Source organism: Triturus cristatus, chromosome 6 (genome assembly GCF_964204655.1).
Source record: "Triturus cristatus chromosome 6, aTriCri1.1, whole genome shotgun sequence".
NCBI classification, from domain to species: Eukaryota; Metazoa; Chordata; class Amphibia; order Caudata; family Salamandridae; genus Triturus; species Triturus cristatus.
Window position 1 is genome coordinate 1,321,482,979 of NC_140589.1, and position 72,089 is coordinate 1,321,555,067.

Here is a 72,089-nt window from a genome sequence, read left to right on the forward strand (position 1 = left end):
CCTGATCAGCAATAATCATGCAGTAAAGCCATACGCCTCAGTTATAGTGCAGCTGAGGAACTGGCGCAGATAAGAAATGTGGTCTGGGGCTACATGGCCCAGCAGCAGAAGAAGTCCAGCTACCCAACCCCTCAGTATTACTTTTACCAGGTAAAGTGCTCCCTTCTTTGCCCTGTGTTCCATCATGCACTGATTGGGTGCAGCCTTCTCCTATTTTAACACCACGACTTCTCCTAAGTTCAAATTCCTCCACCCAGATGTCACCATACAATTGGGTTCCCACTTCATCGTAGCCTACCCATGCCCCTGCACACTGCCACAATCAACCCCAGACTTACGTATACCACTCATATGGCACTGGCCTCTTCATCCATTCATATTGATGTACTTTCATCTTGCCACCTATTCATGGACTCAGTTACTCTACAACCACCCAAGCACTAGCTCCTTGATGTAGGCACCATTTATGTTTAATAATCAGCAGTCAAACTTTTTGCAGTTATTTTTTTAAACATAGAGGGACAGCTTCCTCTTCTGTCCCTGTTTAAAAACCACTAACTTCACTGATGTGCATACCCCTATGTGCCCTTACATACTCAGACCATTTAAGGCTTTTGTACTCTTAGTATGTAACAGTGGCACCAAAGGGTAGGTACTGCAGTGCATTTAGTATTTGGTAGCTCTATTTCTTAGTGCAAAATGCACTCTCGCATCCATTTTGGTTGAGGGGTTGCATTTAGCAATAAGAAAATAGCAGCAAATGCACACTCCAATCCACCACTGAATTCCACAGAATTTTACTGTAATCACGCGGAATCAAATTCTGCCAGCTCTGCCCGCACAATACATAACTGCCTGACTAAAAAATTTGGCTTTGCAACTTCTCCATAAGGAAGACTGGCAGGCTCGGCAGAGTGTGCTACACTTAGCTAACTTGGAAGGTATGAAGGCAATAGCTAGAAAATATGGAAATTACAAAGAATTGTTTTTGATTTTTTTAGCTGGTGTGCGTGTCTTTTTCTATTTAGATTTATAATTTCCTGGGGTACATAAACAAGGATCTAGAGTAAAGAAGTAATGATCCATGTGTTAGAAGACACCTGACTATTTTGGAATAGAAAACCAGTGATTACTTCTAGCAAATTTGGCAGAGTCTAAAAAGAATATTTTGAGGAATGTGCAGCCTAATTAATATGTTTACTGTGAATAGGTTTTAGAATAGAAAAAAGACTGATGGTATGTGAGAAGCCCATTTAGCCAGAAATAAAGGTAAAGACAAGGAAAGGGTTCGTGGGTAGCGAGGATCATGCTGTGAAGACAAAAAGCCTAGGTCTTTGGAGGAATGGGTAACATCAACGTATTGAAGGCAAGTTAGAAAGAGGGGTGCTGAGGGTGTATTATGCAGCTTTTTCCTCTACTGATTTGTGATGTTACACTATCTTCATCCACATTTAGATGGCCTACAGGAAACTCAGCTCTTGAATAAACAGGCCTTTGTTCCGGATGATTTCTGGTATCAAGTCGTATTCACAGCTTGTTTCATTTCTCTCAGAGAGGGATTGCCCTACTGGTTCAGAATAAGAGCTAGACACTCATCAACCACGGTATAGATGTCGGTGGATGAAAGCTCATAGCAAATGTCAAGAGGGGCCAATTATGCATTATGCCATGTGTATTATATACGGCCAACACTGATGATCCTGTGGTCTTTAATAGTCTGCTTTCTGAGCTACATCAATGGTCGGAACCATTGATTATTTGCTGGGTCCTTAATCCATTGATAGACCCCTATTTTAGTAGTCGAGGGTTAAAATCTACTTCGAGAACTTCCTAAAGCTCAAAGGAAATGGCTAGGGCTGCTTTGTTGCAGGTAATGGAATATTATGCTCTGGTGGATGTCTGGTGATATTGTCAGATGACAGAACATGGGTTTACATATTTTTCAGCCGCTCGTAAATCTTTTTCTCGGATAGATATGTTCCTTGCTAGCCACACTCTTATGTCCCATCTTGGGGCCTGATTATGAGATTGGCAGTGAACCGCACCGCCAAACCTGTGGTCAGGCTGCCCGCCAGATTACGAGTATTTCTTTGTCTGGCGGGCTTTTATTTGACATTCTCACAGAAGTGCCTCAGAAAATGGGCACCACAATTGGAACCCCAAAAACAGTTCCTGTATGGTATGGCATGTAATCACCATGCTGTGCAGGAACTGGGGTGCGTGCACACAGGGAGGCACATGTAGTGCCCTATGCATGCACCCCATGGCTCTGAGGCACAAGGGAGCCCTATGTGGGGCCCCCTTTGTTTCCTTTCCACTACGTTTTTCAAGGAGGAGCAACCACCATGAGAAATGCAGCAGAGAGGAAACTTGCAATATGCTTGGCGAACCACAGCGGTTCCATGAAACATATTGTGGCCTCAAGACCACCGCACCACCACCAGGGAACAGCGGTTCCCCAGCCGCTGCTGAGGGGCATTGGCGGTCCGACCATCCCAATTGTAATAGAGCGATCAGAAGACTGCTGCACCCTCGCGAGTCTGGCGGTCTGTGGACCACCATACTCTTAATAAGCCCTGTTAGAAATGGGGGTCTCTAGTTGGCAATGGTTTGCACCTTTGTCCAAGTAGGGACCCTTCTTCCTAGTCAGGATAAGGAAGTTACAATCCTAAAATAACCCCTGCTCACCCCCTTGGTAGCTTAGCACGAGCAGTCAGGCTTATCTTAGAGGCAGTGTGTAAAGCATTTGCACATAACCAACAGTAATACAGTGTGAGCATCACAAAAAGGACACCACACCAGTTTAGAAAAATATCCAATATATTTATATACTTAGGACAAGACCTAAAACGCTAAAAATCCACAATACAGTACTTCAATCTTATCTTATCAAAATAACCTTGAAAAACAGTTCCTTGAAATTGATAGCTCCCTCTGGGGCTATCACGGCGTCATGAACAAACAAATCCAAACAGTTCTGGATGACCGCAGCGTCGCGGACCAACTACGGTGTCAGGCAAAACAGTACCTTTAGAAGTGGAGGGCATCGGCGACCTCTCGTTGAGCTCTGAAAGCAGGGCGTCAGCAGGCGGCGGTTCTGTAGGTCAGTGCAGGAGTCGTCGGGCCCTTGAAGTCACACGCGTTGCAGATCGAACTCCTCATGGTTGAAGTCAGGAGCGTTGGCAGGCGTCGGGTTCTGCAGTGCGAAGTGCAGCGGTATGGCGTGCGATGCCCTCAGGGCGCGGTGCGAGCAGCGGCTCATGGTGGCATCAGATGGCGTGGTTGGTGAGACCAGGGTCACGGTGTGAAATGATGCGGTGCTCGTCGTGGTGCTGGCAGGTCACGGTGCAAGCAGCGTCGTCGTCGCTGCTGAAGAGCTGTCGTCGGCTGACAAACTGGAGTCGATGGCATCGGCGTCGGTAGGCCAAGGCTGCTGTGCAGGATGAGGTTGGTGCGTCATGTAACTTTACGAGCGGTCCCATCGAACCGCGGTGCAGGCAGCAGCATTGATTGCGGCATGGAGGGGCGGTGTCAGGGATACCAAGGCAATGTCGTGAAGCGAGACGATACGGAGTGCAGTGCCCACAGGTCGCGGTGCGAGCAGCGGTTCGGTGGTGGTGTCAACAGATGTCATCGGTGAGACCAGGGCCACTGTGCCGTGTTGCGGCAGTGCCCTCTGCAGTGCCTTCAGTACACTGAGTCGACAGCGGCATCGTAGACAGCGTCAGGTTGCTTTTATCTTCTGTTGCAGCACAAAACACACAGTCCCCACTGCTGAGGGCATAAGAACTTGAAGTATTTGCTGTTCCTGAGACTTCTTGAACAGGGGCAAGCTCTATCTCAAGCCCTTGGAGAAACTCATAAAAATAGATTGCAGAAAGTTCAGTCCAGTCCTTTCACTGCCCAAGACAGAAGCAGCCACTGCAGGCCAACACAGCAAAGCCCACAGCAAAGTGGTAGCTCCTACTCACAGCTTCTCCAGCTCTTCTTCTTGTCAGTCTTCTTGGTCCAAAAGAGTTCTAAAGTTCAGGGGTTTGGGCCCCACTTTTTATAGCCCAAAATCCTGTGTCCTCACAGGCAGAGAGTGTCTGTGCCCAGCCAGAACCAGTTCTGTCCTCTCTGGTGCAGCTTTCTGGCAGGAGGTAGAGACAGCATTGTCAAAGGCAGACCAGGCCTATTCAGGTGAAAGGAAATCTCCCCCCCTACTCTAAATGCAGTCCAGGTCTATTCAGCCCTTTCCTGACCAGCCGAGACTATCTGGAGCCACTGCTGCACCCCAGCCCCTGTCATCCCAAACCCAGAAAGTCAATCCACAAACCCAGCAGAGGCCTACTGGATGGCTGAGCAAGAAAATACCTACTTTCTAAAAGTGGTATTTTCAAACCCAAAATGTAAAAATCACCTTCACTAAAAGATGCATTTTTAGGTTCTGAGTTCAGGTATACTAAACTTTATTTTTCTACCTAGTTCCCAGGGCCAGTTATGTTTATAAGATGTTGTACACAAACTCCCCATTCTGTCCTATGGGAACAGGTAGCCTTGCAATAGTGAAAAACAAAATTGGCAGTAATTCACTATGAGGACATGCCACACTCACCAGGGCATGTCCTATCTTTCACATACACTGCACCCTGCCCACAGGGATACCTTGGGCCTATCATAGGGGCGACTGACGTGTAAGAAAAGGAAAGGTTACGGCCTGGCAAGTGGGTGCACTTGCCAAGACGACATGGCAGTGCCAGACTGCACACAGGCTCTGCAATGGCAGGCCAGAGTTAAATTTACGGGCTGTTCGTGTAGGTGGCACAATCCAGTGCTGCAGCCCACTAACAGCATTTGATTTACAGGCCCTGGCCCACTCAGTGCACTTTACTAGGGACTGACACATAAATCAAATAGGCTAATCACAGAAACACCAATCCATAACAGATTTTACCACAGGAGCACTTGCACTTTACTACTGATCAGCAGTGAGAAAAGTGTGCAGAGACACTAAGCCAGCAAAAACAGAGTCAAAACCGGGAGGACAGAAAGCAAAAACTCAGGGGAAACACACCAAAAGATGCCAAGTCTAACCAGCCCCTTAGTAGCTCCTTGAACCCTAGGGTTATATCGGATCACAATTCTTTTCCCCATCACTCTTTTGTCCATCCTGACAAATCGGACATAAGCAAATGTAAGCATGTCCAGCATAGGAAATTGGACATGGAAGATATAAGTTGGTGAGCTTTGCTGTCATTCCTAAATGTGCTCCTTAGTGTAGACCAGTTGATGCCATTATTTTGATGGTCAGTGTTGGAAGCTTCAAAGTTAGTGACACCCAGTTAGCCATTAGTGTTGCCATAATTCATTATAGAAGGAAGATAATGAATTCCTCATATATTTATTTGAACAAATTTCAGTATCTAGTGGTTGTGAAATAAAAATAGCATTGTAATCTATTTTGAAATTCTGTAAAAATGCATCCTGACATATAAAATGAAATGCTAAAATGAACATTTATGGCGCATGTGTTGGAAGATTATGATTGGCTCATATTGTATTTTTAAAACAAGGAAAGTTGAAATTACTCCTTATAGCCTGCCAGTTATGACAGATCATCTGACCAAATTTAAATCTAATCATGTTGAAGTATTTTAGAGAATAAAATTGAAATATATTGCTTTTGTTTACGATGGATCAGTTGCTTTTCATAGTTAATCAGACTTGGATTACATACAACTGATGTGGTATCACCAGTAATCAGACAGAATACAGATGTGCTGCCCAAAAAAGAAGCACTGTAGACTGGTCATCCTAGGCCTCTCTGCCCTTTGCCTCTTTGCCCTTAGAGGATATGTTTTTTCACATGAGAATCTTATATATTTATTTTGAGTTAAAATTGTTAATTCATTCTTGTTTTTTAATTTATGAAGAGCAAGCATCTTGCCACTCTTCTGCATATGCATAGAAAAGATGTGAATGGCTATCCTGCTACAGGACTGTTCGCTCATCAAAGCATCTCATTATTTCTGCGTATCTCTAAATTGTTGTGGCAGCACTTGACTTCGTGAATGTTTAGCTTGAAGATATTTTACCATAGCGGAGCTCAGCATCCTGAATTGCATAATCTAAATTGGAAGATTTTCCTTCAGATTTCAGCTCTAAATGTGTCTCACACAAATTACATGTAACAGAAATATACATCCATGGAGGATAAAGGAAACACAAAAATATATGATTAATCCCCCCCACTGATATTCCCACTTATGTACCCAGTCTTCCTCAGCATTGTACAGTATGACACTGAACATCACCGAGCTGCTCCCCTGTGTAATTCTGTCTTGGAATGGCCAGACTGATAGCTCTAAATACACAGAAAAGAGAGCCAGGCACAACCCAGTACAAGACCCACCTTCATTAACCTCCATCTCTGCCCTCCACAAATGATTCCTCTCCTATCACTAGACCACACTTCCCAAATCACTCAGCTTAAGTAAGGAATGGCTACATAATAATCAAAGAAGTCTTAATGACATTATGTGGAATAGCAGAGAGAATAGCATTTACCTGGAATGCTATTGGCATCAGTAATTGTTATAGATTCCCTCACTTTGAATAGATCTTAACATTAGAAGAGAATCCCATATCATCCACATATAACACACCAATGTTGACCTTTGCACTTCAAAGCAGTACCTTCAAGGGGGATGTTACTGAAGCTACAAGATGCAAAACATTCAGAGGGCACAAGGTTATCACTTTGCAGCCATAACTTCAGTTCTGCAATATTCAGAGGTCCCCTCTTCTCTCTACACACTGGCATGTATCAGAACCCCAGTACAATTACTGTGATCCTTAAGGATTCTTAATGGAGCTGCATTAGATGGAGAGGCCATTGAAGGCAGTTCAAATAGACCAATAAGTCTATGGAGAAAGTGATCTGGTATTACTCCTGGTCAAATCTTTCTTTTGACCCATGAATTCAACCAATTCACTGAGGTAGATTCAAGTATTTTGCAGAGAGATGCAAGGTATGCTGGAGGGAATGAGGGGTTTTGCTTATTGTTTCATAGTTTAGTGAACCAATTTTTGTCAGTCTTTTACAAGACCCTAATATACAGAATAGATTTGACAAAATCAAATGTGGTGCTGAACAGTTCTAGAACCTTCAAAGGACTATTGTACTTTCTATGTCAGTAGGGCAATGCTACATTGTTGGAGAAAGGCGCCCACAAGTGGACAGTAAGTATGGCCTTTTAGTTAAAAAAAACAGGAGTTATATGTTTTCTACTTGTTTTCCTGGTGGATTTCATTGTATTTTAATGTGTGCATGTGTGTGAGTGTGCATGCTTGTGTATGAATGTGTTTTTATTTTTTGCAAATGAATCCTGCGTATTTACATTTGCCTTTTTTATCACTGGGGTTCTTTTTAGGTGAATGAAAGAAACATGCTTCCTAAACAGCAAATGGTTAAAAAAGTGTTTCTCCAGCTAGCATTTATAGAATGGGGGAAAAAAATCTATCTGTTGGAGGCACTGGTGTTGATGATTCTTGGCAACCAGTTACTTCCATTAGAGGATTCACATTGCCCACCCATGGTAAAATACTGACCCTCCCATAATGGTAATATTTCTGGGCAACTTGTGGTCAGACATGTTATAATGCCTACACCCTAGTAACATGACGGCCCTGCAACAATAAATCCTGGCTAGTTTTGGGCATCCGTGATGGCGCAAATCTCTGGCATGATAGACCTTAGAGAATGCTGGGTATTCTTGACTTATTGAGAAGTGCCATGGTCTGATGGGTCTGCCATAGAAAATGAAACTGGAATGTGGCTGAGAGGGATTGGCTAAACATGTTCTTTAGGATATTCTTCAATATTTCGATTTTATGTTTGTTAAGATGTCTATTATGTAGATGCTAAAGGTAGGACTAAGACTTTCCAGGAATTGCTATGTGGTCAGAGTATCCTAGAGGGTACGGATATTACCAGGACAAACATGGCATTCCATTTGTCCCCTTATATGTGATGTCACTAGGGACAGGAATGTTTAAAACAGCAAGCATGGAGGTCAAGGCAAAACAGAAATCTTAGAAGCTTATCATATCCAACGCAAATTTCTATTGTTTGGGGCACTGCTGCAGGTGATACGAAAATAAATATGTTGTTAATCAATCTAGCCAATTATTATGTTTCAAGTAGAAAGTACTGCAAGGTCAATGAAAAAACATTTGTTTAAAAAGTGTGCCTTAAGATAAGTGAGCATGAATCGCAATGAGTGACTTTTGGTCAAGACATTATTAGAAAGGCAAGGAAGAGGTGAATGTTAGTTGTCATGCTGAACAACTACACTAGAGGCCATGTCTTCATCGTTAGCTTGAGAGGACAAGGAAACATTCAAGACATGGTTCCAATTCAATTACTAGCATCCTCTCCCATCTACTATTTCTCTCCCAGCAGCATGATGTATGAGTGTAACCATATGGGTGCTCCCATGTAGCATTACACCTGTGGCAGGCCAAATGGGTAGCTCCGAAAGATACCAAAAAAAGGCATTAAGCAAAAAAGACTTCAGAAGCTGACCGCACTAAACATTATTACAACCCCTTTCCTCTCAGATCAGTCTATAGACCCCAATCTTGGATAATTAGAAAGATAATCACAGGGCGTTAGAAAAGTTTTTTTTAAAGCCTGTTTTGTGATTTGTCTAGAAAAGGCAGCTTTTATAATTTCCTGTAGTTTGAATTTGCACACATATCAGGAAAAGACTACAACCTATCTCTAGCTCGAGATATATCTAAATTTACCCCTCTCTCTCTCTTTTTATATATATGTATATATGAATATATATATACATACTCATATACATAGCACACAATGCAGTCACCATTATGTAGTTATGGTGTAGCCAAATGCTCCATTGAAAAGGCTTTTTCAGATTTCACCAAGAACTTGGACCCTGCAACAAATCCGGCAAGATACAGTCCACCATGCCAAACAGTGTTTTACTAAAATTCCATATGCATAATCAAGCATTACTTTTTATTTCACTGCAGGCAACTAAACAGTATAAGTCAATATTTTACTTACTATTGCCAATAAACATTTGTTTGTTTGAAATCTATCTTTTTTTGAAAAGTTTATTACCCCCAAAGTAAATATGTAAAATAAAAAATACATAAAAGGTAACACGTAAAATGGTCCGATATGCTATAGAGAGGTTCTGGTGACGTCATATGCCAAGAAGGGTGGGAGGCAAAGTGTTTTGCAAACATCAAACAATTAGTTTTTGTCTGAAATAGGAATGCCACTCCCCATTGGACTGACAAACGTGTTGTCCCTGTTATGTCAAAAATGCTGTCACTATTTACAAACAAGCATTTGCAAGGCAATAGGTCTCACCTATGGATGGGTGTCTTTTGCATGGGTAAAGCACTGCAGGTAGACAGCAGGATCAGTATAGCTGTGCAGTGGGCAGAGGGATTAAAGGGCATCGGTGTTAGTGAAAAGACCTGGGAAACCCCACAGAGAAAGGGATGGGATCATCTGATAAAAAATATGAAAATATGTGACTAGCGATTTCATCTCACAGGTATTAGGTTTGGGACAGTCGGTCACATGTCAGGCGAGGTAATGGCTTGTTCAAAAATCTCATCATTGCCTTCCATAGTCAATTTCTGGAGGCAGCACATCGTGTGAGTATAAAGGCGTAAGCGCAACAAGTAATGGCTGGATAGAACACAATGAGTCGAGTATGTTGGGGACAATCAAAATGCAATAAAAATATAATAATAACGAAAACATGGAAGACCTAAGCCCTCGCGCTCCATGAGCTGCCGTCTCCGCACCCACATGTAGCGGGTGCGGAGATAAAGGAATCCCTGCTGGATACGGTGCGTCTACTGCTCATCTCCGCCATGAATCACCGGCGCGCGCTCCTGTAGGCACTTGTACGTTCTACGGTGCCAGCCGCCAAGTTGCCTGTGCTTTAAGTTGATGAACACATTACTCTGGAGTAATTGATTGCAACCTTGGCCAGGAGTAGCCCCTCTCACCCTTATCTCTTCAACACCCCCAGCAAGCAGCGCATTAATCACCAGACGAGCACAGCTGACTGCTTCCAAGCCGGGCCTCGGGATGCTGATACGGGAGCCTCGGACAGCAGCGCCCCCTGCGCGCGCTGCCACCTGAGCGCGCAGCCTTCTTCAAAGGAGGAACGTGCCAGCTTCTGGGTGAGGAGCAGGCAGCAGCTGCATGAACACCCCCTCAGACACAGGCATGGCATGTGAGCACACAAGTGTTTACACAATTTACCACATCAATCCCACATTGTTGAGCTTTTGTTCGTACTGACTTTTTTGTTGTTGCAGCATTTCAAGTCTGGGAATATTCACCCTCCTTTCCACTGAAACACGGCCTCACACCGGCCACTACGCCTGCTTGGACTTGAGCTGGGAGTTCTGCACAGCCCAGGGGTTGCGGAAAAGCTGGATGATGCACAGGTTGAGCGCCCGGTTCTGCAGCAGCGGGAGTAGCACCCCGACGTCCATAATCCACACGTCCTTAATGACCACGACCGGGTAGCGGCGACACTCAGCCTCCAGCTCCTGCAGGGGGCGGGGCGGGCAAGCCCGCCGGCACTCCACACCATCCAGCAACCCCAGCTGGGCGCGGGGCTGACTGGCATGCGAGCGTGCACATGGGCTGTCTGGGCGGGGCGCAAGCTGAAAGAGATGCCGTGAGCGTGCAGGCTGCACATCGGCTGTCCAGCCCGAAGCTACACCGTGAGCGTGCACATCGGCTATCTGGGCCGAAGCTCAAACAGATGCCGTGAGCGTGCACATCGGCTGTCTGGGAAAGTGCACATCTCCTGTCCCCCTTCCAAACTCAAGTCGACAACAATAGATCTCGCTAGCGAGCAGCTGCTCTGCGTCGCTAGGTGAGACGTAGAAACAAAAAAAAATTATGAGGCGACTGCAGGGCAAAAATGGGGTACTTTTATTTTGTAATGGATTGTGAACAGTACAACTGTCAAATGAGGTTTTAGTTTGTAAATGGTGATGTGGATGTACACATTCTGCAGATCTATCAAGTAATAATAAATATAATCTCTGTTTCATTGGCAGAATAGTTGCAAGCTCACCTTGAAAAGTGGTTTTGATTTGATAAATATGTTTACTCTGCGTAGGTGCAGAAAAGGGATGTGAAGGGAGTATGGGATTGTCTGGAGGAGTGAAAGAAAGGATGAGAGGCAGACTGTTTTGCAAATTGTGCATTGTAACTATTCATTTATGTAAATAATTGACTAATCCTTGCAAAAATAGGCATTCATTTACCATTGATAAACCTTCAGAAAAAGTAATTACAAAACCCATAGACCATTAAGATTTGGATGCTGTAAAGAAGAGATTAAACAGTTTTGCTTTAGACGGGGGGATAGGGCAAGGTATGAGATTGGCTGTGTAGGCCATCCACCATTGCCAGAATCCAAGTAGATAAAATGTACTGGGACAAAGAAAATACTCAAAAACATGGTGGCCTGTAAAATCCTGTTTCACTTACTCTTTCGCCAGTGTAAATTAGCAAGCTGTTGTCCTGCCTCATCATCACCTCTGTGGTGGGCCAGCGTGGCTGCTGAAGTGGTAAAAAATGGCAATGCGCAAAACGTACTCCAAGGCCCACTTCCATTATCCACACAACACCATGTCCATAATAAAAAACCTTCATCAAAGTGTTTAGCAGTGCCTGCGTTTAAGAAGGTGATCAAATGCACCTTTAAATGCTAAGTTTATCTACCTGATGCAATCTCATGAATTTTATGAGAAGCATGTGCATATACATGTAGAAATATGGATGTGGTTAAAACTAGAGAACCAAAAAATATTTAATGTGTATGAAGATCTATACCTATTGAACTATTTACACTTTATTTGTAGGTTGAGTAGTTAAGGGGGAAGTGCCTGAGAATAAAAAGGGGGATACTGCAAGAAGAGTGACCTCTAATCCAGACATAAGGGGAAGAAGAGGAAAGGGGGAAGAATTTGCCAGAAAAGAAGCTTAGGGGACTAGTGAAGTGGGCTTAATGACAGTGCAACAAGTGGAGATACTAAGAAGATGGTGTAAGGTTTAGAGGTATTATTGGTTGTTGAGAAATGCTAGGAAAAGGCTTGTTTAGAGGCTGGCGGGTTAGTTATGGATTGGGAACAGGGTGTGGGAAATAAAAGTTAAAGTGGATCCAATGTTAGAGAACATGCATGATGGGCAACTGAAAGACCCAAATACCTGGCTCCTATTCCTCCATTAAAATACTTTTTCACTTACCAATACTCTTCCAGCAATATGATGTGGGATGCTCAAAATCAATGAAAAACTCCTCTGTCTCATGCGGTGTCTAGAAAGGCATTCAGGAAGCTGTAAGGAATCCAAAAATGACTTCAGCAAAGATATAGGCCAACTCTATCCTCCACTAATGAGGCTCACATTCCTGCTCTGCCCACAACTTTGTATGTGACGATATCAAATTATTAATATTGTCCTACCATTTAATAACAAAAACATTAACCAAAATATTGAAAATGTAAGTATATATAAATAAGTATAGTATTCTAAATGCACATCAACAGTGCTTGATTATATATATTTATTATGTGTATATCATCAAGTTATAAACACATACACATCAGTCAGTCAGTCAGTGAAATCACTTTATTCGATTCTTATGTAATAAGATTCTAAAAATACAGATGTACAGGAAAGAAGAAACAATCATCATTATGTTAGAAAAAAAGAATAGCAGTTAAAAACATCCATTAAAACATCCATCATTGTGCCAAATGTTGAAAAAGACAAATAAAAATATCCTTTTAAAACAGAATAAAACATACAATACATACATAAGTATTGTGCAAACGCCTGGTCTTCCAGGAAAGAAGTTAAAAAAGATGCCATTGAGTAACAAACAAGGGGATCAGGCAGTGATTGTAGAAAATACATTCCTGAGCGGCATTGTGTAAAATTAAAATGAGTGGCAATATGAATCTCTTACGGTGTTACACGTAAAACATTGAATAAGAAAAAGATATGCAAATTTGATTGGGTGAAAACTCCGTCACATGGGCAAGGAGGAAGATCATGTATTGAGAAAATTCCTGATGGATAGGTTAACATAAAAGGGATCAAATTCAGACGAAACGTTAGTAAAATAAACCTATGGTGAGGGTTGGTCACAGTAAGTAAGTATGAGGCTGTCCCTTCCTGGTCAATCGGTCATCCAGATAGGATATTCACTGATGCTTTTAAACAGTTAGTTTTAAATCTCTCAGTTGCCCTTTGTTTAAAAAATGGTAGAGCAATTGATTGGTGAGACAAATAAGTGCTTCAAAGGTTTGCTTGGAATTTATAATTTATTAAGAAGATTGCGGTGTCTTTTATATTGAGAGTGTGTATGGCTAGTTCAACTGGTAATCTTGCAATCAAAAAACAAAGAAGCAGAAGTGATTCACATAAAATCTTCCTCATACATTTTGGCTATGTGTATATGTTAGTATTTCATAAACTACGCTGTCTTGATAAATATACATTGTAAATAGTCATCTGTTTAAAGAATCAATTAGTAGCCTTTATTAACCTCGATGAAACAGCATTCATTTGAAGTTAACAAACCTTTGGAAACTTTATTGTCAAAACTCAAATAACATAAATATGTAATCACTGTTGGGTAACTCCATTGAAGGATGAGGCAGTAAGATAAGACAACGTACGACCGAGCAGATTGTGTAGCTGGTTCTAGAGAGGAACAGGTGGTAAGAAATGACTGGTTTTGTCGACAACACATTGATAGAAAACAAAAGATCAAATGTACTGAGGCAAAGGAAATACTCAAACACATGGTGAAGGAAATACTCAAACACATGGTAAAGGAAATGCTCAAACACATGGTGAAGGAAATGCTCAAAAACATGGTGAAGGAAATACTCAAACACATGGTGAAGGAAATGCTCAAACACATGGTGAAGGAAATACTCAAACACATGGTGAAGGAAATGCTCAAACACATGGTGAAGGAAATACTCAAACACATGGTGAAGGAAATGCTCAACACATGGTGAAGGAAATGCTCAAACACATGGTGAAGGAAATGCTCAAACACATGGTAAAGGAAATACTCAAACACATGGTGAAGGAAATGCTCAACACATGGTGAAGGAAATACTCAAACACATGGTGAAGGAAATGCTCAAACACATGGTAAAGGAAATACTCAAACACATGGTGAAGGAAATGCTCAAACACATGGTAAAGGAAATACTCAAACACATGGTGAAGGAAATGCTCAAACACATGGTGAAGGAAATGCTCAAACACATGGTGAAGGAAATACTCAAACACATGGTGAAGGAAATGCTCAAACACATGGTTGCCTTTGATGGCCTGTCTCACCCTTTCGCCAGAATAAGGTAGGAGGCTTCGGTTCTCTCTCATTATTGTGTCTGTGGGGAACCACTGTGGCTGCTGTAAAGGTAAAAATTGCATTAGACAAAACATACTTTCAGGCCCACTTTCACTTTCCACACCAAACTCTCCCTCCAGGACCACAATGAAAGACTCTCATTAAACTTTTCAGTAGTACCCAACTTTAAGTAGGACCATGATCACAGAGGGTGTGTTGCCAGCAACCTAGTGTCTAGTAAATCATGTGAAGTAGGAGATGAAAATATTATTTAGCTGTAAAGTCATATCTTCAGCCATGGTACCCTTCGGGTTTTAGAGGCTTTAAAGATCTCTAGTGTCAGAGCAGTGTATTTGGCTAGTTTGCCTATAGACATTCCGAAAGTATAAATAGACTGACTGAAGTATTTTTCTTTCAGACAAATAATGCACACAAATATGTTTAAAGTGAATTACAGCGAGGATACATGTTCACCTTGTTAGGATGTAAGGGAGTGGACAGGCTCATATCCAGTGGAAAGAGGTGGATCCTAGTGAAACATACTAATTCAAAACAACAAACATAAATTTGTAAGATTAATGAAAGTCATATAATTTTGCAGAGAAAGGTGAAGATTATTTTGACGAGCAAAGTGGGGCACGTTTTCCTGAACATTATCCTGGCTATGCAGTGTGTGCTATTTATTGGTACTACCTTCATGCATCTTTGTTCTTTTTTGGAATTGCACTCTGATCTCACTGCCCATATGCATGTGTTCACTAATGACTAAGAGTGTCCTAAGAGTTCTCATCTAGAGCTGAATGTAAGGTATTATCCACTATTGCCCACTTCAAAGTTTGTTAACATTGGTTATACCATCTGCTGAGAGCATAACCCAATAATTGACTACTATGTATGTGAGGGGATAAGAAAAGGAGAAAGGCAAATTAAGAGCTTTTACTACTGAAAATGTGGAGAATACATCCACTGTAACAATAACTGAATATGGAAATCTTGAGGATTTGATACCATGCATAGAAAATATATTTTTGGTAGAGGAGCAGCTTGTGTAGCTAGTTATAGAGAGGAACAGGTGGCAAGAAATTATTGGTTTTGTCTACAACACATTGATAGAAACAAAAGATCAAATGTACTGAGGCAAAGGAAATACTCAAACACATGGTGAAGGAAATGCTCAAACACATGGGGGCCTTTGATATCCTGTCTCACCCTTTCGCCAGAATAAGGTAGGAGGCTTCGGCTCTCTCTCATTATTGCGTCTGTGGGGAACCACTGTGGCTGCTGTAAAGGTAAAAAGTGCATTAGACAAAACATACTTTCAGGCCCACTTTCACTTTTCACACCAAACTCTCCTTGCATGACCACAATGAAAGACTCTCATCAAACTTTTCAGTGGTACCCAACTTTAAGTAGGACCATGATCACACAGAGTGTATTTGCCCGCAACCGAGAGGCCATTAGAATGTCGGGCGGATCGCCACTGCCCGCATGGCGGTAGCAATCCGCCCGACATTCTTTCCCGCCCTCATGCCATTCTCACCCCGCCATATTACTATGGCGGGAGGGACCCCGGCGGACGGAAGGACCGTCTGACGGTTTTCCGACGGTAGGCAATCCACCCAATTGCCTACTGGGTGGAAAAGCTGTTAATATGGTGGCGGTGTCTGGTAGACACCGCCATCCACCGCCATCAATATTAGAATGCAGACGGGGACATGCCTTTCTGTGGTGGAAATTCCGCCACAGAAAGGCATACGGTCTTCAACATTGGGGGCCCGTAGAGGGCCCCCAGGGATTCTGGGGGGTGGGGGGGTGCACATGGGGGGTACCCCCTGCATTTCAATGTACAGCATGGCAGGCACCACGCGGTGCCTGTCACGTTGTGCATTGACAGGCACAACTTGCTTTTGTGGCATTGCGGTGGGCGGTGCTTTCAGCACTGCCCGCCACAATGTTACAAATGCGGGATGCGCCCGCCAGTGTGGCAGGCGCATCCTAATTGTAGTTGCGGGACTGCCGCATGCATTGCGGGTGGTCCCGTTTCCTGGGGGTATGGCGGGCGGACAAAGTCCTCCTGCAATACTAATGACCCCTTTAGTGTCTAGTAAATCATGTGAAGTAGGAAATGACAATATTATTTAGCTGTAAAGTCATATCTTCAGCCATGGTACCCTTCGGATTTTAAAGGCTTTAAAGATCTCCAGTGTCAGAGCTATAGATATTCCACGAGTATAAATAGACTGACTGCATTAAGTATTTTTCTATCAGACAAATAATACACACAAATATGTTTAAAGTAAATAACAGCGAGGATACATGTCCACCTTGTTAGGATGTAAGGGAGTGGACAGGTTCATATCCAGTTGAAAGAGGTGGATCATTGTGAAATATACTAATTCAAAACAACAAACGTAAATTTGTAAGATTAATTAAAGTCACATAATTTTGCAGAGAAAGGTAAAGATTATTTCGACCTGCAAAGTGAGGCACGTTTTCCTAAACATTAGCCTGGCTATGCAGTGTGTGCAATTTATTGGTACTACCTTCATGCATCTTTATTCTTTTTTGGAATTGCACTCTGATCTCACTGCCCATATGCATGTGTTCATTAATGACTAAGAGTGTCCTAAGAGTTCTCATCTAGAGCTGAATGTAAGGTATTATCCACTATTGCCCACTTCAAAGTTTGTTAACATTAGTTATACCATCTGCTGAGAGCATAACCCAATAATTGACTACTATGTATGTGAGGGGATAAGAAAAGGAGAACAGGCATTAAGAGCTTTTACTACTGAAAATGTGGAGAATACATCTATTAGCACCCCTATAGGAAGGCCAAAAAGCCAATTGCAACTGCTGGCTTCCAGATCTTCCCTAAACCTGGAACACACGCAAATAGGAATGCTTAGTGTGACCATTCTACTGCCTTAGACTAGCTGGGCCAGTTTCAGCATTCCAGAGAGAATTCTAATAATTATATTAATCAAAAAAGTGTCCATCCACTGTAACAATAACTGAATATGGAAATCTTGAGAAATTGATACCATGCATAGAAAATATATTTTTGGTAGAGGAGCAGCTTGTGTAGCTAGTTATAGAGAGGGACAGGTGGCAAGAAATGATTGGTTTTGTCTACAACACATTGATAGAAACAAAAGATCAAATGTACTGAGGCAAAGGAAATACTCAAACACATGGTGAAGGAAATGCTCAAACACATGGTGGCCTTTGATATCCTGTCTCACCCTTTCGCCAGAATAAGGTAGGAGGCTTCGGCTCTCTCTCATTATTGCGTCTGTGGGGAACCACTGTGGCTGCTGTAAAGGTAAAAAGTGCATTAGACAAAACATACTTTCAGGCCCACTTTCACTTTCCACACCAAACTCTCCTTGCATGACCACAATGAAAGACTCTCATCAAACTTTTCAGTGGTACTCAACTTTAAGTAGGACCATGATCACACAGAGTGTGTTTGCCCGCAACCGAGAGGCCATTAGAATGTCGGGCGGATCGCCACTGCCCGCATGGCGGTGGCGATATGCCCGACATTCTTTCCCGCCCGCATGCCATTCTGCCCCCGCCATATTACTATGGCGGACGGAACCCCGGCGGACGGAAAGACTGTCCGACGGTTTTCCGCCGGTAGGCAATCCGCCCAATTGCCTACCGGGCGGAAAAGCTGTTAATATGGTGGCGGTGTTTGGTAGACACCGCCATCCACCGCCATCGATATTAGAATGCAGGCAGGGACATGCCTTTCCGTGGCGGCAATGCCGCCACGGAAAGGCATGCGGTCTTCAACATTGGGGGCCCGTAGCGGGCCCCCAGGGATTCTGGGGGGTGGGGGGTGAACATGGGGGGTACCTATGGTACCCCTTGCATTTCAATGTACAGCATGGCAGGCACCATGCGGTGCCCGTCACGTTGTGCATTGAAAGGCACAACTTGCTTTTGTGGCATTGCAGTGGGCGGTGCTTTCAGCACTGCCCGCCGCAATGTTACAAATGTGGGATGCGCCCGCCAGTGTGGCGTGCGAATCCTAATTGTAGTTGCAGGATCGCCACATGCATTGCGGGCGGTCCCGTTTCCCGGGGGTATGGCGGGCAGACAAAGTCCACCCGCAATACTAATGACCCCCCTAGTGTCTAGTAAATCATGTGAAGTAGGAAATTACAATATTATTTAGCTGTAAAGTCATATCTTCAGCCATGGTACCCTTCGGATTTTAAAGGCTTTAAACATCTCCAGTGTCAGAGCAGTGTATTTGGCTAGTTTGCCAATAGACATTCCACGAGTATAAATAGACTGACTGCATTAAGTATTTTTCTGTCAGACAAATAATACACGCAAATATGTTTAAAGTAAATAACAGCGAGGATACATGTCCACCTTGTTAGGATGTAAGGGAGTGGACAGGTTCATATCCAGTGGAAAGAGGTAAAATATTTTTTATACAAACAATTGGTCTGAGTTTAGTCTTTGAGTGTGTGACATAATTTCTTGGCTGAGTGTGTAGAGTAAATGCTTAACACTACCCTCTGATAACGTCTTACTGCTCACCCTCACTACCACAAATAGAGAGTAAGGCATTATCTATTTTTACTTCTGAAAGCCTTTGGGGGTCCACTGGACTCTGTGCACACTATACCTTACTTTGGTATAGTATATACAGAGCCAGCTTCCTACAGTAGGCAGAGTGGGTGACCCCCAGCACTTCAGTATATCTCTACAAGCCACCATCAGGACCTAGCTGCAAAAAAATAGGGCACAGCGGTCCAGGGTTTGTTCACCCCACTTGCCTAATGAGCCCACTTGAGGTGTCAGCCTCACTTCTTAGCCCAAAACATCCAATATTCTATCACCCACCCATTTCCACCAGGCCCCAGTTTTGGACATTGCCTCAGTGTGTGCATCAGGGTGCCCTTCTTGCGGTAAACCCTCAGGCATTGTTCATCTGTTGCCCGACCCATACGGAACAGACGGGTCCAAGTTTAGTATGCCCTATGCAGGAATTTCAATTGGATCAAGCAGAATTCCGCCTCCATCGCGACCTCTCTGGGATACCGACATGCCTGCCCCCATTCATCATCATCCAGTCTACCCAGATCCCACTCCCATCTTTCTCTCAAAGATTCAAGCGATGGAAGGCTGTTACTGAAGAGTGTGGAGCAGAACTGGGACACTGCATGCTCTGTCTTTGGGCACCCAGCACCCTGTATTCCATGGAAGACTCCTTTTCCACCTCCCATTTACCTAGTATGAATCGCATCTGTTGTAACTTCAGAAATTGACTGCCTGACAGCTCATATTCAGCGTGCAAATCAGTAAACGGGGTCACTGCATCTTCCCTCCATATGCCACCAAGTTTGGAGATCCCCAACAGGTCCCATTTTTGATTTCCCTCTATCTCGCAGAAACCACAGAGTGGGTCTGAGGCCCAAATGGTGGCCGCTAATGTCAATCTGCCCCGCCACCGCAGTGTTACATCGCCCCCTTCCATATGTTGACCACTGTCTCCGTGATAAACGGGATGGAGTAGCCCTCCCCCTCCGTAGAGTCAACAGAGGTATCCCTCTGGGGTCATAGCAGTATGCTCCGCTCTCAAGGAGGGTTCTTGTTGGGATGAAAAGGCCCAATCATTAACAGTCAGCAGCGGTGAGGCCCAGTAATAGAGCCAGAGGTGTGGGAGGGCAATGCCCCCCTCCATCTGGCGTCTTGTCAGTAGCAAGAGGGCGATTCTTGGTATCCCACATCCCACAGCAGCACCCTTGTGGCATTGTCCACCCTGTGGAAGAAGGCATCCGGGACTAGGAAGGGGGTATTCAGCAGACTGTACAAAAAGTTGATAAATAGATCATCTTATAAAGGGCCACTCAACCCAGGAGTGAGATTCCTCCATCTCTCCACATCCCTCTGATAGGCCTCTAGGATTTTCACCAGGATTCCCTGCAGGAACAAGTTCCGGTTTGGTGTCACAAAAATACCCAAGTATCGTAACCCCTGGGACGCCCATCGGAATGGGCAATCCATAGCCCAGTATGAGTCTCCCACTTCCATAGAGAAGGCCACAAACTTTTGCCAATTAATGCAGAACACCGCATACGTACCAAATCTCCAGGATGAGGAGAATTCTCAGCACAGACCACGGCATCCGCAAGGTAGAGGAAGATATCATCAGCATATAGTGAAACATCATCCTCACAGCCCAGGTCCTTTCGGAGGTCCCATATTTGTGCATCTATTCAGATCCACGATGCCAGAGGTTCAAGAGCGACCATAAAATGGAGAGGTAAGAGCAGACAGCCCTGCTGGGTGCACCTGTATAGTCCAAAACTTTCTGTGAGGTCCCCATTGTCTAGGACTCTTGCCACCGGGTCTTTATATAGTAGGCCAACCCAGGATACGATATAGGATTCAAATCCCTAATTGCAGAGTATGGTCATGTTACGGAGTCAAAACCCTTCTCGGCTTCCAAGGTCAGAAGGACCCCTGACACTGCAGTGTGCCAAGCAGCCCATCAATATCTGCAGATTATGACTCATGGCCCTGTCTGGCATAAATTAACAAGCGAGTCAACCACCTGCCTGAGGTAGTTTGCTAGAATCTTGGTAAGGATTTCCGTTTCTATGTTAATCAATGAGATGAGCGTCTAAGAGGCACAATCATCTATGGGTTTCCTATCCCTATGGATCAGAACAGCTGTGGCTTCTATAAGGTCATGCGGAGAGGTGTCCATCTCCTTGGCTGTGCTAACCATAGAGAGGATTGGCTTTGCCACTTTAGACGTTACATTGTTAAAAAAACCTGCAGGGAAGCAGTTAGGGATGTGAGTTTTGCTATTGCTCAGTTGGGAGATAACTGCAGCCATCTCACCCTCCTTGATTTTCCCATCCAGTGCTTCCACCTGGTCAGGATAAAATAACTATTCTTAACTGCACATTTACTTAACTTGACTATATATACATCTCTGTTTTTAGTTGCTCTATCTATGGCTGCCTCATCTTCATTTCACTTCATGCCTCTTTACATCACTCTGCAGGTCTTTTCCATCTAATATTTCTCCCCTTGTTTCAGTTTCTTATTGTTCTCTTCCTCCTTTCTCCTTATCTCACTCTGAGCTAAAGTCTGATCATGAAAAACCAGAGTCTTGGGTCCCAGATATGCTGGTGATCACCACCAGCACAAATCTAGTGCTAGTACACTACACTTTAACGCATCCTTGGTATGTTGTGTGAGTGTTAATTTCTCGCCCTGCTTACCAAGTCCTTTTGTCAATTGAAGGTTCAAACTTCCTTCAGAGATTTTGTTCAGACTCAATGGTATAATATTAATGCAATACAATACCTGAACGCCTCCTGTAGGGTGACAAACTGACTTGGTGTTTGTAGTATCTGTCATTAACCCCAGCCTCTGTGGGGTCCCTGTCTACTCACCTTGGGTGGTTCCTTGGGGTCCCAGTGATTCTACGTGCTCTAGACCTTGTCTTGATCTCAGTTGTGACTGTTATACCACTATTTTAATATATGGTTTGGTCTCCCCCTGGAGCCCACTGTGTATTGTGCTACTTACAATTGTTCTATTGATTACATAGTGTGTCCTTTGTGTTTTAGCCTCGTGTAGAGGATAGTAGAGAGTGTTATATTAATAAATACATATTTTTATATAACTACTGCGTGGTTCCCCTTCATTTATTCATTCAGGATTTGATATTCTGGTAAAACAAGCTGCTTTACATTCCTTCAAGATTAAGCCTGAAGGAGGCTCTCCGCAGCTACCACTAGGATAGCTTCCATGACCTCATACATCATAAGGGTCGATTGGACTGGTGCAAGGTGCCGACTTTAATTAGTGGACCGCATATACCAGGCCAACTTTCACAGAGTTCATGTGTTTAACAAGGATGGAGTGAACCTACTTGAAATTTTGTAACTGATAATCTAGAGAGTGTACTCCCAGTTGTGAAGTTATGCTTGAATGAAAGAGTTAACAATTATGTTGTTGAGCTCAGACATTCCAAAAAGCATACCTGCTTATTCTAGCATTTTGATTTTTCTATGTTCATGGCAATAGAGTACTCCAACTGTCCCACTGTATCTATTTCATAAACCCATTCCATTATTATTGGGGCCGGAGAATTTTTCTTGGCTCTTGTAATGATTTATCAGGCTACATTAATTAAAGCAAAGATGCTTCTGCCATTATTTTCAAAGCAGCATTTTATGTGTTGTCACTCATTTACCAGCACCTAAACCCAAGCACACTCTGGTCTTTTTTGTTTTTTTTAGATATTTTGATTGTGGTCGTAAGTAAGACACAAAATAACATATTACAAAACATCCCTCAGTTGGTGGTGCGACAGTTGTAAGACATAACAATCAAACAATCATAGAGACAATGTAGCTGGCTGCATGAAAAAAAAGGAATAAGATCAAGGAAAGAAAAAACAAGGAAAGTATATACTATGGAGATGGGTGGTAATGACCTGCCTGCAAATGCACCAAACAGCCCCTAAACGGTGCCCATATCTTCCTAAGCCAAGCATGCTGGTCATCATTATCGATAATCAGGCTATCCAATAGGCCTATATTGATAAATTCATGCCACCAGAGCATAGCGTTGGGACCCTGGGCCAGCAACCAATATCAAGCCAGAATCAATCGAGCTAGAGAGATAGCACAGAACAAAATTCCACTTAGGTGGACTGGTACACAAGGTGAATGACCCAATAGAATGAATTTAGGGTCCCACCTCATGATAGTTATGCAAAGCATATTCAGCTTAACAAATATGGTCTGCCAGTTCTGAAAAATAATAGGACAAATGACGAAGATATGAACTGACTCTGCCCAATCGCCAGAATATCGAAAACACTTTGAGTCCTGCCTCAAATTCATAATAAATAAACAATAAGGAGTCATTGATAAATTTGAAGTGATGAGTTTTAACCCAGGAGACATTCTGAACTGTATTTGATCAAATATTTTCATGTCTTATTTCATCAGGAATAACTTGGACCCCAAGATGTCGGCTTCACTTATCAGCCAATGTCTGAAAAATATCAGGCCATTGTTTGATCTGTGCTGTCAGGATCATTTGATACACCTGACTAATACTCTTCTTAGGTGGGCACTGCCTCAAGTATTCTAAAAAGGCGTTAGCAGAACAATTAACGTCTTCCACCCTCGAAAAATACCCAAGCAAGGAAGAGAAAATCACTGTGATAGTATCTCGAAAGAGAGAAGATGGCCACCCTTAAAGAAAGAGCCTAAAGTAAGTATGCAGGATGCCTGCCAGCAGTTGATCACATTTTCGTGCAGTTAATGGGAAAAGTTAGGATTATAACTTATATAAGAATATGTGTTAAATAATGTGATCGCCGATATGTGTATTTTCGGATAAGCTTAAAGAGAGTCAAAGAACCCCCAGAGACTTAAAACGTGTCTGCTTGAAATAGACAGTATCGATAATGCCAAAGTGTGGGGTGATATCGGCTCCCCAAGAGAGGAATTCCGGAAACAAACCGCCTAGTCTCCATGGTTCGCACCCCAATGCTTTTACTAGTTGGGACATAAATGCTGACAGAAAGTAGATACGTAAATCTGGTAATTAAAGTCCACCCTCCAGTCGTGGTCTTTGTAACATAAGTATGTTAGCACTAGTCTTTTTATACCCCCAGATGAATTTTTGCCAGCTGGCCTCTGTCTGTGTAAAAAAGTCTTTGGCTAAATACAAAGGTATGCTCGAAAAAGGTATAGGTAGCAAGGGAGAACAATCACCTTGATTAAGTTGCATTGACAGATTAGACCAATGTGAAAATGATGCCACTTACTCAATATCTCCTGCGTTCTACCGGATAGTACGCCATAATGAGATTCCCTTACATCCTCCATTTTCACAGAGACTTCGATCCCCAGGTAGGTCATCGACTTGACCAATCACCTAATATCCCAAGAAGGGACAGTCTGGTGAGGACCAGGGACTTATTAAGGTTTAGTTGTAGCCAGAAATAACCCCACACTCATTAGCCAATTTTTCAATAGCTACCGTAGAATTCTCTGAGCAGAGGTCATGATGATAATGTCGTCAGCATAGGCAAACACTTTGAGCTCCAGTTGATGGATCCGTAGCAAAGGAATATCCCTCAAGCTCTTGAGGGCTTGAATTTAAGGTTCTATATAATGTGCAAAGAGCAAAGGTGTAAGTGGATTTCCCTTTATGGGTGCCACAATTTATATGAATTAGGTCGGTAGAAGACCCTGAACATAAGACCCTAGCCTGAAGATTCTGGTAAAGCTGTTGAATCAAAGTAATAAAGTGCCACCCAAACTCTTACACAGCCATAATGGCCCTAAGAAATGGCCATGAGCCCCAGTCGAAGGCCTTTTCAGCATCTAGCATTATTGCTCCGACCGGATTTCCCTGAGCACAGCCTGCCTCAAGAGCAGTGATAACAATATAGACATGGGTGGTGTTATCCCGCACTGGAACAAAACCACGTTGATTCTCATCAACAAGATCAGAAATAACCGTAGCAAGCCTGTTTGCTAAAATCTAATTATAAATCTTGGAATCAGTATTAATCAAAGAAATAGGCTGATATGAACCACTGAGAAAGGGATCTTTCCCTTTCTTAGGAAAGATGACAATTTTGGTCATAGTCCATGACACAGGAACCTGCCCAAGTAATTCGAAAGAGTTGAATAGATCATGGAGAACCGGCACTGCAGGATGTGACAAACTAACATAGACATCTAATGGAAGTTGATCGGTGCCACAGGCCTTGTGTCGTGCCAGCTAGTCAATAGCATCTTAAACTCCAGAGACTGATATTTGACCTTCTAGCTTATACTATTGTGTAGTAGACAGTTTCCAGTGATGGCGGACCCAAAGAAACGGAACGATCTGGTCCGTGAAAGGGACCAATTCTTATTCATACAACTTCTGATAAAAGCTGTTGAACTTCTCTTGCATAAAGGGAGGATTGGTCACAATAGCCCCTTGAGGGTTCTTAATTCCAGAAATAGCAGATGCATTAGCTCTATCATGGACCCGGAAAGATAACACTCAGCCCATTTCTTGGATAAAGAATTGTGATCTGATATAACCCTAGGATTCAAAGACACTCTCTACAAATATGGACACCTTGAACTCACAACTCGTGCAAGTCGATAAGGTTCAGGAAAGCCTTCCAACTGTCACGGGAGCAGTCAAGACCCAGATCTCAGGACAGGAAGTTCAGATGACCATGCTCTCATCAAGGGTCTAAGATTTGGGGAATAAGTCTCACCGGAATAACCTCAGGATATTAGGGATCCCCAAGGGGTCAGAGAAACAATCCTAGAGGCTATATAGTGTTGTTGTTCCGGTAAGCCTTTCCTACACTGGGGGCTGGGACATAGACAGCTTGATTGAGAGAGCTCATCATTATCCATTCTCACATCCTCGTTATTCACGGGCCATTCTGATATATGTGGGTAACTTCCTCCTCCGTTAGGAGATAAACAGGGCAGCTCGTCCAAGATCACCAGTGAAAGCAGCTGCAGTTGACTTTTTTGTTCGATCAGATTTCTCTCGTAGACTGTAGTTCGGCGTTGGCAGCTGAGAGAGCATATCCCGCACTACAAAAGCTTAGAGCTTCGGTTTCATTACTGGAGCCTGCAATCCTGTGCATCCAATATGAGGAGCAAACGCATTCATGTTTTGAACAGCCTGAGGTTGAGGAACTCTTGACCAAGTCAGTGGGGGGAAATAAGGAGACTAATGGATCTGGCTGATTCTGTTTTGTCTTTTTCTTCTTGATTCTTTTTCCTTCTCTGTTGTTATAGAGTGGTTTATTCAGTCTCTTGGGTATGCCTTCTCTCTTTTTTTTAATTTCTCTTTTCTAACGGAAGCTTTAGGTCTGCAGGGTCAGCTGACACCTAGCTTTGATTTCATGAATGTTTCATGAGGGTTCGTAATTTATTGATTATGGCTGTCCTTTGGGCAGGAGTCTCGGGTGGTCTCTGGCCTGCCCTGCCCCTTTTGTTCTTTTTCCCACATCCATCCAAGGGTGCTCCAGGGGAAGGGGAGTTTATGTACTCATGTCTACTGCAGTGCTAGTGGTATTCTTTTGGCAGGGGGGTGGTCAGCCCTTTTTTCTGGCCTTGCATGGAAGGGATAGGGTTGGGGGGAAGCTGTGGGTCACTTTTGTGTTTATACTGAATTTTTCTATGCAATTGTTGGTCAGGTTGCTGGAAAGAAATGAGGCCTTATGGTTGTGGATGGTAAAATTGGGACAAGGAATGATTCTGTGCTGTTGTTCTCTTTCAGGGTGTACTGGTTGTTCGATCAAGAATGTCCAGGTTTTCCCAGGGGTGTGGTCCTGACCAGCATCTTCATATTCTTTGGTGGAATATCAATGGAATGTAGCTATCTTATAAGTGAACATTAATTAAAGAAGTGCTACACTACCTTGAATAAACAGGCCTCTCTTCTGGATGATTTCTAGTATCAAGTACTATCCTCAGCTTATTTCACTTATCTCAGAGAGGGATTACTGGCTCAGGATCATAGCTAGACACTCATCAACCACTGTACAGATGTGAGTGGACGATAGTTCATAGCAAAAGTCAAGGGGGGACAATTACGCATTATGCCATGTGTACTCTATGGAGCCAATACTGATGATCCTGTCATCTCTAATAGTCTGCTTTCTGAGATACATCAATTGTCAGAACCATTGATTATTTGCGGGGAAATAACATCGTCCCTAACCCATGGATAGACTCCTCGTTTAGTAGTTGAGGGCTAAAGTCCTGTTCGAGAACCACCTAAATTGCAGCCTCAGGATCACCGGAACACTGCCAGGGAACAGCGATTCCCTGGCGGCTGCTGCGGGGCATTGGTGGTCCGACCACCCTAATTGTAATAGGGTGGTCGAAGACTGCTGCACCCCCAGAGTCTGGTGGTCTTTAGATTGCCAGACTCTTAATAAGCCCCTTGGTATCTCCTTTATCCCTAGGGTTATATTGGATCACAATTCTTTGTCTCTTCACTCTTTTGTTAATCCTGACAAATTGGGACTTTAAAAAAACTAAGCATGTCCAGCATAGGAAATTGAACATTGAAGATATACGTTGGTTAGCTTTGCTGTCATCCTAAATGTGCTAGTTTCTGTAGACCAGCTGATGCTAATATTTTGATGGTCAGTGTTGGAAACTTTAAAGTCAGTGACACCCAGTTAGCCATTAGTGTTGCCATAATTTGTTAGAGAAGGACGATAATGGATTCCTCATCTATTTGAAAAAATGTCAGTATCTAGTGGTTGAGGAATGAAAATAGCATTATAATCCATTTTGAAATTCTTTAAAAACACATCCTGACTTACATAAAATGAAATGCTAAAATGGACAATTATGGCACATGTGTTGGAAGATTATGATTGGCTCATATTGTATTTTTAGAGAAACAAGGAAAGTTGAAAGTGTTCCTTATAGCCTGCCAGTTATGACAGATCATCTTAATAATTTTAAATCTAATTATGTTGAAGTATTTTAGAGAATAAAATTGAAATTTCTGGCTTTTGTTTACGATGGATCAGTTGCTTTTCATAGTTATTCAGAGATTTTTTTGTTTACTTACAACTGATGGGGTATCACCAGTAATCAGACAGATTACCGATGTGCTGCTCAAAAAAGAAGCTCTGTAGACTGGTCATGCTAGGCCTCTTTGCCCGGCTTAGAAGACATGTTTTTTCACATGAGAATCTTATATATTTATTTTGAGTTAAAATTGTTAATTCCTGCTTGTTTTTTAATTTATGAAGAGCAAGCATCTTGCCACTCTTCGCATATGCATAGAAAAGATGTAAATGGCTATCCTGCTATAGGACCTTTCGCTCCTCAAAGCATCTCATTATTTCTGCGTATCTCTAAATTGTTATGGTAGCACTTTACTTCGTGAATGTTTAACTTGAAAAATTTCATCATAGCGGAGCTCAGCACCCTGAATTGCATATTCTAAATTGGACAATTTTCCTTAAGATTTCAGCTTTAAATGTGTCTCAAACAAATACCATGTAACAGAAATACATCCATGGAGCATAAAGGAAACATGAATATTCCCCCCACTGATATCTCCTCTTACTTACCCAGTCTCCCTCAGCATTGTACAGTATGGCACTGAACATCACAGAGCTGCTCCACTGTATATTCCTGTCATGGAATGGCCAGACTGATAGCTGTAAATACACAAAAAAGAGAGCCAGGCACAACCCAGTACAAGGCCCACCTTCAGTAACCGCCATCTCTGCCCTCCACAAATGATCACTCTTTTATCACTAGACCACACTTCCCAAATCTGCTTAAGTAAGGAATTGCTACACAGTCATCGAAGAAGTCTTAATGACATTATGTGGAATTGCAGATGAAATAGCATTTACCTGGAATGCTATTAGCATCAGTAATCTTTATAGATTCACTCACTTTGAATAGATCTTAACATTAGAAGAGAATCCCATACCATCTAGATATAACACACCAATGTTGACATTTGCCCTTCATAGCAGTACCTTCAAGGGAGATGTTACTGAAGCTACAAGTTGAAAAACATGCAGAGGGCACAAGGTTATCACTTTGCAGCCATATCTTCAGTTCTGCAATATTCAGAGGCTCCCTCTTTCCCGTACACACTGGCATGTGTCAGAACCCCCAGTACAATTACTGTTATCCTTAAGGATTCTTAATAGAGCATTCAGTATGCTTTAGATGGAGAAGCCATTAAAGGCATTTCAAATAGACCAATAAGTCTATGGAGAAAGTGATCTTGTATTACCCTTGGTCGAATTTTTCTTTTGACCCATGAGATCCATGGCGGCAGATTCAAGTATTTTGGTATATGCCACGTATCATTCAGAGAGATGCAAGGAATGCTGGAGGAAATGAAGGGTTTTGTTTATTTCTTTATAGTTTAGTGGACCAATTTTTGTCAGCCATTTACAAGACCATAATCTACTGAATAGATGAGCAATTCAAATGTGGTGCTGAACAGTTCAAGAACCTTCAAAGGACCATTGTACTTTCTATGTCAGTAGGGTGATGCTCCATTGTTGGAGAAAGATGCCCACAACTGGAGAATAAGTTATATATTTTCTACTTGTTTTCCTTGTGGATTTCATTGTACGTTAATGTGTGCATGTGTGTGAGTGTGCATGCTTGTGTATGAATATGTATTTTTATTTTTTGCAAATTAATTCTGCTTATTTACATTTGCCTTTTTTTGGGTTCTTTTTCAGTAGATGAAAGAAACATCCTGCCTGAATAGCAACTGGTTAAAAAAGTGTTTCTACAGCTAGAATTTATAGCATGGGGAAAAAAACAATCTGTCAGAGGCACTGGTGTTGATGATTCTTGGCAATTTGTTGCTTCCATTAGAGGATTCAAATTGCCCACCCACGGTAAAATACTGTCTTTCCCATAATGGTAATATTTCTTGTCAACTTGTGGTCAGACATGGTATAATGCCATCCCCTATTAACATGACGGCCCTGGGGCAATAAATCCTGGCATGTTTTGGGCATTTGTGATCTCTGGCAGTACGATAGTCCTTGGAGAATGCTGGGTATTCTTGACAGATTGAAAAGTGCCATGGTCTGATGGGTCTGCCATAGAAAATGACACCACAATGTGGCTGAGAGGGATTGGCTAAACATGTTCTTTAGGATATTCCTAAATATTTCTATTTTATGTTTGTTAAGATATCTATAACGTAGATGCTAAAGGTAGAACTAGGCCTTTCCAGGTATTGCCATGTTGTCAGAGTATCCTAGAGGGTAAGATATTACCAGGACAAACATGGCATCTCATTTGTCCACTTATATGTGGTGTCACTAGGGACAGGAACGTTTATAACAGCCAACATGGAGTTCAAGGGAAAACGAAATTCTTAGAAGCTTATCGTATCCAACACAAATTTCTATCGTTTGGGGCACTGCTGCAGGTGATATGAAAATAACTATGTTGTTGAACAATCAAGCAATCAAGCCAAATATTATGGGTCAGGTAGAAAGTACTGCAAGGTCACTGGAAAAAATGTTGTTTGAAAAATGAGTCCCATAATAAGACATTATTAGAATGACAAGGAAGAGGTGACTGTTAGGTGTCATGCTAAATAACTACACTAGAGGCCATTCCTTCATAGCTAGCATGGGAGGACAAGGGAAACGTTCAAGACATGCTTCCAACTCAATTATTAGCCTCCCCTCTCACCTACCATTTCTCTCCCAGCAGTATGATGTATGAGTGTAACCATTTGGATCATCCCATGTACCATTACACCTGTGGCAGGCCAACTGGGTAGCTGCGAAAGATACCAAAAATAGTCATTAGGCAAAAAAGACTTCAGAAGCTGATCGCACTAAACATTATTACAACCCCTCTCCTCTCAGATCAGTCTACAGACCCTAATCTTGGATGATCTTGGATAAGTAGAAAGATAATAACAGGACGTTAGAATAGGGAATTGTGTTTACCTGTATATATATATATATATATATATATATATATATATATTCACAGAAAAAACCATAGGTTTCACACATGTTATAGTTAGCGGAAATTTTACTGATAAAAAACCAATGAAATTCCCCCGTTATAGTTAGTGCAGGCAACTATAACTCACGCGACCGCAATCCTCTGCTGATGCTAATACTGTATTTAGACACTTATTTGCCCATGTCTTCTTCCATACATTTTTAGCTATACATATATTACAAATATTTTTTTTTCATAAAGACACATATGTCATCAGCAGAAGATTGCGGTCGCGTGAGTTATAGTTGCCTGCACTAACTATAACGGGGGAATTTCATTGGTTTTTTATCAGTAAAATTTCCGCTAACTATAACATGTGTGAAACCTATGGTTTTTTCTGTGAATTTGCAAGGTTTTTTAAATGCTAATTCCTAACTATAACGTGTGTGAAACCTATGGTTTTTTCAGTGAATTTGTACGTTTTTTTAAATGCTAAGTTACTTTACGCCATTCGTGGCGTGCGCGCCCACTTAACGCAGTTCGTTCCGTGCGCGCACGGTGCGCTTCGCGCACCGTGCGTGCACAGTGAGCACGCGGTGCGCTTCGCGCACCGCGCACCCACTTTACGCAGTTAGTGCCGTGCCCACGTTACGCTAGATGGGCCATGTACGCACGATGCGCTTCGCGCACCGTGCGCACATGGAGGACATATTATGCGCTTCCTTGTGATAGGTAATCTGTTGAAATTTTTTGGGGAAATGCTGTGCTCTTATAAGCCATGCACAAATGGTGGCCTTCAGCCACCATTTGCACACGGGGTGGAGAGAGTGTGGATTTTTTATTTTTATAATTTTTTACCGTACGCGTACGGTAAGCGTACGGTAAGCGTAATCGGCGAAATTTTCGAAAAATTAAAATTTACGGTTTTTTGCCTTGGGGGATCTTTGAAGACTCAACTAACATGGTTATGTGCATGGGCGCTGTCTAAACAGCCCCTTTATATGTTTTTGGCATTTGTTTATCAGCTCCCCCCTCAGAGTGCGAGAGAGAAAATGGCGGCCGCCGCTTCCTGGTTTCGACCGATTCGAATGTTTACTAAGATCTAAGAGCCAATCAGAATCGCGCTCGCGCACGCCACCGTACGCGTACGGTAAGCGTACCGTAAGCGCACCGTAAGCTGGCTCAGATATATATATTGATTTAACGGCTATTTTCTCAGAATCTACTGAACAGATTTACACCAAACCTACAAAAGGCACTTCCTTGACCTGAGGACTACCTCTCTGCCAAATTTCTAGTAATTCTGTTCAGCCGTTCGGGCTGTAGCCCTGTCTAAAGGTCCTATGGAAAAATGCATGGGAAAAACGCGTTTTGGGACCCCCCTTTTATCTCAGCCCCCGCTTCACGAATCCCCCCGAGACTTTCAGGGTAGGAGCGGAGCGTAGCGCCCCACCTATTTTGAAAAATTCGCGAGGATTCGTCGACCGGCGCCAAAGTTATTCAAAATAGAATGTTGAGGTTTTCCTATGGAAAAGGGGTCCTAACTATAACTACCTACTGGCGACCGCCAGTAGGTAATATATATATATATATATATATATTACAAGGTTTATCCGAAGATCGAAAGAGCACTACACAGCAGGACGCTTTTCAAAAGCTTTAATCTAATTGCAGGAGCAAGTACTGGTAAAAGATGTTCAGATTTCATGATGCCTTACGCGTTTCGAGTCTCCTGACTCTTGATCACAGGCAGAATGGCGGCATTACGGAGCAGTAGCACTTTCCGGTGATTAAATCCCCTTGGTGGGATCTCGCAGGTGAGTTTATCACTTCATGCACTCTGGGCATTGTAGTGCTGCTTTTCTTTCGTTTTTACCCTCTGGTGGGTTTGTTCCGTTTTATGCCACATTTCTTCATTTTAACTCCCTCTGGTGGGCTTCTGTCATCTTGAACCAGCTTAATTTTGTAGTGCCACTGTGACCGCAACTGGGACTTCGAACGGTTCTGTGCCCCAACGGCTCCATGTTTTATTTCAATGGCTGTGCTTGCTTTCACGGCGGGACAGCCGTTAACATATTACAAGGTTTATCCGAAGATCGAAAGAGCACTACACAGCAGGACGCTTTTCAAAAGCTTTAATCTAATTGCAGGAGCAAGTACTGGTAAAAGATGTTCAGATTTCATGATGCCTTACGCGTTTCGAGTCTCCTGACTCTTGATCACAGGCAGAATGGCGGCATTACGGAGCAGTAGCACTTTCCGGTGATTAAATCCCCTTGGTGGGATCTCGCAGGTGAGTTTATCACTTCATGCACTCTGGGCATTGTAGTGCTGCTTTTCTTTCGTTTTTACCCTCTGGTGGGTTTGTTCCGTTTTATGCCACATTTCTTCATTTTAACTCCCTCTGGTGGGCTTCTGTCATCTTGAACCAGCTTAATTTTGTAGTGCCACTGTGACCGCAACTGGGACTTCGAACGGTTCTGTGCCCCAACGGCTCCATGTTTTATTTCAATGGCTGTGCTTGCTTTCACGGCGGGACAGCCGTTAACATATTACAAGGTTTATCCGAAGATCGAAAGAGCACTACACAGCAGGACGCTTTTCAAAAGCTTTAATCTAATTGCAGGAGCAAGTACTGGTAAAAGATGTTCAGATTTCATGATGCCTTACGCGTTTCGAGTCTCCTGACTCTTGATCACAGGCAGAATGGCGGCATTACGGAGCAGTAGCACTTTCCGGTGATTAAATCCCCTTGGTGGGATCTCGCAGGTGAGTTTATCACTTCATGCACTCTGGGCATTGTAGTGCTGCTTTTCTTTCGTTTTTACCCTCTGGTGGGTTTGTTCCGTTTTATGCCACATTTCTTCATTTTAACTCCCTCTGGTGGGCTTCTGTCATCTTGAACCAGCTTAATTTTGTAGTGCCACTGTGACCGCAACTGGGACTTCGAACGGTTCTGTGCCCCAACGGCTCCATGTTTTATTTCAATGGCTGTGCTTGCTTTCACGGCGGGACAGCCGTTAACATATTACAAGGTTTATCCGAAGATCGAAAGAGCACTACACAGCAGGACGCTTTTCAAAAGCTTTAATCTAATTGCAGGAGCAAGTACTGGTAAAAGATGTTCAGATTTCATGATGCCTTACGCGTTTCGAGTCTCCTGACTCTTGATCACAGGCAGAATGGCGGCATTACGGAGCAGTAGCACTTTCCGGTGATTAAATCCCCTTGGTGGGATCTCGCAGGTGAGTTTATCACTTCATGCACTCTGGGCATTGTAGTGCTGCTTTTCTTTCGTTTTTACCCTCTGGTGGGTTTGTTCCGTTTTATGCCACATTTCTTCATTTTAACTCCCTCTGGTGGGCTTCTGTCATCTTGAACCAGCTTAATTTTGTAGTGCCACTGTGACCGCAACTGGGACTTCGAACGGTTCTGTGCCCCAACGGCTCCATGTTTTATTTCAATGGCTGTGCTTGCTTTCACGGCGGGACAGCCGTTAACATATTACAAGGTTTATCCGAAGATCGAAAGAGCACTACACAGCAGGACCTGCGAGATCCCACCAAGGGGATTTAATCACCGGAAAGTGCTACTGCTCCGTAATGCCGCCATTCTGCCTGTGATCTAGAGTCAGGAGACTCGAAACGCGTAAGGCATCATGAAATCTGAACATCTTTTACCAGTACTTGCTCCTGCAATTAGATTAAAGCTTTTGAAAAGCGTCCTGCTGTGTAGTGCTCTTTCGATCTTCGGATAAACCTTGTAATATGTTAACGGCTGTCCCGCCGTGAAAGCAAGCACAGCCATTGAAATAAAACATGGAGCCGTTGGGGCACAGAACCGTTCGAAGTCCCAGTTGCGGTCACAGTGGCACTACAGAATTAAGCTGGTTCAAGATGACAGAAGCCCACCAGAGGGAGTTAAAATGAAGAAATGTGGCATAAAACGGAACAAACCCACCAGAGGGTAAAAACGAAAGAAAAGCAGCACTACAATGCCCAGAGTGCATGAAGTGATAAACTCACCTGCGAGATCCCACCAAGGGGATTTAATCACCGGAAAGTGCTACTGCTCCGTAATGCCGCCATTCTGCCTGTGATCAAGAGTCAGGAGACTCGAAACGCGTAAGGCATCATGAAATCTGAACATCTTTTACCAGTACTTGCTCCTGCAATTAGATTAAAGCTTTTGAAAAGCGTCCTGCTGTGTAGTGCTCTTTCGATCTTCGGATAAACCTTGTAATATGTTAACGGCTGTCCCGCCGTGAAAGCAAGCACAGCCATTGAAATAAAACATGGAGCCGTTGGGGCACAGAACCGTTCGAAGTCCCAGTTGCGGTCACAGTGGCACTACAAAATTAAGCTAGTTCAAGATGACAGAAGCCCACCAGAGGGAGTTAAAATGAAGAAATGTGGCATAAAACGGAACAAACCCACCAGAGGGTAAAAACGAAAGAAAAGCAGCACTACAATGCCCAGAGTGCATGAAGTGATAAACTCACCTGCGAGATCCCACCAAGGGGATTTAATCACCGGAAAGTGCTACTGCTCCGTAATGCCGCCATTCTGCCTGTGATCAAGAGTCAGGAGACTCGAAACGCGTAAGGCATCATGAAATCTGAACATCTTTTACCAGTACTTGCTCCTGCAATTAGATTAAAGCTTTTGAAAAGCGTCCTGCTGTGTAGTGCTCTTTCGATCTTCGGATAAACCTTGTAATATGTTAACGGCTGTCCCGCCGTGAAAGCAAGCACAGCCATTGAAATAAAACATGGAGCCGTTGGGGCACAGAACCGTTCGAAGTCCCAGTTGCGGTCACAGTGGCACTACAAAATTAAGCTGGTTCAAGATGACAGAAGCCCACCAGAGGGAGTTAAAATGAAGAAATGTGGCATAAAACGGAACAAACCCACCAGAGGGTAAAAACGAAAGAAAAGCAGCACTACAATGCCCAGAGTGCATGAAGTGATAAACTCACCTGCGAGATCCCACCAAGGGGATTTAATCACCGGAAAGTGCTACTGCTCCATAATGCCGCCATTCTGCCTGTGATCAAGAGTCAGGAGACTCGAAACGCGTAAGGCATCATGAAATCTGAACATCTTTTACCAGTACTTGCTCCTGCAATTAGATTAAAGCTTTTGAAAAGCGTCCTGCTGTGTAGTGCTCTTTCGATCTTCGGATAAACCTTGTAATATATATATATATATATATATATATATATATATATATATATATATGTGTGTGTGTATATATATGTATATATTCACTTAAAAAACCATAGGTTTCACACATGTTATAGTTAGCTGGACATTTCACTCGTAAAAAACCATTGAAATTCCCACGTTATAGTTAGTTCAGATAACTATAACTCGCGCGCCGCAATCCACTGCTGATTTCGTCACATATTACATCACTCATGACATGGACAGTAGCATCACTCATGACATCACTGATGACATCATCCTTGTGATAGAGTGGCGGTCGCGCGAGTTATAGTTATCTGAACTAACTATAACGTGGGAATTTCAATGTTTTTTTACGAGTGAAATGTCCAGCTAACTATAACATGTGTGAAACCTATGGTTTTTTAAGTGAATTTGCAAGGTTTTTTAAATGCTAATTCCTAACTATAACGTGTGTGAAACCTATGGTTTTTTAAGTGAATTTGTAAGGTTTTTTAAATGCTAAGTTATGTATGTATTATATTTTTTATATATTTATTTTACAATAAGCTACCTATGTATATAGTTATAGATTGACTGTATCCTGTAATATGGAATGGCTCGTTTAAAATGTTTTTTTTTTCTTTAAGGTTTCTCACCGTGCGCGCACCGTGCGCGCACCCCGCGATTTTTTGGAAAAAAAATAAAATGTTTTTCTCACCCTTCGGGGTCCTTCAGGGACCCTCTGACAAAGGCTAGGGGTTCAGGAACTCTCTACCCTGCCCCCTTTTTACGTTCTCCATCTTTCTTTTTCACTGTCACACACAAAACACACAAAATGGCGGCCGACACTTCCTGATTTCAACCGATTTGAATGTTGACTGACATGTAACCACCAATCAGAATTACGCTCGCGCACGTTATGGTGCGCGCACGGTGCGCGCGCGGTGCGCGCACGGTGCGCGCACGGTGCGCGCCTATAGATATTTATGTGCTTTTAAATGCAATTTTCTCAGGAACTACTGAACAGATTGACACCATATATGCAAAAGGCACATGCCTGACCTGAGGACTACCTCTTTACCAAATTTCAAGTAATTCTGTTCAGCCGTTCGGGCTGTACCTTCGACTAAAGGTCCTATGGGAAAATGCATGGGGAAAACGCGTTTTGGGACCCCCCTTTTTTCTCAGCTCCCGCTTGACGAATCACCCCGAGACTTTCAGGGTAGGAGCTGAGCGGAGCGCCCCATTAGTTTTGAAAATTTCGCAAGGATTCGTCAACCGGCGCCAAAGTTATTCAAAATAGAATTTTCAGATTTCCTATGGAAACATGGTCCTAACTATAACTATCTACTGGCGACCGCCAGTAGATAATATATATCACCTACTGGCTGTCGCCAGTAGGTAGTTATAGTTAGTGGTAAAAAATGGCATGAGGCAAAACATACTCCAAGGCCCACTTCCATTATCCACACAACACCATGCCCAAAATGAAAAACCCACATCAAAGTGTTTAGCAGTGCCCACATTTTAGAAGGTGATCACATGCTCCTTTAAATGCCAAGTTTATCTACCTAATGCAATCTCATAAATTGTATGGGAATCATGTGCATACAAATGTAGAAATATGGATGTGGTTAAAACTAGAGAGCCAAAAAAATTCCAATGTGTATGAAGATCTATACCTATTGAACTATTTACACTTTAAATTTGTAGGTTGGGTAGGTAAGGGAGGAAGTGCCAGAGAATGAAATGGGGAAGCTAAAAGAAGAGTGACGACTAATCCAGACATAAGGGAAAGAAGAGGAAAGGGGGTAGAATTTTCCAGAAAAGTAGCTTAGGGGACTAGTGAAGTGGGCTTAATGACAGTGCAAAAAGTGGAGATACTAAGAAGATGGTGTAAGGTTTAGAGGTAATATTGGTTGGTGAGAAATGCTAGGAAAATGTTTGTTTAGAGGCTGGTCAGGTTAGTTATGGATTGGGAACAGGGTGTTAGAAAAATAAAATGTATAGTGGATCCAATGTTGGAGAACATGCATGGAGGGTACTGAAAGACCCAAATACTTTTTCACTTACCCATGCTCTTCCAGCAATATGATGTGGGATGTTCAAAATCAATGAAAAACTCATCTGTCTCATGCAGTCTCTGGAAAGGCATACACGAAGCTGTAGAGAATCCAAAAATGACTTCAGCAAAGATTAAGGCCAACTCTAGCCTCCACTAATGAGGCTCACATTCCCGCTCTGCCCACAGCTTTGTATGTGAGGATATAAAATTATTAATATTGTACTACCATGTTATAAAATAAACATCACCACATATTGAGAATATAAGTATATATAAATAAGTATAGAGTTTTTATTCTGCACATCTGCAGTCCTTGAATATAAATATATGTATTATGTGTGTATCATCAAGTTATACACATTCACACAAACATTTATATATATATATATATATATATATGTATATATCGATATATATATATATATATATAGATATATTTAAATATGCCTGGGTACATGGGGTACAGCGGCTAGACAAATATTCACTCAGTATGGCCCTTTCTTTTGGGTTGTGTATCCCTCTGTTCAAAATACATCTTTGGAAAACTTCCCTGGGAAATAATTAAGTCCATGTAAACCTTTTTAGTTTTGCAGGTTTTGATGAGTCAACATCACGTCTGGGGAATCCCAGAGATGTGATCTAAAGAGGCTGACAGAATCTAATGTCAGGTGTTCTCTTGCACTGGAATGTTTATCTACAATGTGTGAAGTTGCAACAGTCACTAAAGTCTTCTGAGTATGATAATCTAAGAGTTTTCAAAAGACGACAGACTAGATACACACATTGCATGTTGTGCGCATGTGCATTTTTTCCTAAGATGTCTCTAATTCGCTTGTAAAGACCTTGGTAGTCCAGTGACATCTTATGATGTTTGCAGGATTCCACAAGCTCCTCGAGTGACTGGGCCTAGGTCAGCCCAGCTGGAGGACGCTTCCTATGTTCCGAGGAATATTTATCATGTATTAAAAGTTACTCTGGCAGAGTAATCTCATTTATATTGCAGCTTTGGATGCTAAGCTTCAACACTGGTATGAGCTTCTTCTCTGGTTCTTCAATGCAATCTTGATTCCCGAACTTCCTACCAATCTAGTCCATGGCACATTTTTCTGGGCTTTCAATACCATATCCTGATGTTAACATTAAGGATTCCAAAGAGTTTGGTGTTTCTGGCAGAGGCCATCGAAGTAACTGCGTGGACTTCTGAAAACATTGTATTCCAACTCTTCATCATAATTCTCCTAGACTTATTTGCAAAATATATGTAAAGGACTCCATATTTCCACTTGTGAATGACATTACGATGTGTGCCGTCATTAAATATGCATTTACAAAGAAAGGGAAAGTCCATATTTACTTTTGCACAGTTTGTACAAGCCATCAGTCTGGGTCTACTTCAATAAGAGAAAGCATGCTTTCTGGTGGTGATGAGATAAACAGTTTCAAAGGTTTGCTTAGAATTTATAAGTTATTCAGAAGATCGTGCAACCGCATTGATTCTCAAAAAATCTTCCTCATACATTTTGGCTATGTGTATATAGTAATATATTCTTTTTCCCAACTGCTGTGATGATGTGTTGCACTCTTTGTAACTGTTTCCTTTGATATGTATTTGACGCTCGGCTAACCTTGACCATCCGGAATTGTGAAGCGCTCTGATATCCCTCGGGATCATGTTCGCACTATATAAAACTTTATAAATAAATAGTAGTGTGGCATGAACTACGCTGTCTTGGGAAATATACATTGTAAATAGTCATCTATTTAAAGAATCAATTATTAGCCTTTATTAGTCTTGATGAAACAGCATTCATTTGAAATTAACAAACGTTCCGAAACTTTATTCTCAAAACTCAAAGCTGTAATCACTGTTTGGTAAAATCTATTGAAGGATGAGGCAGTAAGATAAGAGAATGTATGACAGAGCAGCTTGTGTAGCTAGTTATAGAGAGGGACAGGTGGCAAGATATGACTGGTTTTGTCGACAACACATTGATTGAAACCAAAGTACTGAGAGAAAGGAAATACTCAAACACATGGTGAAGGAAATACTCAAACACATGGTGAAGGAAATACTCAAACACATGGTGAAGGAAAAACTCAAACACATGGTGATGGAAATGCTCAAACACATGGTGAAGGAAATACTCAAACACATGGTGAAGGAAATGCTCAAACACATGGTGAAGGAAATGCTCAAACACATGGTGGCCTTTGATGTCCTGTCTCACCCTTTCGCCAGAATAAGGTAGGAGGCTTCGGCTCTCTCTCATTATTGTGTCTGTGGGGAACCACTGTGGCTGCTGTAAAGGTAAAAAGTGCATTAGACAAAACATACTTTCAGGTCCACTTTCACTATACACACCACACTCTCCTTTCATGACCACAATGAAAGACTCTCAACAAACCATGATCACACAGAGTTTGTTGCCAGCAACCTAGTGTCTAGTAAATCATGTGAAGTAGGAGATGACAGTATTATTTAGCTGTAAAGTCATATCTTCAGCCATGGTATCCGATATAAGTTCAAAGGCTTTAAAGATCTCCAGCGTCAGGGCAGTGTATTTGGCTTGTTTGCCTATTGACATTCCATGAGTATAAATAGACTGCATGAGGTATTTTTCTGTCAGACAAATAATGCACACAAATATGTTTAAAGTTAAATAACAGCGAGGATGCATGTTCACCTTGTTAGGATGTAAGGGAGTGGACAGGTTAATAGCCAATGGAAAAAGGTGGATCCTAATGAAATGCACTAATTCAAAACAACAAACGTAAACTTGTAAGATTAATGAAAGTCACATAATTTTGCAGAGAAAGGTGAAAATTATCTTGACATGTGCAGAATGAGGCACGTTTTCCTAAATATCAGCCTGGCTATTCAGTGGGTGCTATTTATTGGCAATACACTCCTGCATCTTTATACTTTTTTGTAATTGCACTCTGATCTCACTGCCCATATGCGTGTGTTCACTAATGATTAAGAGTGGCCTGAGAGTTCTCATCTAGAGCTGATTGTAAGATATTATCCACTGTTGCCCACTGTAAAGTGTGTTAACATTAGTTAATGCAATGTGCTGAGAGCATAGCACATTAATTGACTATTGTGTATGTGAGGGGATATGACAAGGAGAGCAGGCAAATAAGAGCTTTTACCACTGAGCATGTGGGGAATTCATCTATTAGCACTAGACCTCTTACCTCACCACTATAGGAAGGCCAAATAGCCTATTGCAACTGCTGGCTTCCACACCTTCAGTGAACATGGAACACAGGCAAATAAGAATACTTATTGTGACCATTCAACTGCCTTGGACTAGCTGATCTACTTTCAGTATTCCAGAGAGAATTATAATAATTATAATAATCAAAAAAGTGTCCATCCACTTGAACAATGGCTGAATATGAAAATCTTGACAATTTGATACCATGCATAGAAAATATATTTTTGGTGATGTTTATTCACTGACTATACTAAGTAACTAAGACAACAAATATTCATACAGGGTGTACAAAAATGTTTACTTTGATGTTCCTCATATTAGCTAGACATAGATTCCCTTCAAATGTGTTGCCACGAACAACAGGCATTCACTCCACACTGCCTCTCAGCATCAATCAATCAGTAGATTTGTAGAGCACTTCTTGTCACCTGTAAGGGTATACAGGCAATGGCAGGGTCCAGTTGAGTAGACGAATAGCCAAGTCTTCAGAGACTTTCAGAACTCTGGAACAGATGGGAATGTCCAGAGATAAAGAGGTAGCTCATTCCATGTCTTCATTGCTAGGTAAGAGAAGGAGCAACCTTTGCATTCTTCCGGTGAGGAGAGGCGATCCATCTGAGAGCAGCTCCTTAGATGCCTCTGGTGTGCAGCCTTGTGATGAGTGTGTGGTGGGAGCCGTCTCGTAGGCTGCCGAGCAGTCTTGGAGGATCAGAGCTGCAGTCTCTTCTCAGTCAAGTAGGGCTCGGATGTCGTCAGTAGCCGCCATGAGGGTTGTTATTGGTTTTGTGGTTGCTGCTGAATCCAGATTCGGTGGAGTCGAATATAAGGTTCCGTTCCAGATGTGAGGAGCATTGTTGGTTGATGGCTTTTTCTAATACTTAGGCTGGGAATGTGTGAAGGGAGATTGGTTGTCAACTGTGGATCTGCCAATGGTTTCTTTAGTAGGGGGTTAACGTTTGCATGTTTTAGTCTTTGGGAAAGGTGGCTGTGGCAATTGAGGTGTTGAATAAGGGAGCGTGTAGGTGGCTGAAGTCATTACAAGACCGACGGATACCATTATGCAATCACCTTTTATTGCTGCCCCAACATTCTGCCCTTTAAAGAACAATAATACATCATAAAGCAATAGAATGGTCAGACAATATGTATGTCCAGGAGACACAGTCATCATCCTCTTTTATTCGCTGCTCCATCACAGATAAGTACTTCTGCTATTTCTTTGTCTGTTGCTACTTATTGATTGTTGTTAAAGATCATATCTAGTCTTTAGTCATAGCGTGGGATTGCTGTTCCAATTTATAGTTGGTCCTGGTAAGTTTTTAGGGAATTGAGTTTAACCTTTGTTTAATATTGTGTCATTACCTGCTTGACTTGTGTCAATACCTGCTGGAAAGACCACTGGTCCTTTGGATGGGTATATTAGTGTAACACGAGTGCCCAGCCTGCAACATCCAGCTTCTTGGTCCCCGTTCGGCTTCTACACCGATAGTCAGACTGCTTCTATTTCAGTGCGGGCTTTGAAGTGGTAACACCCACTTGCTCCTCAGTGCAATTATCGGCCCACAGCGAACTCACACCTTTGCTTTCCCCTGCTTTGGGAAGGGATGCGATTACAGTAGCTGCGGGTCTGCCATTGCATAAGTATTTGAATAGGAAAGAGGACTAGACATCCTCAATTGGAGATTTGGGGCAGGTTGCCTTGCAGCGACCCATCAGCAAGAACACATTGAACGGCAACCATGTTGAAGCTCATCTAAAAGTCCTCTTTTGTTTGACTTTTAAGTCGCTTGGCAGCACGCGCAAGCACGGCGTGTCGCCAGGTAACCACTTGTGTTTTAAGAGTATACATTGTAACAAGCAATCAGCAGTGTTTTTTTGTCCTTTTTCCTGCAGTATAATTATATTGGTTTAGAGCCTCTAGAGAGCTCATTTTGTCAACCGAAGCCACAGCAGTGCCCGAGCTTCCCCTATTGGTCTGATTAAGGTAAATTTTTCTGGAAAGCTGAATGAAGTAGAGATTTTGGCTAACAACTTATATTCATATTGACCCTAAAGGTTACATCCCTTTTATATTGCCCACAGGGTTTATATTGTTGTCAGCCTGGTTTTAACATAAGGGATTATAAAAGAGGTCTCCAACTCCCAGGTTCGCCCTGCTTTTGATCTAGTGGGGGATTCGATTAAGACATTTCTGGAGGAGGAACTTAGGTCTTTGGTGAGAGAAGCAGTTGGCACTGCACTTGTAAAGAAGAAGAGGGGCACCCTTTGAGAGAAAAAGTGATTTTTCTTGTGTGAGGAGGATTCCCCTTCTACCTCTAATACCTGTAAGAGGGGTAAGGATTCCCAAAAGTGGAGGCATCTTGATCAGGCACAACTAGTGCCTATGGCGCTGGTAGCCTGGGCACTACAATAGATGAAGGAGCTGGCAGAAGCACAAAGAGAAGAGTTCACCTTGGTAGGGCGTTGGGAAAGGTTGGCCGTGGCAGCATGCTGAAAAAGAGTGACTTTGATGGCACAAAGGAGTTGCAGGACGGACAGAATTCCTCGGTTGAGGAGGAAACTATGGAGAGTGATGACTTAGTGTGGGACGAATACGTCTTTGACCCTCAGGAATGCTCAGAGCTCTTTCAGAGCCTGGATAACGAGTTGTATCGGGCATCTACCTCTGCAGTGGTGAAGGACCCCGTTGTGGGGATATGTTTAATACTAATACAATAAAACAAAAGCAGATTGCTCAATAGTGGCCCATTAAACATGTAATCAAATTTTTGAAGCCATGGGTCAGGAAATCTTCGGATAAAGATACCCGTAATGTATTGAGGGCTGAGTTCCCCAGGACATCCACTAGAGATAAGACCTGTACTACACCGAATTTAGATCCTGAACTTATAAACTTCTTGCTCAAGTTTGGTAAGGACTACTAGAAGGGGATTGAGATGTGCCTGAAGCAGTGTCAGGACAAAGTCCTTGATATGCTGGGACCTTTGACTCGCTCACTTAATATGGAGGTGGAGGCCGTAAGCAAGAATACAAGGGTTAATTTAACTTTTTGAAAGACTGGGACTAGCTTGCCATTTGTATGTTCAGGAACGCAAATGTGGTCCTGATTACTGAGAGGAGAAAAGTAGTCCTAATGAGGATGATCTCCAAATTAGATTATTTCTCCACCAGAAATGACATAGGGGACCCAAACAGACTTCTCTGTGAGGACAGGTTTGTCAAATCCCTAGAAAAGCATGTTTCATCCTTTACCGCCTTTAGGATGGCTCAGACCAATATGAGATGTGTATTCAACTCAAGGACTGTTTTTGGGAGGCCTGACAGGAGGGGACTAGCTGTCAGTTATGAATCATTGAGGTCCCAATATTACCCCCAAGATACCAGAAGCTATGCAAATTAGGGTATGGGTAACCACCCCAACTGAAGCTTCTTCTCTCAGAGAGGGAGGAAATCAAGATCCTGTGGCAGAAGAGCAAGAACTTAAGGGACGGGATCTCAAGGTGCGCTTAAGTGGTTCTTCCCATGTTAAAGTTAGTGGAAGATTGAGATTCTTCACCCACAATTGAAAGAAAATAGCAGGAGACAGTTTAGTTCTAGAGACCATGGAAGGTTTCAGCCTAGATTCCTGGGGATTCCCTGTACAATGCACACAGCTACGGGATTTGGCCTCAGATGCAGAAAAGATGAATTGATAGACACAGAGGTGGCAGAGATGTTAGAAAAAGGGGATTTGATTCAAGTTGTAGAATCTGAGGAGCTGGAAGGTTTCATGAGTACGGTTGTTTTTGTGAAAAAGAAGGACAAAGCGTCCTGTAATAAATGTAAGGGACCTAAACAAGTTCCTAGTCTACAAGCATTTCAAGATGGAGAGGATCCATTTATTGAGGAACATCTTGCAGGAAAAAGATTGGTTTGTGAAAATATACTTAGGGGACGCATACTTCACAACACCTATGGCAAATGACAGTAGGAGATATTTTTTATTCAGATTGAGGGATGACCTACACCAGTTCCTCTGGATACAAATAGGGCTGTCCCCAACTCCGAGGTGTTCCACCAAGGTGAAGCGCCCAGTGGTAGCCTCATCAGAAAAAGGGGGATCCAATTAATAATTTATTTGGATGACATTTTGCTAATGTCCCAGGACAAGTTAGAGCTTCTGAAACATTTGTTTTTGGCAGCAGACTTCCTGCAGAATGTGGGTTTATAGTGAACATAGAAAAGTCTTTTATGGTCCCAATACAGATTTGAGAGTTTCTGGGGTTGCAGGTGGATACCATCTTATACAAATTGATTCTTCCACAGAAAAAAGGTATCCAAGATAAGGGCAGAGATAAGGGTGGTCTTGGCAAGGGATGAGATCACCTTAAGGGACTTTGCAAGAGTACTGTGATCTTCCATTCAGGCCAATTCCCCCAAATCCTTTACTTTACTGGAGCCTTCAGAGGCTGAAAGCTTTGGCTCTGAGGAAAGGTTTAAGGTATGGGGACTCTCTTTCCCTGTACGTGGATGCTCGGGAGGATCTGGAATGGTGGTTGAGAAATCTAGAAGCCTGGAACGGCAAAGCCATCTTTGGGAATGTCGCCAAATTGATTCTGGAATCGGATGACAGCAATTTGGGCTGGGGAGCGTGTTTGAGCAGTTTAGAGACAGGTGAAAAGTCGTCCAGGGAGGAACAGTCACTTCACATAAAATGTTTAGAGGTGTTGGTAGGCTGAACACCTTTATGAGCATCAAGGAACTTTTGGCGATCACAATGACCCTGATTCATTTAGACAGTTTTACAGCTGTTTCCTATATAAACAGCTTGGGCGGATCGAGGTCAAAAGTCCTGGCAGATCTGGCAAAATGAATTTTATATGAATTTTTTATTTCTGTTGGGATCACAAGATACTTTTGAGAGCAGAATACATTCCTGTCCTTCAAAATGTAAGGGTGGATTTGAACTCCACATACCTCCAAGACTTTAGCGACTTGAAATTGAATTGAGATGTTTTAAGTCTCATTCAGAGTCTATGAGGTCCTGTATAGGTGGACTTGTTTCCAAGCAGGTTAACATATCAGGAACTCAAGTTTTACTCTTGGGGACCAGACGCCCGAGCTAAAGCGGTAAACGCCTTTCTACATGATTGGGGGAAAGAGGGAGGCTATTCTTATCTCACCTTTTGATGATTCAGGCAGTGTTGATGAAGATCAGATTGGAAAGTTGCCGTATCATTCTAGTGATACCCTTTTGGAGGTCTTGGGTTTGGTTCCAAGGAGTTATGGAACTCATGGTAGCAATACCCCGTTTGGTTCCAGTTTCTCTAGGTCCTCTGTGAATTCAGAGGGATAGGAGCGCCCTTTGGATTTAGAAGGGAAATTGAAAACTCTTGTCTGAAGGTTTCAGGGGTACCAGTATATATTCAGGACTTTCAGGAAAGGCTAAAGATCTATTGGATGAGTCCTGGGCACTAGGAAGAGATACAAGTGGGCTTGGAAAAAGTGGTGTAGATGGTGCATGGAAAGCGGTTTTGATCCAGTGGAAGCTTCTGTGGCCGAGGTGGCAAACTATCTAGAGGGTTTCTAAAACCCTGTCCTTTCACATATGGACTATTAACTTTTATAGATCAGCTGTCTCCGCCGGACTTGTATTTGTTAATAATTTTGCAATCGGGAGTGACCCACTGATCAGGAGAGTTACAAAGGGCGTAAGATTAAGAAGACCCCCTAACACTTGTTCTGAATCATTATAGGACATTAGTCTAGTTTTCAGTTTATTTACTTCTTGGGCAGGTAATAATTACCTCTTTCTTGGACAGATCTTTCTGAAGTTAGCAGCTTTACTTTGTCTAATTTATTTTAAAAGGATTTCTGATGTTAAATCATTAGAGACTTCAGATAGATTCCATTCTCCTGAAGGGGCACATTCTGACATTTGGAAAAGGACTAAAACAATGTCTGAAACTGTTTTTTATCCATATTTACATGAGTGTAAAAAGCTATGTGTGGTGAAATGTATGAGCTCATTTGAGAAAAAGGTGCTGGAGTTTAGGGCAGATGGTGAGAAACAGTTGTTACTGTCTTACGTCAAACCCTATAAGGCAGTCCCCACAGCTACTTTAGCTAGTTGGGTGAGAGTAGTAATGAGTGAAGAAGGAGTAGACCTTTCCAGGTTTGGTGCCTTTTCCTCGAGAGGTGCAATGGCTAGTAAGGTTTTCTGGACAGATAGCTTACTAACATATATTTTAAAAGCAGCAGATTGGTATAATGCAAGTACTTTTGCAACATTTTATTTATAAGACCTCTAGAGCATGTGAGTTGTGCGCCACTGAATGGCTTTAAACTTGCAAAATGGTAACCTTCGGTGGCTAACGTTATCCCTCCCTCCTCACCCTAAGAGAAGAAAAGAAAACAAATGTTTAAAAAAAAGAATGAATAAGATAACAGTAGTTTTTAAGTTTGTTAACAGGCTTATAAAGGATAGTGTTATAGCATCAAGAGCTCAGCTCATACATTAATTTTGAATTTCAATTTGAAGACAGCTTATTATAAAGCTTGACAGAAAATGAAGATGTTATATTGTTTTGTCACAGGTTAAAGAGGATGATGACTGTGTGCCCTGTATATATATTTTGTTTCAACATTCTATTGATTTATGATATATTATTGTTCTTTAAGTGACTGCATGTTGGGGCAGCAATAAAAGGTAGATGCATAATGTAAGCCTCCATTATCTTTAATGAAATCAAGATTCTTTTTTCATGTTAATTGGAGAATCACCATTCTGGCTTCACCTAAGTTGATGGTGTGGTGAGGGCATAAGTCAGTTGGGGTCCCTGAGTGGACCAAGTTCATGATGGAGGTGTGGTCCTTTGAGGCGAGCTGTCTCCATTCAGTTAGTCTGATGTCTATGGTGGTAGTTGGGTCTTTGTGTTGCTTGAAGAAGTCAGTGGCCTTGGGCTGGGGTTTGACGTTTCTGTAAATGTTGCAAGGTCGTTTCAGAATTCCTGTGACGGGGTAATGCTGTTTGTTGCAGCTGAGGGGTTGGAGAATTCTTTCACGATGTTAAAGAGTTCTTTGCTGTTATTGGAGCTTCATTTGATGCGTGAGGCTAAGGTATATTTGTTAAATTCTCTCAACTGTCTGTAGTAGAGGTTGAGGGTTGTTTTGAATGCGGTCTTGTCAGTTGTTTTCTTGCTGGTGCACAATCTCCTTTCCAGTTGTTTACAGTGCTGTTTAGTTGTTCTGAGGTCTGCAGTGTATGTGCTACCCTGCTTAGTGGACTGTCTGTGGCTTGTTGCCAATGGGAGCAATGCTGTTAGTGCGGTTGGTGATCCAATTGTTGAAGTTTCTGATCTAGGTTGTTGGAGGACATGATGTGGGTGGATTTGAGAGTATTAATCCATGTGTCCTTTGAGACTTTGATCCAGCTGCGGGTGGGGGCATTGGGCAGACTGGGGACAGCAGTCATTGAGCTGTTGATTTTGAGGTGAATGATAGAGCGGTCACCCCAGTTCCGTAGGGTGGATGTACTTGATGCAGTCGCCGGAGGTGTAGATTGGGTCTAGTGTGAGGCCTGCAGTCTGTGTGGGGTCGTGAACGAGTTGGGTGAGTCCGATGTTGTTCATGCTGTCGAGGAGGCTGGTAGGTGTTTATATCATTGTGGTCATCGAGATGGAAGTTGAGATGAAGTTCAGATCAAAGACAAACATAAGGTCTTTTAACTGGAAATTTTATCTACCCAATACAGTCTCATGAGTATGAGGAGCATGTGCATATAAATTATAAAATATTCATCTGGTAAATTTAGTTAGCCAAAGAACATCAAACCCTCCTACAACGTCCTTGAGGGGTTTATTGCAAGGCTGACTACAAATCTAAATATTGACACTTTTGACTTGATTGTCCTTGAGATCCCTTTTTTGCTTTACCCAGTACCTATGAAATTGTCACCTGTTCTGGGCCAATGGAGGTCTTCTGATTGTGATCTTAAGCCTTATCAGGCACCAAACTGATCAAAGGCATTGTAAGATCACCATCAGAAGCTAACACATTTATTGAACTTATTCACTCTACAATGGTAGGTAGTGGATGTGAGGAATGAAATGGGAGAGCAGATTAAGAAAGCAAAAACAAAGTGATTTCTGACCGACCTAATATGTGAAAGAGGAAAAGGGTAAATCCTGCTAGGAAATCTTAGTGGCATGGTGAGGTATTATGGGCTGACAAGGAATGATAGAAAAGGGATTGTGTAGAGACTGGATTGCTTAGTTATAGATTGCAAGAAAGGGTTTGAGATGAGATTGTATTTAGGAAAGATTCAATGTAGGAGAAGTGGAAATAACATAACTACTGAAACACTCAAATACACATCTCCTTTCTATCCATCAAAATACCTTTACTCTTACCAATCTTCTCCCAACAACATGATGTGTGGGTTTGTATAACAGTGAGAAGCGTCTCTGTCTAATACTGGTTCTAGGAGGCAATACAGGAAGCTGAAAATAATATAAAAAGGATTTCAGACAAGGCCAAGCCCATCCTTTAGCAATGAGACCCACACTTGCCTACAAATAAACACCCCTAACTTTGTTTGTCAGAATATCACATTTTAAATTTTGAGCTGCCATAATATTGTAGAAAAACTTTTACATAAAATATTGATAATTAAGATTATAAACCTTAATTTAGATTACTTATTATTATTCTAATACCTACACTCCTTTATGATGTATATATTACTAAAGTACCTATACATGGAGTTGTGTTCATATGGCACTATTTTGTACACACCTACAAGTGCTTGCATCTCATCGGTATTTGGACAAAATATTGGAAACACATGTATCGTGGAACAGAATACCATAGTATCAAAAATATCAAGAATATCATGTAGCTCAGTTTCTAAGCGTAAGTAAAGTTTTACTATAGATACCTTCTCATATTTACCAAGATGATTTATATTTATTTATAGATAGATAGATAGATAGATAGATAGATAGATAGATAGATAGATAGATAGATAGATAGATAGATAGATAGATAGATAGATAGATAGATAGATAGATAGATAGATAGATTTATCTTCAAGGTATGGAGATTTGGAGTTGAGAATAGTACATTTATAGTTACCTAGTTGCACTTACCTACTAGATAGTCTTGTCCTCGATATTGTTGGCACAATAGTCTGTCCACACGATATTTGTGTTTCTGGTATTGTCACTAATCAATCTCTTCAAATGTTCTTCCTGAAGTGACTTTTAATAGGAAGACTGTCTTGTGAAATATGCATTGTAAATATATCTCTGTGTAAAGGATGGGTCAGTGGCTTTTACTACCCTTGCTAAAACAATATTTGAAGTTTATAAATTATTGAAATACTCAAACAGACCCTGCACTACAAAAGTGCCCACTAAATTTGGGAATGTGATCTGATGGTTTTTTTGAGTGAAGAGCAGTGCTTAATTGGAGCCAGTGCTTTCCAGCGCTCAGCACCAGCACTTAATTGGTTTCCGGTGCTCGGCACCGGCACCTAATTGTGAACACCATACTTAGAGCAGTCCATCACATGGTGGCTCTGTTCATCTAATTTCGAGATGAGCAGAACAACTGTAGTTTAGGACTACAATATACATTAAAATTGCTAATACCTCCCTCCCCAGCCATTCCTCTAGCTTTTGGGACCTTGAATAATCTGAACTGTCACATTTACATGCGAGAGAGATGGTCAGTAGTTGTTTTAGCTGCGATGACAAGGGCGATGGGTGGTGCAAGCTGCAGTGGCCTCCTGGTCAGAGCCCTGGCACTTAATATTTGACAACTTAAGCACTGGTGAAGAGGCTGGAATAAGGTTGTGAAAACGTAATTGAAAGGGTCGTGAAAACATAATTTACAGATATGTTTGCCTCTCAATTCCCAATGTTTTGGAAACTAGGACATCTTGTGGCCAGGGATGGAAATTGATTTCAAATGATCTCAATTATAAACTTCAAAGGTGAACTAGATTGTACTTTTTTTAAAAATAAAAAGGAATTGGAGGTACAAAATGAAAACAAAGGGAAAGTGAAATGAGCATGAGTCACAGGAAGAGAGTTAAGATGCTATAAGTCATGAAGCGGAGATTAACGTCTCAAGGCTCTGGACAACTTACAGTCCTCATTTAGTGGCCATGGTGAGTGAGTCTGATTTGGTTGGCCACCACTTCCTGACCTGAGTTCTAATCAGCATTAGTGTTGTTTAGTTTGCATTAACCTGCGTAGAGTAATTTCTCCAAGAGGTCCATTATTTGTAGTGTGACGTCATAAGTGTACTCATATGTTCATTCATTCTCACCCACAGCCAGGGCCATGACACAGGCCCCTACAGCCCATGCTGTGCAGGGGGCCCCAGTCCTTCTGTCTTCCTCCATTCAGCCAAAGGGCAATTAAAATCTGTGGGATAAGGGAGACTCAGGGGCCCTTCATCACATTCTGCAGGGGGCCCATCATTCTGCGTTATGCCACTGACAGGTTATAGTAGGGTCCAGTTAGTTGAATCTTTCTCATAAGCTTAGACTTTGGAATTGGGAGAGCAACATGTTCTATCCCCCATGCTAAACATCTATAAGATTCCGTTGGATGTCACCTGCTCGCGCAATCTAGTATTCAAAACTGGTTGAACTGGTTAATTGGGGAATCGCTATGGAGCAACAGCGGTGCATACATTTCATCACTTTATAACACCCATTTAAAGAAATATTAGCTTATTTGCTTAAAAAGAGAAACAAGTTAAACTACCACAACACCTCTTGTATATATTTATTACCCAAGAGAGTTCCTAATACCATCTGCTTTATACTATGTTTTCCTGATATATTAATGTTGCAAAATAAGGAATTGCCTTTTGCACAAGTCTCATTAAAGCATGAAATGTTAGTGGTATGTAAACATGTTTAGTGCTTTGAAGCTATACTAATATGACAGCGTTCTACAAATCTCCTAAAAGAATATATAAATAAATAAATAAATAAATACGCAAACAGAAGAGATTGTTTTCCTTAGTAGCACATCTTAAGTGGAGCAGAATTCACTACTTACTGATTGTAATCTAGGGCCCACAGCTAATGTTGCAAACGGTGAGCAAAGGGGGGTATTATCTTATGCAGAATAGCACAATAAGGTGCTGCAAAAATGCTGACAAATTCCCAAATTTGTGCCACGAAATTTCCATATTTGTGTTCAAAATGTACTAATCCATGCCGCAATTTCCTGGGGGATCTGCTCAAAGAAGACATATGATGGATGACTAACCAAAGAACACTGTCCATGTTTTTATCCCATAGGTTTCTAGTCTGTTTAGAGCACTATCTTATTTGCATGCAATAAAAGCAATTCTCCATTTCAATAATGCCTAATATTGCTTTTGTTTTACTTGTCTCATACTTTTCACATTCTTCATGCAATAGGACTATAGTCTAATGAACCGTACCCCGGCGATGACAGAAAAGAGAGTTAGAGACAACTTTTCCCCTTGTGTTTCGTCAGCATGTCTTGAAGACAGGGAGCAAAAAATGCATGTGGATCATTGGACATCCCCTGAAGGTGCTAGGATGGAAAATGTACGGCCAATCTAGGAGCGATTTACTCCATGGAGCATTTTGGTCTCTTGATCTCTGCCACAATCCTTAACATATCACAGCTGATTGGCACCGGTCGCAGGATTGGATTGGGAATTCAAAGCTGCACGGGCAAAACATTTCATGCTATCACGGGTCTCTCTCCTCTTGCTCTCTTTCCTTCCATCTAATTTTTTTGTCTTCTCTGTACTCACTCACCCAAATTTCTCTCCAACTTCGTTCCATCTGTGCTCTTTCCATCGCCTCTATCTCCTTTCCTTTTCCCTTTCTCTGCTTATGACCCCTCTATAAATGCTGAAATATACCCTGAGGAGCTAGAGAGTGAAAGGCAACATGGGCTTTCTAAGACTGGTCTCCAGTGGCTCCAGCTCCTCCTCGCTTTACCTCTACACCCACGCCGTATTATGGACATAGGCACGAAGGGCAAAGAAGCTGTCAGGAGGCACACTGAAACTGTGCCACAAAAAGGTGGTGCACTCTCCTCTGGACCCCTCCCAGCCATGCCCTTGCAAGTGGGTGCAGTCACTCACTGCACCCACCTGCAAAGGGATCTCTACAAGAAGCTATATAATCCCTCTTAAAAGTGCAGGTGGGTTGCTACCTGCACAGTGAAACACAGAGAAACTTTCAAAAAGCCACTCTGTATTTCACTTGAATACGCTGTCGCCACAGCACCACAAGTTCGCAGCTGCCCTGAGGATAGCGGTTTCTTCATAAAAGGGCCCACTTTTCATGTTTGCGCACGGCACACCTATTGAAAGGAAAAGTGTACCCTCTCTGTAATGGGTTCTAGGAGGGTTATTATATCTATGGCACTATGCTTCATTATCTATGAAACTGCTGATTTACATGCAATTGTATTGTTCTCAAAAAGAACATCCTTAACAGAGCTTGAAATTGGTGGTGGTTTTATTAGAGATCAGACGTCGATGACAACCCAGGCACATTAGGTTGCACTAAAAAGTTTTCCTTGGTGTTTTTCAAAATAGACAGCCATTTTTACATCGTAGATGAGGTATCCTTGACCAAACACATGCACTGTCTCTATCAAGAAGATTGTAAGCGTGAATCACCGGCCAAAAGATAGAACTTTCAATTACTGCTCTATGACCACTCTAGATCTGAGATATCCTCTGGAGTGCTCAGGGCCTGGGTGTCCAAATATGCTTTTTGTAGATCTACGGTACAAATGTCTTCTGTTGATGGTAATATGGACCTCAGAGTCACCATCACCAATAGTTGCCATTTAATGAATCTGTTCTCTTCTACCCCCATTTCGGTGAAGGTGTGAGGAATAAGGCGAGGTAGAAGAGAGAGCATGTGGGGAGGAATAACTGTACCTTTCATCCAGATATGACGGAAAAAACAGGAAAAGGCAATTGGTGTCCAACAAGAAGCAGTGGGAGGCATGCCCTAAGTATGAAGCACACCTATATGGTTAGGAAGGTTCTATGTGACACTTGCAGGGAATGTCACGTGGCAGTAGATAGGAAGATGAACTGAGAAAAGTAAAGTTTTTTTTAATTTGAATTTGATTTGATAATAAAAAGGCATTGATGCCATGTTGAGGACGCATGCAAAAGATACCTTTGGAGACTAGGCTAGGGTGTTTTGTGATCACGCATAAGCCAGGGACTAAGGATGACATTGAGCTTACAGTGGGTCTACTAGCAGAGGACAATAGTGACAGATTGTTCATTACTCGCATCTCCTATCCACTCACACCCCCTTCCACTTACCCTTTCAGGTTGGCCACCATAAGGTACAAGACATCTATTTTGGAATTCATCCTGTGCAGATCCCAGCGGCTTCTGTGAGGATACCAAAAGAGGGCATCAGTCAATCAGTCACGACCCTAAGATCCTATCCAGGGACCACCATATACCCACACTTCCTTCCTGAAGACAGAAAATGTATCTCTTATGCTTGTTCGAGAGTCCCATGGATACTCTGCCTGATCAGTAAGTTGATCACAGACTGCGGATATTCATCATAGTCATTAGGGATGATACATTAAATAGAAATGTTTATTATTCCAGCCCAGCTAAATAAAGTTTTGTTAAGGAAGCAAAACGAACAATGATAAAGCCAATAGGTTTGGCTTGCATTTTGAATCCTGACTAAAATATTTTTTAAAAGCCTACTTTTATATATAGTGGATTTATGTGATAGAGAATTCAATGTATCCTGAGGTCAGTGGGGGTTGTGCCGCTAAGGTGGAGAAGCCTCACCCCACTGCTTTTAAGCAGTGTTACTAAAGGAAAAATAAAATGATAAGTAAATGTTATTATTATTTTAATTGTTCCAGCTGCTTTGCGAGCGGGCGGGTGGGGCTGCTCTGCTGTCAGAGCAAGGCAGGGGAGGAGTGATGCGACACTGAAGTGCAAATGATGCTATGGCAGGTCCTCTGGCGCCCGGCCAAACTGTCATGCCATGCTCGCATTCCATGTTTTCTGTCCAGGCTGCATTACAGCCTGGGTGCAGAACATGCCCAGGCCACTAGTCCCCATCTAAGCGCCAAACCACGGCGCTCAGACCAATCACAACGCTGTTTTGCAGTGTTGTGATTGGTCAGGGGAGCCTGGGTGCTTATCAATCACAACACTGACTTGCAGCATTGTGATTGGTCAGGGGAGCCTTGGTTTGCTTCCTGGTTTCTGTTCCGACGCAGAGGAGAAACGGAGGTGGTGATAAGGTACGGTTCGGTTTTTTTATTTATATTTTTTTACATTTTCTTCCCCCCCACCGATGCATGCCAGCCGCCACTTCATGAGTTAGTGTATATTTTAAAACACTCAACACTGCATAGGAAGCAGAATAATACACTAAACAACTATACCCTAAGGTGTAAGAGAAGTATTCCATTGAGTGAAGCTAACACCTGCTCTATGTATATTTTGAAGAACTGGTAATAATATGTACTTGAAACAGCTGCAGTTTTAACCCTGTCCTAATGACTCCAAGCAGCCATTTTAAAGTGCTGAAAGCAAATCGAAGGGAGATAAACATGTGAAAGTAAAAACGGATTTTACAGATGTATATACACCAAAACAAATGCAGATACCATTTTTCTAAATACAATAAGGTATCTGAAGAAGGCCAGGAAACAGAGCTTTGTGTTGTCCATCATAAATCAAACCACAATATGTAAGCAGAAAATGCGGCAGTGGCAACACTTAGGCAGCATAGAGAAACAATGGCCTTGTGAGGTAAGCGGCATGTGACAATGCATCTATAAGGAGGCTGACCAGTATGAATAGCCACATTAGGGAAACGCAATAAGAACAATTGATGGACAGAATGCAGAACAATGTCATACATTCACCCCAGAACAGAGATCTGGGCCTAAATCCATCATTTTTTTGCTCACCATGTCATTCCAATTTGGACTAAGCCATATGCAAATCAGTCTTGACCCTGTGCCCAATGGGAACAGTCCAGCCCAAACTGCCAGGCCAGGTCATCCCTGGACTGGAAACAAGCATCCTAGGACCGGTTTTGGGGTTTCACCTCTCTTCAGCCATGATAGCTTGATTCCAGTGGCATGGAGAGCACGGATCCGCGTCTGGGTATACCCGTTCCACTCAGGGTGACAAATGCAAAAAGAACAATTGATGGACAGAATGCAGAACAATGCCATGCATTCACCCCATGACAGAGATCTGGGCCTAAATCCATATTTTTTTTGCTCACCAAGCCATTTCAATTTGAACCCAGCCATATGCAAATCAGTCTTGACCCTGCGCCCATTGGGAACAGTCCAGCCCGAACTGCTAGGCTAGGTCCTCCCTGGACTGGAAACAAGCATTCCCACAGTATTGCACAGAGCCTTGTGCTGAAATGTCTTACAAATAGCGATCAGCAGTACATGAATACCCTCAGTATATTTTTTGTGCGTCACAGCAAAGGTTTTTTATGAGGCCATAATGATTATTTTTGTCTGATATAAACTGTAGCTGCACACTAAAATGGCTAAATACCACAAACCTAATTGCTGATGTGTACTGGAGTAATTGTGCCAATGTACGACATTGTTCCACAGAAATAATGCACATCTACACACAATGCCAGGAGAAATAATTTATCAAGAATAGTGTGCCAGGAGAGATGGGTGACGTCCAGGGACACAGAATACCAAAGAGGGCTTTCCCACGTTGTGTGGAAATGTAAACCTATTTTTCAATAAGAAAATGAGGGGCATATGTACTAGGCCTTATCGCCACCGGAGCGTCACTTGTTCGAATGCTCCGGTGGCCTAGCACCATTTTCCCATATTTACAAGGTGGCGCTAAGCCACTTAATCTGGCTTAATGCCACCCTGTAAATATGCCCCTTTCTGACACAGTACTCTGCTGCAAAGGGGCATGCAATGGGTTTTGCAGTGGGCGCTGCGTATTCCACTGCAACACCCATTGCTTTTTGACACTGCCCCGATTTAAAAGGCTGAGGCAGTGCCAAAAATAAACGCCAAAGAATACCTGATCTTAGAATGACGATACGAGGAGAAAATATTCATTTAATTCATTTCTTCTTGTTTGTTGATCTTTCTATCTATGTGTCCTGCATTCTTCAGGATGCATAGAAAGAGTAAATTACCATTATTGATTGTTTATGTGCAGGATAGTGCTCCGGCCCATTTTAGTATCTCGCAATTATCTACTGGAACCCACTCTGGTCAGATGGAACTTTTTACTTGCCCAATAGCGTGGAGGGAAAGACACAATTATCAAAATTACTGTCCACAATTTGCCATAATCAAGGACTCGAGACTTAATCTCTTGGCTCTCTGGTTTTTATTATCAGCATAAAGATTTGGAGATACAAAGTCCTCAATACGAGGCACAACAAGTACATAGGCACTAACACAAAAGCTACTCTACGGAGAATCCGCATACGGCTAAAAATAACTAAAAGTACAATCTCTAAAAGCATGAGGTAGAAAACCACCAAGCAAATGTCGATACTAGGGACACTGAACCATACCATCTCTGTCCCTACTCTGCACTAGATGACATCCCTACTTAGCTATCCCTTGAGACCCTCATCGAGTAAAAGGTGTCAGAGTGAAACTTCATAAGAAGTCTTCACTTAGAGAGCTTGGTCTAAGTTGCCCCCTCTATCCCTTCGCCTAGCCTTCCTCTGCTCTGGGCTGCTCTGATCTGCCTCCACCCTCGGGGCGCTGTCCCTAATACAGAACCCCAAATCCCAGAACACGCCCTTTGCGCCGCCTCTTCTGCGGGGTCGTCTTTCAGTAAATTTCCACAGAGCGCTGTCCAGTTCCATCGTCCATCGCTTGGCCTTGAGTCCCAGACGCCATCCGCACTAGGAGTTACGATTGGCACATTCCAATACACTCCCATGTCTGGCTTTTACTACATAAGTCAATTTGTGAACAAAGAGCTTCTCTACTAACGAGCAACTGTCCTTGCACCTGGGGTGAGATCATGCAAAGCAGACATTCTTCACATCCTTTAAGTTGCAATTTACTACAGCCTAAAACCTCTACTGGAATAAATCCTTTTTGGCCTATTGCCCTTGGCTAACATAAGAAAATACCAGGCCTTTCGCCTCAACGATATATGCGAATTCTGGCCACTACTTCGGTTACACAAGCAGGTTTAAATCACAGTATTGACATTTACGTCTTTCTTTCATGTGTGGTCAAACTAAACAGTCTACAGACACGAATTCTAATCTACACGTTTTAACATCACAGTGTTTAAAAGAACTAAGCTCTATTCATTACTTCAATATATACATAAGATGCTTGTACATAGCTAACACTTCTATTAAAATCGATATAGGTTATACAATTCGTAATACATTGCACATAAAATACCTGAGCACACATTTGATTATATGCGGGTGCCAACTAACAGTGAATATAACGCACCCCTACAATTTTCAAACTTTTAAGCGCTACATCAATAGTTTATGTTCCTGTACATAAACTATTCCCCCTGCAGCTCAGGCACCCTTGCCGCATGGTGGCAGGGTGCCTGGTCTGGTGCTAGGCAGCTTCTCTTGCACCAGCGCTAGCGGAAACACAGGGGTGTGCCCTGTTCTTGTGAATACGGCGCATCCCAGCGTTTAAAAACAGAGGGGCAGATTTACAAGCCCCTTGCGCCTCATTTACGCCGCCGTTGCGTCACTTTTGTGACGCAGCGGCGGCGCAAATCCTGCGCCATGGTGCGGGGTACTTACAACGTGACGCATCTGGGAGATGCGTCACGTTGTAAAGCCCTGCGCCACATGTAGGCGTTCCTGCGCAGGGGGGGGGGCGTTCCAGCGCAGGAACGCCTCCTAAAAGTGGCTGAGTGAAATCTACAAGATTTCACTCAGTCACTTTTAGACCCATGCTGCGTCAAAACCCTGCGCCTGCCTGATGCAGGTGTAAGGATTGACGCAGCATTAGCAAGACTGGGCCCCCCAGAGCATTGCTGGAGCTGCGTCGCGCTTGCGACGCAACTCCAGCAATGCGCCACTTTTATGGCACAGATGCGTCACGCATCTGTCCGTTTTTGCCCCATGGTGCGCCGCATTGTAAATGCGGCGCATCCATGGTGGCGGAGCTGTGGCGCACAATAACTGGCGCATCCCTGCTGATATGCAAGGATGCGCCAGTTATTGTAAATATGCCCCAGAGCGTGGCGTTGCCAAATTTGGCGTAGCACCCCACTCGGAAATCTTTTTAAATATGCCCCTGTGAATTCAAGGGGAATCTCAGGTTAACGATATAGCCACTAATGAATGAATGAATGAATGAATAGGCCTTTTTAAAGCGCATGGCTACCAAAGGCCTCCCAGCGCTAGTGACAGTACCAATCACCCATATCTGCACTTGCTGTTATTTGCACTCCATGCAAAATAACATTTCACCAGCTACATCGCTCTCAATACACCTTTGAACAATTCATATTTTGGCTTCTTTTGGAGTTTTTTGTTTCACCCTAATTTCACATTTTTCAGCTACACGTTTATTGTAGTTACGTCAGTAACACAAAGCAACAACTGTGTACTCGTCTGATGTTGGAAAAATTGATACACAGAGACTATTATTAAACTGAGTATCTTTTCATTCTTTTTTATTCTTTTGTCACCTGTGAGCTAGGCAGGTTGTAAAAAGCGGGCCTATTAAAGTTGGGTTGGGACGATCTTGCTGTGAATTTTTCTATTTTATGTTTGTACGTGAAAATAGTTGTTTTAAAAATGCAACGCGAACCGTGCATCTGTTTATATGCATTTTGCACTGTTTACAATGTATATCAATAACTCTGCATTTCTCAGAGCATAATTTACAAGTTGCCATTGAGCTGAGGTTACGCCGTTCAGTTTCTGACTTGTGCTGTCTGAAAATTATACAGAGACTTTGAAGAATTCATAGGCAATGGGCAAGTTTAAACGGTGGAAACGCATTAAAAAGGCGCTTGGTTCTGCACTGAACCCTCGCAGTCGTTTATGGAATGGCCTCAGGTTCCCTCAGGCAGCCCCTCCTGGAAAGAGGGCTCTGAAAACCCATATAATAAAGTCAGAACTTTAAACAGAAAAGCCACAGCTCTGAACACTGCAAGTGTTTGCAGTTTTAAAAAAACGACTTTGCAAAGCAAATGAAACTGTACGCCTCAATCAACCACTCACAAGAGCTAGTGCTGATTTATGCACTCCATAATGATGGCAGCAGTAAAAGAGCAAAACAATTTCTAAAAGCAGGAAATATACACAACCACAAAATGCATTTGACTGATATCAAAACGTGACAAACATTTGATCAGGCCAATACTTAAAGGAATCTCTACCACACAGGCAAAGGGCTGTCCCAGAATCCCTCTCCATTTATCATATGGTGTGTTGACATGGGGTCTTAGGTAGAAAGACCAAAAAAAACATCGTTTGAGACTGTCAGTCAAAGTAATGGCCTCAATTAAGGAATGTTTCAAATTAAATATTCAATTGAATGTGGGTCTGCAGGAAATGTGAAAGAATGGCAACAATATATTTGAAAAATCCCGCAAAGGGTTTTCTCCATGCCACCCTTACCTCCAGGAGGATCAGGAGAAAAGGCTGCTCCACATCCCTCACACTGTGGGGGTTTGAAGGGCCCTGTGTTATGCCTCTGAATTCCATTGAACCAAACAGGACTCTCAAAGCAGTAAGAGCAATAGCGCCAACTGTTAAGAAATATGCCTAACCAAGTGCTGTCGTTTGGAGAGCTCAGCCCATGAATCAGATGAGCAGCCATCCTAAACCACTTTCACCTCTCATCAATATGATCTAGACCAAAAGAAGTCCAACGATGTGTCTCCTGTGCCCTATTCAATCCCATGCCACACTGGGCGATGTTGAAATTGGCTTGAGACACGCTGAGATCCCCTAAACTGAAGAATATGAATTTCAACAGCATGCATGTAAAGGTGGAATCCTGCTTCTTTCTTGTCCCTGCAGGGTACCAGAAGGCTAAGTCCCCCTCAGCCTTCTCCCACCTCCACCCATTCATCTTTCATTGGTTTTGGTTCACAAAGTGGCGATGGTAGTTTGAAAGGCATAGCATTGTTACTCTGTTCTGCTCTCAATCATGCATCAGTTGGCATCTCAAACACCAAGAAACCTTCCCTGTAATACCTGCATGGTCAAGAGAGTACTCATAAAAGCATTTCACAATCATATTCTAGACCTTATTCCATAACATTAATACACTATAGAAACTTTGGCAAACTATTCAGTTTGTCTCTCTACATAATCTTTGTGCTAACCGGGAAATTAGCACTCTTAATAAAATAAAGTAGGCATCTTAGATCCTGATAAGCATGTTGTAAACTGCTGCCCCTTCCCCTAAATGTTAACTCCTGACAAAGGCTCTCTGGTGGACACAGCCTTATACGACTTACCTCAATACCAGGCGCTTGATCTCCTGCTTCCAGTAGTTTTCTTTGAGTTGTCTCTAGAGAAAAGCAAAAGATATTTAAAATTAGCAATTACTTTTCTGACCAGACAGTAGGCCCTTGGTCTTTCAGACTGTTTTATTGAATTATTGTCTTTGTTTTCAGATCATCACCTATTATAGGGTTTAATGCAAAACAATCTATGAACTATAAATGGAAATGTTTCTCACCTGTTCACAATAACTCTAATATTTATACTTTATAAATGTCTTCTGTGTTTACTATGAGACACAGTAGCTAGTAGGACCTTGAACTGTGCCATAGCAGTGCAACAAGATGAGAGTGGCACAGATATGCGGCATGCATGCGGAAAAGTGTCTTCTCCCTATTGCACCCTAGTCTTCTTAAAGAGATCACGGCACAATTCACAGTCAGAATATTACAAAGAGCATATTTGCTGACCAAACAAAGCTAGAGGTAGAGATCAGTAGCATGGTAAGAAACCCTCCAAATGGAAAGAAGAGGGCCAGAATGCTCACAGACAGGTGTTGGAAAAACAAGGGCACTGAGTGCTGTTCATGCCGAGAGGCTGCATCAGAAATCAGTTTGTAAACCAGAAGCCATCTTATCAGGAACATCACACCAGCGAGGGCATATCCACACATAGAAAGTTGTCTAACAGTTCTCAAAGTCGAGCACCTAAGGTACATTTTAGAGACAACCCCTCGCTAGGACAATTGGAGCTAGACCTACAGAAATGTTTTAGCAACTGTTTGAACTGAAAAACATTGTGGTAATCAATTTTCTGGTATTCAAATGTTGATAATTTCCTGCCTGATAGTCTATGCTTATTCTGTGGTTTCAAAAGTTTCAAAAACATTGGACACTCAATCTGGAAAAAAGAATTCAATGATGATGAAGCCCTGTGGTGACTTGAGCGTGATATTAAATCATATTAACATAACATAAGCTAAGACTATTGCTTTATGTTCATAAATATACTGCCAAGATGCAAACCATGAGTATTTGAGATCTGTAACCAAGATGCTCTTTGGCAGGGTAGAATCTAGGCTGAAACTGAGGTGCATGTAAATAGGAACCCAAAGACTGGAGCGACGAGGCAAGAGGTAGAGAATAAAGATTGTTAAGTTAGGCTTCCTAGATATGTACCAGACTGCCAACTTAGATCAGATTAAACTCTCTAAATTCAGGCAGATAAACCATAGCAGTCCAAAGCCCCTGTCATCAGCGTTTGAGGATGTGTTCACCATCTTCACATTTGACAAAGTACTATAAAACAAAGATTTACCTGTTTGCATTGCACTGAATTTTGGCAATAGCTTTCCTGTTTAACATCAAGAACTAGTTTTGATGGAAATCATACAACTGATCAGATACAGTAAAGAGTATGGCAGTGGAGGCATTAACAGAGAATGTATGGGCATAGGCATGAGCAGAGGAGACATCAACAAATGAGGAGTCTATAAACAGCCATTGTTGGAGAGACTGCATAGCTGCATGGGCAATGTGCAGACACAAAGAAAGAAGGGATGAGAAAATAGAAGGTGTATGGACAGAGGAAGCATTTATAAGGTTCTGAGGAAAGTTATAAGTAACAGAATGAGCTTAGAGACAAGAATAAAGGTAATGCTTAGAGGATCCATGGACAGTGGAGATGCATTTATGTGACTTATCAGCAAGGCATGGGTAGAAAGGCAATAGCAGTGGTATGGGCATAGGTGGCACTAGCACGGCACAAGCAGAAGCAGCATCGTCAAAGGAGGCAATATAGAGATATGTATGGAGGGCATGTCCCAAAGCAAGGGTGAATAGTACAAGACAGTGACCAATAAACAAGTTCACTTTTTCAATTACAGTTACATTTGTAGACTAAAAATAAATGGGGTTTGAGGATTTAGGATTTACCAATCCTGCACTCACCAAGCAGGAGGAGGAGGTCATTTGCCATCTGCTTTGCTGCTCGCCCTTTGTGAGACAGAGGTTCCTGGGCAGAGATCTGCCAAAGAAAAGGAGACAAAATTTTGTGAGGGAGCGATTATTATTTATGGTCCCACATACCGTAATGTGTAGAACAAGAGGATCTCTGATACTGTAGATAACAGAGCTGTATGTAGATAAGACCTTCCTCACATCCCCAACTCTCTTTTTAGGAGCCTAAATGCCTATTTATCATCCCAAATATTTTGGTAACTCTGGGTCTAAAGTGTTATTCGCATTCTAGGGAACACTCGGTATAGCCAGAATTTGGAGCGGGGTAACAGTCAAGAATTACAGATTGCGGCACCCGGTATCCTCAAACCAGTTTGCAGCCAGCTCATAATGAGGCCATAGTGGAAAATAGCAGGCAGTTGAGGGGCTAATGCTTAAACAAATGAGCAACCCTATCATGATGTTGGGCGATCAAAGGGTTTGTGATGTCAAATCAACTACCCCTGAGCATTTTGGTGAAATTACTTCGATGAGTGTCATGTGCGTGTGCCACTGTTTTTTAAAAGCTGTTTTCAATCAATTGCTGAGTGTGAGAAGTTGGCCTGGCATATGCTGGTCACTAGTTATAGTGGCCACCTTGCACCAGTCCAATTCGACTCTTATGGTAGATAGGTTTAAGACAACCTTTTAAAGAAAGCTATCCTAGTGGTAGCTGTGGAGGGCAGCCTTCAGGCTAAGTCTCAGAGGAATGTAAAGCAGCTTGTTTTACCTTATAATCTCTTGAATTACAAAATGAAAGGGCACCACACAGGAATATATATCAAACATATATGTATGTATTACTAGACACAATCTACTAATCTGTTTATGAGATTAGAAGCCAGGTACACATTCAAATGTCAATGTTTCACAATAAATTAAGCACAAATATGGCTGGAGCCCTAGGGGCGTACCAGACCATATACTAAAAAAATGGTATAAGAATGTCGACTTGCAAAATGACAAGGCCTAGGGCCTGGGGAATCGCTTGGGCTTCACTACTGCAGTGTTAGCAGGTAAGTAACAGGCCCACAGGAGACGCGTGCAGTGTGTGAACACAGCCGCGGGTTCCCAATTGATTACAATGGAGCAAGTCGCGGTTTGATTTTTAAAGTTTTAGGGTACTTCGAGGAAGTCAACAAGCAAGCCACTTACAGGGTAAGTAATTCGAGGGCCAACACACACTAGGGCACTGGAGTGCACGAGTTACCTCACCCAGGGAAGCCGGGTGCATAGGTGTCTTTTGGTGTCGGGTCGCGTCGCTGTTTTCTATGGAGACCAAAGAAGACTTGCTGCTTGCGACAACTGAAGAAGTGTCCGGTGGAATTCAAGGGTGGATTCAAGATGCAGAAGACCTGAAAATTGAAGGGACAGTGTTCAAAGTCACTTGCCAGTGACCGGTGGCCAGGAAGATGGATGACCACAGATGTTGGGTGATTTCAGGTCATCGATGGTGTTTTGACTCTTCGCTCACGAGGTCCAGGAAGGATTGATGATGACCAGCAGCTGGATTCGGAGTGTGCCATGACGTCTGCAGCTGATGACAGTGTCAGCAACCGGATTGGAGCCAACAAGCCTTGGCAACTGCAAGTCTTGTGTAGACTGAAGAAAGTCGATGGTGCAGACCAGCAAGGTCTGAGGGACTCACCCAGCAAGGGTGAGTCAGGGCAGGCCTGGAGCAACCAGAAGAGCCCTTTTAGTTGATAAGAAAGTCTTCGGGGGACCCACTAGCCAACGGACAAGTGATCACAAAGACGCCTCTTCAGGAAATGCTTCACAGGAGCCCACGGTCACTCAGGACGGGGTAGGCCTCTGATTTTCGCTGCAAAACCTGCTGGAGGCTTGGGCCATAACTGGTCCAAAGTACAAGTTCGTAGAATGTCGTGAAGGGATTGCACTTGACAATAGTGCACGTATTGCTGTTGCTCGTCACTCGTGGGGTCCACTCACCACAGCTTTGCTGGGGACTTACGATGGCAGTCGAAAAGTCAGGAAATCCACTTCCAGGGCAGCAGGGACTTCGAACTCCGGCGGGAGCGGGAAAGTTTGCACCTGTTGATTAAGGTTTTTGGTGCCTGCCAAGCAGGGGAGTCACTCCTTGACTCCAAGGTAGATTCTTCTGTCTTCCAAAGGTAGTGGAATGTCAAAGGGCCAGGATTCTTCTTTGTAGAGCATCGTCCAGGGTTATCTGATTTGCAATGGCAAAGCTTGCTATCTTATAGTGAAGATAGGGGAGGGACTAGCTCTATGACCACTCCTCTAGGAGGGTCAGGGTAGGGGGTGGTTACACCCACTTCCCTTTGTCCAGTTTCGTGCCAGAGCAGGGACAGGTAGCCCCTGAACCGGTTTGAGCTGGCATATGCACAGGGGAGCCCACTGCTCCCCCAGTGCAAGACTTCAGAGGACTCTAGGAGTGCACCCACCTAGCTCCAATACACTAAATCCTGTCTGGAAGGTGGTGACACCTCCCTGTGACAGGATGCCTTTTGTTGGGCCTCCTCCACTGCGAGTTTCAGTCAGCAGCAGGAGGGCAGCCCAGTGTCTGTGCTGGTGGCAACCATTTTGTGATGCCAGGGCTCTTTCAGATTTCTGTCGTTTTAGTACAGTGGGTACATGTCGTCCCCTCTAGAAGGGTGAGATCATACTCCCACACCAGTTACTGGTGTGGGGGTATGATTCCAAGTTGTTTGACACCAAACACTACATGTTTTGATGCAGTCATTCCAAAGTTAGCATTTACCGTTGGGTTATAATGCACTTAAGAGTATATGGTTTAAACGCATCCACAAACAGCCATAGAGAATAGACTCTGGTAGCTGCAGAGGGGTCCTGCCCATGCAGAGGCACCCCCTCACATAGTAAACCAAGCACCCTGCCCTCAGGATTGATAGGGCCTGCCATAGGGGTGGCTGATAGGTTTATATATGTGTGTATGGTGAGATATAGGAACCTATACCTCAGTGAGGAGTGCTAATACTACCTCACACAGGCTGCAGTAGCAGGCCTGTGGTGTCAGATTGAGTCTGCTTCCCAGGGGTGGCATAATACATGCTTCAGCACCTGGTAGGCCTGTGAAGTACCAATGCCCTAGGTACCTAAGGTACCATATACTAGGGGCTTCAAAAGGTACCACAGTATCCAATCACTAGTGCATCTAATATGCACACTAAGTCGTTTAGAGAGAACAGAGAGACTGGGGCCCTGATTAGCAGGGACCCAGCCAGACTATAGCCAGAAACCAGTGTATACATCAGAAAAAAAGTGGGGGCAACATAAGTGCAGATCCTACTCTCCTACACAACCCCCCCCCCCCCAAACACAGGGACATTAAACTAACCTTGACCAGTTGAGTCTTCATGTTCTAAGTGGAAATAGTGGAAATACCCTGAGAGTCCATCTGCATTGGCATGTTGGGTCCCAGGTCTATGTTCCACTGTATAGTCCATCCCCTGTAGGGAAATGGACCACCTGAGCAGTTTAGGATTTTCACCTTTCATCTGTTTGAGACATAGGAGAGGCTTGTGGTCAGTCTGAACAATGAAGTGAGTGCCAAAAAAGTATGGCCTCAACTCTTTCAGGGCCCACACCACAGCAAAGGCCTCCCTCTCTATAGCTGACCAACGTTTCTCTCTAGGGGTCAGCCTTCTGCTTATGATAAGCTACTGGCTGGTCTTGACCTTCATCATTAAGTTGAGACAGTACAACTCCCACACCCAGCTCTGAAGCATCTGTTTGAACAATGAACTTCTTTTTGTAATCTGGACTCTGCAAGATGGGGGCAGTGCACATTGCCTGCTTGAGGTCATTAAATACCTTTTGACAGCTAGCTGTCCACTGAACCTTTTTTGGCATTTTCTTAGAGGTCAGATCATTTAAGGGGGTCACTATATATCCATATATCTTAACAAACCTCCTATAGTACCCAGTCAGGCCTAAAATGGGTCTAACCTGTGTCTGGGTTGTTGGAGCTACCCATTCCATGATGGTTTGGATTTTGCTCTGCAATGGTTGAACCTGGCCTCCACCCACAAGGTGGCCCAGGTATACAACCTGACTCTGCCCTATCTGGCACTAAATGGCCTTGATAGTGAGGCCTGCTTTTTGCAGGGCCTCCAAAACATTCCTGAGGTGGACCAGGTGATCCTGCCAGGTGGAACTAAAGAGAGCAATATCATCAAGATATGCTGAGCAAAAAACTTCCATACCAGTCAGAACTTGATTCACCAACCTCTGAAAAGTGGCAGGTGCATTTTTCAAACCAAAGGGCATTACCACAAAGTGATAGTGCCCACCAGGGGTTGAAAATGCTGTTTTGGCCTTGGCATCATCAGCTAACTTGATTTGCCAATAGCCAGCTGTAAGGTCAAATGTACTGAGATACTTGGCTGAGGCCAAAGTGTCTATTAGTTCATCTGTCCTTGGAATTGGGTAGGCATCAGTCCTGATGACTGCATTGAGGCCTCTGTTGTCAACACAAAACCTCATTTCTTTCTTACCACCCTGGGTATGAGGTTTTGGCACAAGGACTACTGGGCTAGCCCAAGGGCTATCTGAGGGCTCAATAACACCTAGTTCCAACATTTTCTGGACTTCAGTCCTGATACAATCCATGACATGGTCAGGTTGCAGGTAGATTTTACTCTTTACAGGCAGACTGTCTCCAGTGTCCACCTCATGGGTGCACCAGGAAGTCTGACTTGGGGTCAGGCTAAACATATGTCTAAACTGTTGCAGAACTTGTCTGCATTCAGTTTGCTGATGATCAGTGAGACTGCTTCCCAAAGCAACACCATCAACTGACCCATCATCAGGGTTCTGGGAGAGCAGGCCAGGGAGAGGGTCACTCTCCTCCTCCTGGTACTCATCAGTTGCCATGAGCAAGCCCATTCCAGCCCTGTCCACATATGGCTTAAGTCTGTTGACATGGAGCACCCTAAGGGGGCTCCTGGGAGTTCCAAGATCCACCAAGTAGATGACTTCTCCCTTTTTCTCAACAATTGTATGGGGGCCACTCCATTTGTCCTGGAGAGCTGCTGGGGCCACAGGCTCCAACACCCACACTTTCTGGCCTGGCAGATAAACAGTCAGGACAGCCTTTTGGTCATGCCAAGCTTTTTGTAATTCTTGGCTAGCCTCAAGGTTTTTAGTTGCCTTCTTCATGTACTCTGCCATCCAGGAACGGAGACCAAGTACATAGTCCATCACATCCTGTTTGGGAGGTTTGAGAGGTAACGCCCATCCCTCCTTCACCAGACATAAGTGTCCTCTGACAGGGTGCCCAAACATAAGTTCAAAAGGGCTGTAGCCAACCCCCTTCTGTGGAAGCTCCCTGTATGCAAACAGAAGGCAGGGAAGTAAAAGGTCCCATTTTCGCCTAAGCTTTTCTGGGAAGCCTTTAATCATTCCCTTTAGGGTTTTGTTGAATCTCTCAACTAACCCATTGCATTGTGGGTGATAGGGAGTAGTGAATTTGTAATTGACACCACACTCCTTCCACATTGCTTTTAAATATCCTGACATAAAGTTGGTATCTCTGTCAGATATGACCTCCTTAGGAAACACACTCTGGAGAAAACTTCAATGAGGGCTCTTGCTACCACAGGAGCTGTGGTAGTCTTTAGGGGTATAGCTTCTGGATACCTGGTGGCATGATCCACTACCACCAGTATAAATCTGTGCCCAGATGCTGTTGGAGGGTCAAGGGGACCAACAATGTCATTCCCTACCCTTTCAAAAGGAACCCCCACCACAGGTAGTGGTATCAGGGGGGGCTTTGTTGTGCCACCTGACTTGCCACTGGCTTGGCAAGTGACACAGGAGCGACAAAGCTCCTTGGTGTCCTCAGACATGTGTAGCCAATGAAAATGGGGAACAAGCCTGTCCCAGGTCTTGTTTTGGCCCAAGTGTCCTGCCAATGGGATGCCATGTGCTAGGGTCAAGAGGAACCCCCTAAAATTCTGAGGTATTACCAACCTCCTGGTGGCTCCAGGGATAGGGTCTCTAGCCTCAGAATATAGGAGCCCCTCATCCCAATAAACTTAATGGGACCCACTAGCACTCCCAGCAGCCTCAGCAGCAGCTTGCTGTCTGAGGAGTTCAAGAGAGGGGCAGCACTGTTGCTCCTTACTCAGATCTTCCCTGGAAGGTCCCCCTACACCAATAACTCAACCTGATCAGGCTAAAGCTCCTCTGAGGCAGTTCCTTCTTCAGGCTCTGCATCTCCTCCCTCAGGAGGGGAATCTGAGATCTGAGACAGAGGGGAAGGCACTGCCTTAACCCTACTGCTCCTCCTCTTGGGTAGCACCTGGTCCATAGTTTCAGGATCCAGAGCTGGTTCAGCTTTATGCATTTTGGCTTGTGACCTGGTCACAGCAAATACCTCTGCAGGTATGCCCAACATCTCAACATGAGTCCATAATTCTACTTCAGACCAGGCTGAAGTCTCCAGATCATTACCCAACAAACATTCGACAGGGAGGTCTGCACTGACTACTACCTTTTTGAGGTCAGTTTCCCCTCCCCAGGAGAAATTCGCAACTGCCAGACTATGGTTGGTCCTGACATTGCTTGCATTGGTCACCTGGTACATTTCACCCAGGATGATCTGTGCAGGGTCCACTAGATCCTCTGACACCATGGTAACACTGGCACCTGTGTCACTGAATGCCAAAGCCTTTTTGCCATTTATGATAGGCTGCTGTTTGTACTTGCCCAGATTACTGGGGCTCACTAGGAAGGACAGATCAAGGTCTCCCTCACAAACTAGCAATGCCTGTGTTGGTACTCTGACTAGGCCAGAGTCCACATCAGAACCCAGGGTCAACCCTACTAAACCCTTATTCTGATTATTACCTCCACCAATGACTGCACTAGGGGGAACAGTTGCCTTAGGGGCTGGAGTGGTGGTGGTTTGGTCTTTGGACTTGGTACAATCAGAAGTCCAGTGCCCTATCTGTTTACAGAATTTGCACCAGGGATTCTTTTGGCCTTTTCCCTTTGTAGACTGTGAATCCCCACCAGATGCAGATTTTTGGGGCCCTTATGAAGACTTCTGGTCTTTTGACTTATCCCCACCTTTATCTGAGCCTTTAGGATCTTGCTTCTTAGTGTCACCCCCTTGGTTCTTGGTTTTCTGCCTCACCCTGGTTCTGACCCATTTGTCTGCCTTCTTTCCCAATTTTTGGGGAGAGGTCAGAGTCCACCAGGTACTGATGCAACAACTGGTTTTGGCAATTATTAAGGATCTGTTCTCTCATTATAAGATTATACAATCCCTTAAAATCAGTTACTCTACTACCAACCAGCCAACCTTCTAGAGCCTTGGTTGCACAATCAACAAAGTCAGTCCAATCCTGAGTCTGTGCTTTCTGGGTATCTCTGAACTTCAACCTGTACTGTTCAGTGGTTAAGCCAAACCCATCTATCAATGCACTCTTCAGGGCTTCATAGTCATTAGCATCCTCTTCTCTAACAGTGAGGAGCTTGTCTCTACCTTTATCAGAAAAGGAGAGCCACAAGATTACTGCCCACTGTTTCTGGGGGACCTGTTGAACTTTACAGGCCCTCTCCATAGCAGTTAGTTATCCATTTGTGGATATCATCCCCACTCTGGTAGGGAGGAACAACCTTGGACAGGTTCCTATGGTCTGGAATATATTCTCTACCTTTAGGGACACTGTTGCTGCCACCAGGGGTATCTAACCCCTCTTTCTTAGAAGCTCTCTGGAGCTCAAATGCTTCTCTATCTAAGGCCAATTGCTTGGTTCTGAGGGCAAGCCTAGCTTCCTCATACTGGAGCATCTTGTACCTTCTTTCAGAGGAGGACTCTCTAAGAAAGTATGAGTTCCTCTGATGGTCAGAATCCTTGTCAGAGTGATAGGAGTGGTTAGATTCCCTTGATAGGGACCTAGGCATCTTCTCTGCTCTGTCAACTCTCTTAGGGAGAATTCCTCTGTCCTGTTCAGACCTTTCTGGGTCTGGCCCTTCAATCACAGACTCCAGGTCATCTTGATTTTCATCATCAGACCCAGAGAATATGGTTGACCCACCCCCTGATCCAGATCCACTAGCTCCTATAGCTAGTCTAAGATCATCTGCTCCTAACAGATCTATCAGGTGTTGGGATGAGGGACTCCGTCCTAGCTTCAGGTGTCTTTCAACAGACATGGCCTTCAAGTCAGTGTAGGCCATGTCCTTGTACTGAGGCTGGGTGGACCAACTGGCTCCACC